The sequence below is a fragment of the Carassius auratus genome, chromosome 20 (assembly GCF_003368295.1).
Source record: "Carassius auratus strain Wakin chromosome 20, ASM336829v1, whole genome shotgun sequence".
Lineage (NCBI taxonomy): Eukaryota > Metazoa > Chordata > Actinopteri > Cypriniformes > Cyprinidae > Carassius > Carassius auratus.
The window spans coordinates 19594322-19666410 of NC_039262.1; the positions used below are offsets into that span (position 1 = coordinate 19594322).

General features: G+C 37.7%; 4 protein-coding genes across 4 annotated transcripts in view; 1 reads left to right on the top strand and 3 right to left on the bottom strand.

Annotated features, from left to right (window-relative positions):
- Positions 1 to 10721: 10721 nt before the first annotated feature.
- On the bottom strand, positions 10722 to 14604 carry LOC113121128 (zinc finger protein 770-like). Its single transcript, XM_026291371.1, has 2 exons — positions 13648 to 14604; positions 10722 to 12459 (listed from the first exon to the last, which is right to left on the bottom strand). Exons 1-2 carry the CDS (start codon positions 14500 to 14502, stop codon positions 10966 to 10968), a joined length of 2349 nt encoding a protein of 782 aa, XP_026147156.1. The 5' UTR covers positions 14503 to 14604; the 3' UTR covers positions 10722 to 10965.
- Positions 14605 to 15376: 772 nt separating this feature from the next.
- Positions 15377 to 19984, bottom strand: LOC113037962 (zinc finger protein 770-like). The gene is made up of 6 exons (XM_026195272.1): positions 19571 to 19984; positions 17959 to 18976; positions 16795 to 16928; positions 16194 to 16269; positions 15613 to 15758; positions 15377 to 15520 (listed from the first exon to the last, which is right to left on the bottom strand). Exons 1-6 carry the CDS (start codon positions 19955 to 19957, stop codon positions 15377 to 15379), a joined length of 1905 nt encoding a protein of 634 aa, XP_026051057.1. The 5' UTR covers positions 19958 to 19984.
- A 16021-nt stretch (positions 19985 to 36005) lies between these two features.
- LOC113121129 (homeobox protein Meis2-like) lies at positions 36006 to 51653 on the bottom strand. The gene is made up of 13 exons (XM_026291372.1): positions 51583 to 51653; positions 51199 to 51431; positions 50644 to 50785; positions 50417 to 50467; positions 49911 to 49961; positions 49596 to 49742; positions 47896 to 48010; positions 42486 to 42625; positions 40543 to 40619; positions 38658 to 38716; positions 38475 to 38564; positions 38271 to 38357; positions 36006 to 37066 (listed from the first exon to the last, which is right to left on the bottom strand). Exons 1-12 carry the CDS (start codon positions 51598 to 51600, stop codon positions 38299 to 38301), a joined length of 1182 nt encoding a protein of 393 aa, XP_026147157.1. The 5' UTR covers positions 51601 to 51653; the 3' UTR covers positions 36006 to 37066; positions 38271 to 38298.
- Positions 51654 to 69857: 18204 nt separating this feature from the next.
- LOC113037963 (potassium channel subfamily K member 10-like) overlaps positions 69858 to 72089 on the top strand; it is a 2610-nt gene continuing 378 nt past the window's right edge. Inside the window, exons 1-2 of the mRNA XM_026195273.1 lie at positions 69858 to 70036; positions 71938 to 72089. The exon at positions 71938 to 72089 is cut by the window's right edge and continues 378 nt beyond it. Of these exons, the coding sequence (XP_026051058.1) occupies positions 69982 to 70036; positions 71938 to 72089 (207 nt within the window). The 5' untranslated portion in view covers positions 69858 to 69981. The remainder of the gene's footprint in view (positions 70037 to 71937) is intronic.

The window sequence follows — 72089 nt, forward strand, 5'->3', positions numbered from 1 at the left end:
TAAAGGCTGGATGAGGGCCAAACATTTCATAGTGGAGTGTGGAATGCTGAACCCACACCCTCTCTGTGATCTTGGTCTATGTGTGGAGAGCCGGACTCATGCCAGCTTCACAGGAATAACCTGTCACCACCCTCTCTCTCTCTTCTTCTTCTCTCTTATGGTGTAGATACATTTATGTAAACACAGATGCCAAACATGTGTCACTGCAGTTAGCAAACAAAACATAACCAGTGCTGGGTAGCTTACTTACAAATTGTAATCCATTACTGATTTAAAAGTTGACAATCGTTGTAGCTAGTAATATAATATATTACACATCATAATCAGACTACTTTTTAACTACTTTTAGATTACTTTTGACCCAACTCATTTATCACAATGATTTAAATAGGATGTTCTTGTTCCATATTGATATTCAAACAAAAAGAGAAAGTAATATATCCCACTTGTTGTTACTGAATAGATGAAGTGCATTAAACATTACATTACTGGGGTTTGTAAAGGAGTTGTTAACTTAAAAAAAAAAAAAAAAAAAAAAATATATATATATATATATATATATATATATATATATATATATATATATATATATATAATAAAAATGTAAATTAAAATAAGTACTTTTAATATAACAAAATTTACTCAAAATAAAACACTTGCTAAACAAGATTAAAGTTTTAGTTGTTTACCTGTAATGTGATAATTAACCAACATCAGAGAACTATGCAAATGTATTTATTTAATTTATTTAATTAAACTTATCAACTTAAAGTCTCAGTGGGTTCTTCAAATAAATATAATAAAAAAGTCTGGGAATCCCTGCATTTAAAATAATAATAATAATAATAATAATAATAATAATAATAATAATATTAATAATAATAATAATAATAATAATAATAATAATAATAATAATAATAATAATAATAATAATAATAATAATAATGTGTGCAAAAGTCTTCCAAAGACATACTACATGGTTAAATAACATGGTTAAATAACCCTCTGAGGGATCATTTAAAATCAAAATGGATGTGTTCATCAGTAGTTGATGTAATATTAAAACATTCTTAAAATTGAAATTATTTTGGATAAATTCAGGGGTCAAATGCCATGTTATCTGTGTAAATATAGTCAGTGACTAGTGATTTTTTTGTGTGTGAGAATGTCCACAAAATGGAATCAAAAAAGTAACACCGGTTACAAGTATTTAAAAATGTAATTGAATCTAATTACAAGTACTTAAAGGATTATGGATTATAACAGATTTTTGAAAATGACCTTTCATGCAGTGTGTAACACAAGTGAATGAAAACATCCTGCAAAGTTTTTAATCTGAAAGTGCACTGTGTATTATGTTATTGTTTAAAAAAAAAAAAAAAAGAAGTTGACTCTGAATCAACAAGTTGTTTTTTTTAACAAATCCCAAGTCTTTTCATGTTGAAGTCCCACCCACTTGTTGGTCTTTTTGCTTTGGTCTGAATAAAAATGCTAATTTATTCTTGTCTTGGGAAGTTTTCTTTCATGTGTGGTCCAGTGCTCCTGAGATTGTTTTAAAATGTTGATTCATCTGCTGTGATTTTAAAAAGGACTTGAAAAAGAACGGAGCAACTGTTTAGACATTGTCTCCCTGTTGCTTCCTGTTACTTTTAGGTTGTATGTGTGTGTTTAGGGGAAGGGTCTATGGTGGAACAGCTGCTGGGTGTTTGACACAGCTCACACTCCCCTCCTTAACACACACACACACACGCACGCACGCACACACACACACACACACACACACACACACACACACACACACACACACACACACAAACACACACACACACCTTTCTTCCCAGAGCGGAGAGTACCTTAAGAGGTGCCAAGTTAGTTGTTTGTTTACAGGTCAGCAAAATGGTGACACATTTTCCCAAGGAAGTGTTTAGATCACACAGACAGTGGATGTGCCACCCAAGGAAACATTTTATAATTCAAAATTGTGCCATTATTTGCATATGAATGAAGATTTTTTAAATTTCTGAAGTAAATTTGAAAGTTTCTTGCCCTTTAGACAAGCGCACTATGGAATTCTGTGTAATTACAAGTTGCAATGACTTTGCTAATTATGTTTTGAGTTTTTTTAATCATGTCCCTCTGCAGTTCTTTGTTATGGTTGGTTGTAGTAACTTGCTTAATTTGAGAGGCTGTTAGCATGTTGCTATGTTATTCCTAGAGTGTTCGTGTGACTTTTCCCCTTTCACACTGCACGTTGGACCCGGAAAATTGCTGGAACATTGCCGGATTGCCTCCTATGTGAATGTAAACATGTCCCGAGTTTGATTCCAGGATTGATTAGGGGATCGATCCCGGGTTGGGGACCTAGTAACATTGCTGGGATCAGTCCTGGAACGAGCTCTGTGTGAACAAAAGCCAGAATTGTGCAGAAGAATCATCTGTTTCCTGTGGTCTTGTTCCGGTGGTCGTTTGAGACGAGGTCTTTACAGGGGATCTGTATCTGGGGCTCTAGTTGTCCTGGTCTCACTGTCTTTCAGGGCTGTAGAGGTCCTTTCTAGGTGCTGATCCACCATCTGGTCTGGATACATACTGAATCCGTGTGACTGCAGTGACCCTCTGACTTGGATACAGACTAAATCTGGTGGCTACGGTGACCCGGAATAAGTATTTTACTTACTTTAACGTATTTGGATATTAGAAGCATATTTGTGTGTTATGTGTAAACCGGGTTAAGGAGATGGGTCTTTAATCTATATTTAAACTGCAAGAGTGTGTCTGCCTCCTGAACAGTTTTAGGTATGTTATTCCAGAGTTTAGGCAGCAAATTAGTAAAGGATCTGCCGCCCGCAGTTGATTTTGATATTCTAGGTATTATCAAATTACCTGAGTTTTGAGAACGCAGCGGACATGGGGGATTATAATGTAACGAGCTCAATCAAGTACTGAGGTGCCAAACCATATAATAAGCAAGATTTTAAAACCTATACAATGTTTAATAGGGAGCCAGTGCAGTGTGGACAGAACAGAGCTAATATGGTCATACTTCCTGGTTCTAGTAAGAACTCTAACTGCTGCATTTTTGACTACCTGGAGTTTGTTTACCAACCGTGCAGAACAACCACCCAATAAAGCATTACAATAATCTAACCTTGAGGTCATAAATGCATGGATTAACATTTCTGCATTTGACTGAAAAATTCAGTTTTACAAATACTATAAACGTGGCTTTCTAAGGAAGGATTGCTGTCAAATAGCACACCTAGGTTCCTAACTGATGACGAAGAATTGACAGAGCAGCCATCAAGTCTTAGACAGCATACTAGGTTATAACATGCAGAGGTTCTAACATTTTTAGGTTCTATAATTAACACCTCTGTTTTTTCAGAATTTAGCAGTAAGAAATTACCCGTCATCCAGTTTTTTATATCGACTATGCATTGCGTTAGTGTTTTAAATTGGTATGTTTCACATGGCCATAAAGAAATATAGAGCTGAGTATCAGCAGCATAACAGTGAAAGTTAACACCATGTTTCCTGATGATTTCTCCCAAGGGTAACATGCAAAGCGTGAAGAGTAATGGCCCTAGTACTGAGCCTTGAGGTACTCCATACTGCACTTGTGATCGATATGATACCTATTCATTCACTTCTACGAATTGATGGCAGTCATATAAGTATGATTTAAACCATGCTAATGCACTTCCATTAATGCCAACAAAGTGTTCTAGTCTATGCAAAAGAATGTTGTGGTCAATAGTGTCAAAGATCCAATAGCACTAATAGAGAGATACAACCAAGATCAGATGATAAGAGCAGGTCATTTGTAACTCTAAGAAGAGCAGTCTCAGTACTATGATATGGTTTAAATCCTGACTGGAAATCCTCACAGATACCATTTTTCTCTAAGAAGGAATATAATTGTGAGGATACTACCTTTTCTAGTATCTTGGACAGAAAAGGGAGATTCAAGATTGGTCTACAATTAACTAGTTCAGCCAGTTTGAAGATTTTTGGTACATATCCTAATGACAATGAGGAATTAATAATAGTCAGAAGAGGATCTATGACCTGTGATAGTTTCTGTAACTTCATCAAGTTGTTCTGAGGTTTTAGATATGCTAAGGAATTTGGATACATCAAGAAGGTTACTTACAAAGCAGTCTTTATTGGTTGAAGTGATGGTTCTACAATACTTGTAACAAGAAGTAGAATTTACAGTTTTAGCTATATGAAGCTTGCACAAAAATGAAGCACCATTACTTAAAACGAGCTATACTTGAAGCCTGCCCTTTGAGAAATCCTGAAAACATTGTTTTAAATCAACACCTCAACATCAAGCAACACCTCCCCCTTTGCTTTTTGGATGTGGCTCATGATTATAACAGTAATCTTGGGGGGAAGACTCATTTAAAATAATGTAATCATCAGGTTTAACACAAACTATTTGGGCCTGCATATGCCAAAGAGTTATTTTAGGGGAATGAAGTAGCAATTATGTATTTCATATAACCAATAGTGATGTTAAGCACCATTACATAACAAATGCCTCAAGTACTATTAAAGATCCATTAATAAATCAACCAACAGCAACAGAGCTCAGAGATCTGAACAAGCATATGACCCGAGTCTTGAATACCTGACCCACTATGGTCGTCAGTGAAGTTGAGGAGCTGAGTCACATTAAGTCAATTCTTGTGGTGTAAGGTTTCTGTGCTTTGAGGAGGGGATGGCCTTGAAACCAGAACCACTGCTGCTGAAGTGAAAGACCCTGGCCTGGCCAAAATATCCTGGCTTCCTACCCACAGAGATGCCTCTCATTCTCACCCCAGTGACAAAGATTGTTTCCCGCATCATCAGACACTTAACCTTCTATTATTATCACTAACACAAGCACACAGGAGAGGGCCAGTAGACAGACCCTGGGGGCTATAGCTGAGAGAGACCCTTTTGGCTTCAGAGCACTGGAAGGCCTTTGTGTGTAACTTCATCCCAGGCTTGGCTAAGAGTGGAATTTTTAGGATAGGGACAAGGTCAAAGTGGATGTGGAGTAGGGTTATGTGTAGGGGTGCATGATATATAGCGACCGATTATTAATGCACATCTCATCAGTAAAGCCGGTTATCTAATCAGCGGTAATTACCATCAGGTCCGTGATTTCACATTGTGCAGCTGTTACTACATGGAGCCATTGTTAACTGACAAGCTGCGTAAATCCACGTTCATTATCACCATTGATTTGTGCAATGATGATTTGCACAGGTGTTCCTTAGGCTGTATTTTTGTAATATTTATGCAATATTAATTTGCACGGGGGGGAAAACCAGTCAGTATCTGCTGTGACCACCATTTGCCTTGCGCAGTGCAACACATCTTTTTCACACAGAGTTGATCAGGTTGTTGTGTCCTGTAGAATGTTGGTCCACTTATCTTCAATGGCTGTGCAAAGTTGCTGGATATTGGCAGGAACTGGAACACGCTGTCGTATACGCCGATCCAGAGCATCCCAAAGTTGTTATTGTATGGTGAGTATGCTGGCCATGCAAGAACTGGAATGTTTTCAGCTTCCAGGAATTGTGTACAGATCCTTGCAACATGGCTGCGACATGAGTTGATGGTCGTGGATGAATGGCCCAACAATGGCCCTGAGGATGTCATCACAGTACCTCTGTGCCTTCAAAATGCCATCAATAAAATGCACCTGTGTTCGTTGTTCATAACAAATGCCTGTCCATACCATAACACCACCACCACCATGGGCCACTCGATCCACAACGTTGACATCAGCAAACCCTTCACCCACACAACGCCATACATGCTGTCTGCCATCTGTCCTGTACAGTGAAGACCGGGAATCATCCGTGTAGAAAACACCTCTCCATCGAATGTGAGCTTTGCCCACTCAAGTCAGTTATGATGACGGACTGCAGTCAGGTTGAGACCCTGATGAGGATGACAAGCATGCAGATGAGCTTCCCTGAGATGGAGATGTTTGTGCAGAAATTCATGTTCCCCATGTAATTTATGCCCCTGGTGGTAAGGTTGTTTGGAAGTACTGCCAAATTCTCTGAAACATCTTTGGACCCGGCTTATGTAAATTAACATTCAATTCACAGGCAACAGCTCTCTTGGACATTCCTGCAGTCAGTATGCCAATTGCACGCTACCTCAAAACTTGCAACATCTGTGGCATTGTGCTGTGTGATAAAACTGGACATTTTAGATTGTCCTTTTATTGTGGCCAGCCTAAATTATTGTGGCCTCAACATCTTGATATGCCACACCTGTGAGGTGGATGGATGCCCACTAACACAGATTAAGACAGATTTATGAACAATATTTGAGAGAAATAGGCCTATTGTGTACACAGAAAAAGAACGTTGAGGTCAGCTCATGAAAAATGGGGACAAAAACAAAAGTGTTGCATTTACATATACATTTAATCACTTAGCAGATGCTTTTATCAGACCAACAAGAGAACAACAGTATACAAGTGTCATGACAAGTCTCAGTTAGTCTAGCGCAGTACACATAGCTGTTTTTTTTAGAATACAAATAGAATAGAATACATTTTGCTTTTATAATTTCGTTCAGTGTATAATGACATGTAAATAATGCCGCCCACTCTAAAGCGGTACTGAACTGCAGTGGAAACGCAAACTGTGCCAAGCCGAGCTGTAATAAGCTGAATTACACCATGCAGTGGAAAAGCAGCAATTGACTGTTCCGAGATGGTCAACCATTACTGTATCTATGACACTCAGAACTTTTGTAACCACATACTCCACGCAATTACCCAGAACATGTGAGTTAGTATAGCACAACAACTGATTAGGAAATGTAATAATTATGCAAAAGTTTTAGATTGCTACCAGGCAGTCATTTAACACTTACTTTAAATTACTTTCTTTTTTCATTATTTACATTTATTTTTTATATAATTTTTGTGATCTACAAGCATCCTTGCATGAATGGGCCTACTTAACAAAATTAAACCGCTGGAATCCTGTTGCCTGCAGGGAGTTTGAAACCTTCACCGCTTCTTAAACCGAGTGTGGCAGAGCCACGCTGAGAGATGTACTCTGCTGACATCTTTTACTGGCTCATAATAAAAACATGCAGCCCTCTGCCTCAATGTCTGAGGTTATTTTGGAAAGTCTTATTGACACTGAGCTGCCATTGTTGGAATGAAAAAGGGATAGAGGGATTTGAAAGGAGATCCTCACATCACAGAGAGAGCGCTTGAACCTGCATGCACAAATGGGCAAACACTACAGGAAAATGAGAACATCTGAGCTCTAGGGATTTTAGTTCAATAGAGCATTTAACAAAAACTCAGATTCAAGGGATTTTTTTTTTTTACTAAGAAGCTCTGAATTTATAAGCATTAAACCTGGTCTAAAAAGTTTCAACTTTTCATTTTGAGAAGATTCAAAATGTAAAGACATTCAGATCTGCATCAAAGTATCATACCTTCAGACGCTGCCTGATAAGGTTACAATTTTTTGGTTTTGGACAGCCAGTTCAATGTGCTCAGATATAGTATGGGATAAATGACATGTTCACACAATTCAGTCCTGTAGCACCTAATGATTTGCTGTGCTAAAGTTGAAGACATTAATTCCAAAGACAAAAATATAAATGATAATTTTCAGAACTAAACAATGGACATTTTATTGCTTTTTTTCATCCATGCTGCAGGCAGTGCTTAGTCTTTAGCCGAGTGTACCAACTGCTCTCAACAAGAGGTTCACCATATTCAGCTGCTGACTTCAATCACAGAAGAGGAAAAAAGACTGTGTTGGCTATCACTTCTTTTGTTTTAAATGGATCTTAACCTTTCACTCTGTTTGCACTGATGCACAAATGGTCTGACGAAACAAGACACCAGGTGTCAACATGAATTGGAAAAATAACTGGTGTGTTTGACAAGAATAACTGGTGTGCTGCCACGATTTTGACATGGGAAGCACTCGGAAATAAGCTTTGTTGTTGCTCTGTTGGCAGAATAAACAAATGGAACTGGTTCTTTCTAATTTCTTATTTTAAGAAGTTTCCAAAATTGATTCAGTGACTATTTTGCCATCATTTTATCCTTGAAATATACATATACATATTACTGTTTTGGATTTTATTTCGCTTGTTGCATCCATGATAAAAAAACAAAAACAAAAACAAAAAAACACAAAGCAATTTAAAAGCTACATAATTTACTAATACATTAAAATAAGTCCAGAACAGCTTGGGCTAGTTTAGGTCGATTTCTGAATTGTTTTGTGAACCTATTCAATGAATTCATTAAGATATTAATTTATGAATTGGACACTCAAACTAGAAAAATGGTGAACGGCTTTGGCTACTTTTGGATCGGTTCTGCATATTCAAGTGGGATACCAGTGGGTGTGTTAATACTGAAAATATTACAGTTAAGCTTTAAAATATACAGATTCTAGATGGGTCACCATATAGTTACAGAAAACAAAAACACACTAACATCAGAATCAGCATAGTATTAGAGAAGCTTTTGTTGTTGCTCTAATGACCTGTCAGTTGTGGGTTGCTTGTTAATGCTCATCTGCTTGGCAGGGCAATATCCTCTTATTGGTCTGGGTCATGCATTAAAGAGCAGAAAAGCAATACGTGACTATGAAATTATGGCGCTTGAACAAGCATTTGTGGATATATTTGACAAGATAAACAAAATCCTTGTCTCACCACAAACATCATTAGCCAACATTTAACAATGTATTTGACCTAAATGACTTGATGATCCTATCAGATAGAGATTAGACTTTGTGTTGACCTCCTCAAGAGAAATGTAAATGATGAGAACAAAGCTTAATCTGAGGGTGACCTGGAATGAATGTAACATGAATGCTGACTAACTCACTAATTTACTCACAGCAGATTTATGACCTGCCATTTGATATTTAAAGTATCTTTTGAAGGATTACGTTGGCTGATTGTTTATCTCTCTCTCTATCTGAATAAGCAGTAGCCTATTCCAAAACTTTTGAGTGGCAAAAAGACACCTTGATATACTCATGCTAAACCAAACACCTCCTCTAGGAATAAACGTTTAGTGGAGGTGACAATGATTTTCTGATATTATTAATTTTGTGACATGAGGACTGTACAAAATTCCCTATAATTTCCTCCACCTCCGGGACAAACCTGTTTGATCCAAATAAAGGCTCCTCACAGGTCAAAACAAAGCTTCATCTACTCAAAACTTGATACAGTCTCTCATAAGATATGTTATGGAAAACTGAAATGCTAGCTTGGGAACCCCATGAAAAAAAAAAAACAACAAAAAAAAACAACTATATTTTTAATGAAACCAATTAGTTTAATACAATTCAAACTTGGCATAACAGAGGCTAGTGTTTCAGGTAAGGTACTTGTTCCCTAGTACAGCTAACACTTAATTAATTTGAATAAAACTTACAGGTACATGGAGTGATTTCCTGTTAGCAATGAGACAATATGATTGGGCATTGGGTTGCTGAAGTAAAAATAATTTAATAAATAAATAAACTCTTCTTTTTTTCAGGAAATATTTGGATAGATCGACACTAAAATTAACCATAGGATTTTTTTTTATATATAGTTTCCTACTTAAACTCTACTTTAATTTCCATTACCTCCATACTACTGAAGGACTCCAGAAGTCTACAAAAAGAGGTTAGGTTGAAAAGTCTTGTATGAAATGTGCTATTAGACTTAAGACTATCAGGATACATTAATGTCAGCCATAGTGTGCTAACCTGATTGGTAGTTTTTTAAAAGCCATAATGTCATATCATTTCCGTGCAATAGACATTTGCAGTGGAGGACTTACACCATCTAGTGGCTATACATAGAAGTACTGAAAACGACAGATGGGCCCTACTGAGTAATATTTTTGAGACGGAAAAATTGAAAACAGATGCCATGCAACACTTTAGTGTTGTTATATTGACATGTGATGCACATTTCTTAAAGTGCAGCCAATTACTTTATTTATTGTTAACTCCTTAACTGTCACCCCCCCCCCCATTTTTTAAATAGGCATTAGATTAAAAAGAGAAGAATAAGAAAAAAAAAAGGAAATCTAACAGCCACTCGGGAAATGAATCCGCAAATTTCTGTGTTAAATTTACACATTCATGTTTTATTTGAAATAGCCTATATGTACACTGTAACAGGAAATACAAAATAAATATTAAAGTCCCCCTATTATGGGTAATGAAATGTTCATATTTTGGCATTGGGAGTCCCTGACAACAGGTTGACATGCATGCAAGCTCAAAAAACACTTTCAGTCTTATAATAATGTGTTCCTGTGGCTTAGTAGTAGAGCATTGCGTTAGCAGCGCAAAAGGTCATGGGCTCGATTCCCAGGGAACATACATACTGGTGAAATTTATAGCCTGAATGTACTGTAAGTCGCTTTGGATAAAAGCCTCTGCTAATTCATTTAAATGCTACAATTAGCATTTATTTATATCTTATTTGCTCAATGATTGATTTTTCCAAACCCCTCCTTTGCATGACGCTTATCTGCGGTGATTGGTCGATTTCCTCTTGCCTGTAATGCCTGACAAAGCAGTGTTTGTGAGCGCAGTGCTGCTTTGTGTACAGCGTTACCAGGGGAAAAGTGGGCGGGCAATATTCTAATGTTTCATGTTGACATCAACATGAAATGGCTTGGGATTCGTTTTTAAAAGGACAGTTTCAATGATTCAGAGTTGACATTTTCTTTTGAGAGACAATAACTTTATACACAATGCACTTTCAGATTTAAAACTGCAGTCTTTTTAATCACTTAAAGCTGTGTTACACACTGCATGAAAGGTAATTTTCAAAAATCCATACTGGGGCACTTTGAAAGCCAAACATACTGCATAAAACTTTATAACACACAACTGAAATACAATTGAAAACCCTTTTGGTTTGGTCATATCTTTGGACAACCCTTGAGTAACCATTCTACCTGTGGGACAGCATGTGTGTTTTTAGATGATGGGGCTGTGTGAAGGACTTCTGACACTGTGTGCATAGGAACGGCCTCTGACCCGTGTGAGTAACATAGTGACTCTTCAATTTGGATGGTGAGCTGAAGAATTTGAAGCAAATGTCACACTGGTGGGATTTCTTCACTTCACCTTCAGGATATCCGTTTGTACAATTATGTGCATACAAGTTCCTAACCGTGCGGAAACTCCGACTACAGTCACGACAAAAGGGGAGGTCATGTGATGTTTTGATAAAGCATTCACCTGGTTCCTCAAAGTCCTCAAGCTCCACAACAACTTCTGGGATTCTGGGAACATCAGGATTCTGTTGATACTGACAAGAACTGGGCTCGTGAGAACCAGGAACACACTGTGTGACAACAGTGTCAGAGTCCACAAAGAAATCTTCAACATCGTCCATGTAATGTTCCCATTTTTCCTCAGCTCTTGATTCGGGAGCACAATGACGGAGAGATGAGTCAGTTTTGGGTGGACAGTCACTCACCTTGCCAAAAGGCACAATGTCAAATGCCTTTTTCCCATCAAGCAAGATGTCAGTTTTATGCGTCAGACCCAAAACTGATTTGTTATTCTCAACATTCTCTAAAGGGCTAGTACTTTTTGACAAATGTACACCTAAATCATTGTAGTCACCACATATGTTTTGAGACAGCATATCCTCTGTAAGCACATTTTGATCTTGCTGCACGGTTGACTTTTGTTTATCTGTTGAAGTGGTATCATTGTGGGCTGTTAGAAATTTTGGAGAGGGTTTTAACTTTGACTTAGATGCTCGATTACAGGACACTATGTTGTCTCTGTAGCTCTGGAATGATGGTGTTCTCCGCTTCACAGGGACATCATGAGTTCTGATGTGTACTTTTAGATGAGAGCGTTCTCTGAAGGCACGGCAGCATATGGAACACTGAAATGGCCTCTGATTTGTGTGAATAAGACAATGTCTTTTTAGTTCGGATGGAGCACCAAACCGTTTACGGCACACAGGGCAATCATAAACTCTTTTGTTTCTATCAGATTTCTTACTTTGCAACACCTTCACATTTACATCGTCCTCACTTTGTGTTGAGACACTGGATTCTTGTTTCTCCTCAGATTCTTGTATTTCTTCCTTCCACTGGCCTTCTGAAGGTTTGGATAAATATACAGAACTCAGCCCAGTGTGACGATCCCAACCTTTTTTATTTAGAAAGGAGTCTTGCAAACATGCATCTGATTCACTACAGTCACAACTAATAATTTGAGATGCCATATTCTCTATAACCATTTTTTCATCTTGGTGCACCGTTGACTTTTCTTTATCTGTTGACTTGGTATCATCTTGGGCAGTTGTTTGTTTTGGAGAGGATTTTAACCTTGATTTGGACGCTTGATTACAGGGCACACTATTGACTCTATAGCTCTGGATTGATGGTGCTCTTCGCTTCTCACGGATATTGTGAGTTGAAAAGTGTACTTTTAGATGAGAGCGTTCTCTGAAGGCACGGCAGCATATGGAACACTGAAATGGCCTTTGATTTGTGTGAATAAGACAATGCCTTTTAAGTTCAGATGGAGCGCAAAACCGTTTACCGCACACAGGGCAATAATAAACTCTTTTGCTTCTATTACAATTCTGACTTTGCCACACTTTTGAATTTGCACCATTGTCCTCATTTTGTGTTGTGACACTGGCTTCTTGTTCCTCCTCAGATTCTTGGATTTCCTCCATCCACTGGCCTTCTGAAGGTTTAGGAGAATATGCAGAACTCAATCCAGTGTGAAGATCCAAACCTTCTTTATTTAGAAGGGAGTCCTCTAAATATCCATCTGATTCACTGCAGTCACCACTAATAATTTGACATGCCACAATCTCTGTAACCCTATTGTCGTCTTGGTGAGATGCAGACTGTAGTTTTTCTGCTGAACTAGCGTTGTTTTGGACAGTTAGATATTTTGGAGAGGGTTTTATCTTTGACTTAGATGCTAGAAAACAGGTCACGCTGTTGTTCTTATAGCTCTGGAGTGATGGTGTCCTCCTCTTCACTGGGTTGGTGTGAGTTCTGATGTGTACTTTTAGATGAGAGCGTTCTCTGAAGGCACGGCAGCATATGGAACACTGAAATGGCCTCTGATTTGTGTGAATAAGACAATGTCTTTTTAGTTCGGATGGAGCATCAAACTTTTTATGGCACACAGGGCAATCATAAACTCTTTTGTTTACGTTAGAATTCTTTCTTTGCAACACTTTTTCATTTACATCCTTGTCCTCATTTTGTGTTGTGAGGTTGGCTTCTCGTTCCTCCTCAGATTCTTGGATCTCCTCCATCCACTGGCTCTCTGAAGGTTTGGAAGAATATGCAGAACTCTGTCCAGTGTGACGATCCCAACCTCCTTCAATTAAAAGAGTATCTGGAAAATGTACACCTGAATCACCGCAGTCACCACATATTTTTTGAGACAGCATATCCTCTGTAAGCACATTTTGATCTTCCTGCACGGTTGACTTTTGTTTATTTTTTGAAGTGGTATCATTGTGGGCAGTTAGAAATTTTGGAGAGGGTTTTGACTTTGAAGCCTGATTACAGGACACTATGTTGTCTCTGTAGCTCTGGAGTGATGGTGTTCTCCTCTTCACAGGGACATCATGAATTCTGATGTGTACTTTTAGATGAGAGCGTTCTCTGAAGGCACGGCAGCATATGGGACACTGAAATGGCCTCTGATTTGTGTGAATAAGACAATGTCTTTTTAGTTCGGATGGAGCACCAAACCGTTTACGGCACACAGGGCAATCATAAACTCTTTTGTTTCCATCAGATTTCTTACTTTGCAACAGCTTCACATTTACATCATCCTCACTTTGTGTTGAGACACTGGATTCTTGTTCCTCCTCAGATTCTTGTATTTCTTCCATCCACTGGCCTTCTGAAGGTTTGGATAAATATACAGAACTCAGCCCAGTGTGACGATCCCAACCTTTTTTATTTAGAAAGGAGTCTTGCAAACATGCATCTGATTCACTACAGTCACAACTAATAATTTGAGATGCCATATTCTGTATAAACATTTTTTCATCTTGGTGCTCTGTTGACTTTTCTTTATCTGTTGACTTTGTATCATCTTGGGCAGTTGTTTGTTTTGGAGGGGATTTTAACCTTGATTTTGACGCTTGATAACAGGGCACACTATTGACTCTATAGCTCTGGATTGATGGTGCTCTTCGCTTCTCACGGATATTGTGAGTTGAAAAGTGTACTTTTAGATGAGAGCGTTCTCTGAACGCACGGCAGCATATGGGACACTGAAATGGCCTCTGATTTGTGTGAATAAGACAATGCCTTTTTAGTTCGGATGGAGTACCAAACGTTTTACGGCACACAGGGCAATCATAAACTCTTTTGCTTCCAACAGATTTCTTACTTTGCCACACTTTTGAATGTACATCATTGTCCTTATTTTGTGTTGTGAGGTTGGCTTCTTGTTGCTCCTCAGTTTTTTGGTTTTCCTCCATCCACTGGCCTTCTGAAGGTTTGGAAAAATATGCAGAACTCCATCCAGTGTGACAATCCCAACCTCCTTCATTTAGAAAAGAATCTGGCAAATGTAAACATGAATCATTGCTGTCACCACATATTTTTTGAGACACCATATTCTCTGTAACCATATATTGGTCTTGGTGCACTGTTGACCTTTCTTTATCTGTTGATTTGGTATCGTCTTGACCAGTTGGTTGTTTTGGAGAGGGTTTTAACTTTGACTTAGATGCTAGATTACAGGTCACGCTGTTTTCCTTATACCTGTGAAGTGATTGTGTCCTCTTCTCAGGATTGGTGTGAGTTCTGATGTGTACTTTTAGATGAGAGCGTTCTCTGAAGGCACGGCAGCATATGGAACACTGAAATGGCCTTTGATTTGTGTGAATAAGACAATGCCTTTTAAGTTCAGATGGAGCGCAAAACCGTTTACCGCACACAGGGCAATAATAAACTCTTTTGCTTCTATTACAATTCTGACTTTGCCACACTTTTGAATTTGCACCATTGTCCTCATTTTGTGTTGTGACACTGGCTTCTTGTTCCTCCTCAGATTCTTGGATTTCCTCCATCCACTGGCCTTCTGAAGGTTTAGGAGAATATGCAGAACTCAATCCAGTGTGAAGATCCAAACCTTCTTTATTTAGAAGGGAGTCCTCTAAATATCCATCTGATTCACTGCAGTCACCACTAATAATTTGACATGCCACAATCTCTGTAACCCTATTGTCGTCTTGGTGAGATGCAGACTGTAGTTTTTCTGCTGAACTAGTGTTGTTTTGGACAGTTAGATATTTTGGAGAGGGTTTTACCTTTGACTTAGATGCTAGAAAACTGGTCACGCTGTTGTTCTTATAGCTCTGGAGTGATGGTGTCCTCCTCTTCACTGGGTTGGTGTGAGTTCTGATGTGAACTTTTAGATGAGAGCGTTCTCTGAAGGCACGGCAGCATATGGAACACTGAAATGGCCTCTGATTTGTGTGAATAAGACAATGTCTTTTTAGTTCGGATGGAGCATCAAACTTTTTATGGCACACAGGGCAATCATAAACTCTTTTGTTTACGTTAGAATTCTTTCTTTGCAACACTTTTTCATTTAAATCCTTGTCCTCATTTTGTGTTGTGACACTAGCTTCTCGTTCCTCCTCAGACTCTTGGTTTTCCTCCATCCACTGGCTCTCTGAAGGTTTGGAAGAATATGCAGAACTCTGTCCAGTGTGACGATCCCAACCTCCTTCAATTAAAAGAGTATCTGGAAAATGTACACCTGAATCACTGCAGTCACCACATATTTTTTGAGACAGCATATCCTCTGTAAGCACATTTTGATCTTCCTGCACGGTTGACTTTTGTTTATTTTTTGAAGTGGTATCATTGTGGGCAGTTAGAAATTTTGGAGAGGGTTTTGACTTTGAAGCCTGATTACAGGACACTATGTTGTCTCTGTAGCTCTGGAGTGATGGTGTTCTCCTCTTCACAGGGACATCATGAGTTCTGATGTGTACTTTTAGATGAGAGCGTTCTCTGAAGGCACGGCAGCATATGGAACACTGAAATGGCCTCTGATTTGTGTGAATAATACAATGTCTTTTTAGTTCTGAATGAGCACCAAACCATTTATGGCACACAGGGCAATCATAAACTCTTTTGCTTTCATTATAATTCTTACTTTGCCACACTTTTGAATTTACACCATTGTCCTCATTTTGTGTTGTGACACTGGCTTCTTGGATTTCCTCCATCCACTGGCTCTCTGAAGGTTTAGGAGAATATGCAGAACTCAATCCAATTTGAAGATCCAAACCTCCTTTATTTAAAACAGAATCTTCCAAATATGCATCCGATTCACTGCAGTCACCACTAATAATCTGAGACCCAACAATCTTTGTAACAATATTTTCATATTGGTGAACTGCTAACTGTTGCTTTTCTGTTGAACTAGCATTGTTTTGGACAGTTAGATATTTTAGACAGGGTCTTAAACTGGACTTGGATGTTTGATAACACGGTACGCTGTTGTCCTTATAGCCCTGGATGAATCGTGTCCTCCTCTTCACAGGGTTGGTGTGAGTTCTGATGTGTACTTTTAGATGAGAGCGTTCTCTGAAGGCACGGCAGCATATGGAACACTGAAATGGCCTCTGATTTGTGTGAATAAGACAATGTCTTTTTAGTTCGGATGGAGCACCAAACCGTTTACGGCACACAGGGCAATCATAAACTCTTTTGTTTACATTTGAATTCTTTCTTTGCAACACTTTTTCATTTACATCCTTGTCCTCATTTTGTGTTGTGAGGTTGGCTTCTTGTTCCTCCTCAGATTCTTGGATCTCCTCCATCCACTGGCTCTCAGAAGGTTTGGAAGAATATGCAGAACTCTGTCCAGTGTGACGATCCCAACCTCCTTCAATTAAAAGAGTATCTGGAAAATGTACACCTGAATCATTGCAGTCACCACATATTTTTTGAGACAGCATATCCTCTGGAAGCACATGTTGATCTTGCTGCACGGTTGACATTTGTTTATTTGTTGAAGAGGTATCATTGTGGGCAGTTAGAAATTTTGGAGAGGGTTGTGACTTTGATGGTCGATTACAGGACCCTATGTTGTCTCTGTAGCTCTGGAATGATGGTGTCCTCCTCTTCACAGGGACATCATGAATTCTGATGTGTACTTTTAGATGAGAGCGTTCTCTGAAGGCACGGCAGCATATGGGGACACTGAAATGGCCTCTGATTTGTGTGAATAAGACAATGTCTTTTTAGTTCGGATGGAGCACCAAACCGTTTACGGCACACAGGGCAATCATAAACTCTTTTGTTTCCATCAGATTTTTTACTTTGCAACACCTTCACATTTACATCATCCTCACTTTGTGTTGAGACACTGGATTCTTGTTCCTCCTCAGATTCTTGTATTTCTTCCATCCACTGGCCTTCTGAAGGTTTGGATAAATATACAGAACTCAGCCCAGTGTGACGATCCCAACCTTTTTTATTTAGAAAGGAGTCTTGCAAACATGCATCTGATTCACTACAGTCACAACTAATAATTTGATATGCCATATTCTGTATAAACATTTTTTCATCTTGGTGCTCTGTTGACTTTTCTTTATCTGTTGACTTTGTATCATCTTGGGCAGTTGTTTGTTTTGGAGAGGATTTTAACCTTGATTTTGACACTTGATAACAGGGCACACTATTGACTCTATAGCTCTGGATTGATGGTGCTCTTCGCTTCTCACGGATATTGTGAGTTGAAAAGTGTACTTTTAGATGAGAGCGTTCTCTGAAGGCACGGCAGCATATGGAACACTGAAATGGCCTTTGATTTGTGTGAATAAGACAATGCCTTTTAAGTTCAGATGGAGCGCAAAACCGTTTACCGCACACAGGGCAATAATAAACTCTTTTGCTTCTATTACAATTCTGACTTTGCCACACTTTTGAATTTGCACCATTGTCCTCATTTTGTGTTGTGACACTGGCTTCTTGTTCCTCCTCAGATTCTTGGATTTCCTCCATCCACTGGCCTTCTGAAGGTTTAGGAGAATATGCAGAACTCAATCCAGTGTGAAGTTTCAAACCTTCTTTATTTAGAAGGGAGTCCTCTAAATATCCATCTGATTCACTGCAGTCACCACTAATAATTTGACATGCCACAATCTCTGTAACCCTATTGTCGTCTTGGTGAGATGCAGACTGTAGTTTTTCTGCTGAACTAGCGTTGTTTTGGACAGTTAGATATTTCGGAGAGGGTTTTATCTTTGACTTAGATGCTAGAAAACTGGTCACGCTGTTGTTCTTATAGCTCTGGAGTGATGGTGTCCTCCTCTTCACTGGGTTGGTGTGAGTTCTGATGTGAACTTTTAGATGAGAGCGTTCTCTGAAGGCACGGCAGCATATGGAACACTGAAATGGCCTCTGATTTGTGTGAATAAGACAATGTCTTTTTAGTTCGGATGGAGCATCAAACTTTTTATGGCACACAGGGCAATCATAAACTCTTTTGTTTACGTTAGAATTCTTTCTTTGCAACACTTTTTCATTTAAATCCTTGTCCTCATTTTGTGTTGTGACACTAGCTTCTCGTTCCTCCTCAGATTCTTGGATCTCCTCCATCCACTGGCTCTCTGAAGGTTTGGAAGAATATGCAGAACTCTGTCCAGTGTGACGATCCCAACCTCCTTCAATTAAAAGAGTATCTGGAAAATGTACACCTGAATCACTGCAGTCACCACATATTTTTTGAGACAGCATATCCTCTGTAAGCACATTTTGATCTTCCTGCACGGTTGACTTTTGTTTATTTTTTGAAGTGGTATCATTGTGGGCAGTTAGAAATTTTGGAGAGGGTTTTGACTTTGAAGCCTGATTACAGGACACTATGTTGTCTCTGTAGCTCTGGAGTGATGGTGTTCTCCTCTTCACAGGGACATCATGAGTTCTGATGTGTACTTTTAGATGAGAGCGTTCTCTGAAGGCACGGCAGCATATGGAACACTGAAATGGCCTCTGATTTGTGTGAATAAGACAATGTCTTTTTAGTTCGGATGGAGCACCAAACGTTATACGGCACACAGGGCAATCATAAACTCTTTTGCTTCCAACAGATTTCTTACTTTGCCACACTTTTGAATGTACATCATTGTCCTTATTTTGTGTTGTGAGGTTGGCTTCTTGTTGCTCCTCAGTTTTTTGGTTTTCCTCCATCCACTGGCCTTCTGAAGGTTTGGAAAAATATGCAGAACTCCATCCAGTGTGACAATCCCAACCTCCTTCATTTAGAAAAGAATCTGGCAAATGTAAACATGAATCATTGCAGTCACCACATATTTTTTGAGACACCATATTCTCTGTAACCATATATTGGTCTTGGTGCACTGTTGACAATTCTTTATCTGTTGATTTGGTATCGTCTTGAGCAGTTGGTTGTTTTGGAGAGGGTTTTAACTTAGACTTAGATGCTAGATTACAGGTCACGCTGTTTTCCTTATACCCGTGGAGTGATAGTGTCCTCTTCTCAGGATTGGTGTGAGTTCTGATGTGTACTTTTAGATGAGAGCGTTCTCTGAAGGCACGGCAGCATATGGAACACTGAAATGGCCTTTGATTTGTGTGAATAAGACAATGTCTTTTTAGTTCGGATGGAGCACCAAACCGTTTATGGCACACAGGGCAATCATAAACTCTTTTGCTTCTATTACAATTCTTACTTTGCCACACTTTTGAATGTCCATCATTGTCCTTATTTTGTGTTGTGAAGCTGGCTTCTTGTTCCTCCTCAGACTCTTGGATTTCCTCCATCCACTGGCTCTCTGAAGGTTTGGAAGAATATGCAGAACTCTGTTCATTTAGTAGGGAAACATGCAAATATACACCTGAATCACTGCATCCACCGCTCAGTTTTTGATTCAACATATTCTTAACCATATTTTGATCTTGGTGCACTGTAGCAGAATCTTCAGCTCCATCTTGTAAGGATACTTGCACATCATTTTCTTCAGATTTTGCAGCATTACTAAAAGAAACTGTTCGGCATTCAGGTTTTTCATGCTTTTTGGTCTCTAAAGAGTCTAATACTGGAGTTAAACACACATGACCACCATCTAGTCTGCATTTATTTGTACATTCAAAAGCTCCAGGTATTGGAGATTTGGCCCCATGCTTCTGTGGGATGCTACACAACTTCGAACCACCGTTTCTTTTACCTCTGTGTACCCTGAGATGTTTATGGAGATAATAGGCTTGCTTGAATGATTTTCTGCAGATTGTGCAAGTGTAAGCCCTGGCGTCAAAATGAACACATAGATGCCGAGTTAGTTTTGAGGGGAAACTGAATTTCTTCAAGCATATTTCACACTGATAGCCACTTTTCTTTTTGAGTTGAAGAGTACACATGCGATCAGAAGACTTGGATACTGGAAAAATCCTTTTTACGGCAGTTGTGACAGCATCTGCTGATGAAGGGTTAGTGTGAGTTCTGATGTGTGCTTTTAGATGAGAGCGTTCTCTGAAGGCACGGCAGCATATGGAACACTGAAATGGCTTCTGATCCGTGTGAATAAGACAATGTCTTTTTAGTTTAGATGGTGCACAAAATCGTTTAAGGCACATAGGGCATTGATGAACTCTTTTGCTTCCATTAGAATTCTTAGTTTTCACCAGCTTTGCATTTACATCATTGTCCTCATTTCGTGTTGTGACAATGGGTTCTTGTGCCTTATCATTTTCCTGTTTTTTCTCCATCCACTGACCATCTGAATACTTTGAAGAATGAGCAGAAGTCAGTCCAGTTTGAAGAGCCAAACCTCCTTCATCTACAAGGGAAAGTTGCACCTTAGCTGACATCTGGCTTGAAATGTTAAGCATTCTCTTCACGCACTGCAAAGACAGAACAATATCAGTGCATCCATTCTTAAGCACATCTAGGACAATACTTTAAATACTTTGGTTTTTAAAAGTACAGACCCATTTGTATTGTTATCAACCTTTTATTTATCAGATTTTATGTCAGGACTGGGACACCTAGTTCTCAAGGAAAGCCTATCCATCATAAGTGGGTTGTAAAAAGTATCTGTGCAGCCATTTGCTCTGTCCATTTTAAGTAATTTCAGACATCTGCCAATCTAAGCCACTCATTTAATTGTGATCATTTTTTTTCTTCTTTTTTTAAAAATATAACCAACCTGAACGAGCAGTATAAACGTATTCACCTGAGGAAAAAAAGGAAGGAAAGAAAGAATGGTAAGGAAAGATATAAATAATTAAAATTAACCATGCTTTTAAATGTGCAGTAACCATGTTTTTGGCGTATTGCTTACCATTTGTCTAACAAATGCACCATTTTTTTGTAGCAAAATGTGTAGCAAAACCATGGTTTACTTGTGGGTACCATGGTTTTACCATAGTAACCATGCTTTCTTTTACTATTCTTTTTTGTTTGTTTGTTTTATTTGTACTAAAACCATAACGTTAATTGATTTCGACAGACAGACAGATAAATAGATAGGATACACAACATATGTTTGTCAATAGTGAAGTATTAACATATTTAAAGTTTAATGAAATGTAATGAAAGTAAGAATGGGTATAGCAATAACTACACCTTATCCGCAGGAATTTCGTGATGTTAAGTCGAGAGACGATTTCCTCAATTTGTCATAATTTCCGACGTTTGTGTTCGAAACAGACAATGACAGGGTTCCGACGTAATTACATAAACACAGGAAACAATTCTTTAACTACAGTTCTGTCCTGGAAAATGTTCTTCGGCGAACACAACATTCGCTACTTCTTCTTCTTTCGTGTTTCGTGGCGGTTGGCAACAGGTTATTGTGAAATTCCGCCACCTACCGGGATGGGGTGTGAAGTCCTGATGGGGAGAAAGAAACAAAACAAAATTCTTTAATGAAACCTATGTCTCGCAAAATATTTTAACATAAATCTATAAAGTGCATTCTTGACTGTTTCTGTTTTGAAATAGATTCCACATCGAAATAGATTCTTTAATGGTATGTCCTTATTTCAAAAATTTCAACCGTAAATTTAGCAGTGACTAACCTTTCCCATAATATGAAGAAAAAAATAGTACTGAAAGGGCTTTGTGAATTGCAATTAAGGAAGTATTCGTGCTCAGTAGATCTATACATATAATTATTTTATTTTATTTTATTTGAAATTACAGAGGGCTAATTCTCATAAACAGAGCTTCACCACTAGATAGCAGTGTTAAGCTGTAGGGCAGGCACAGATCAAGGCAGACAATAAAAGCAATGTAGTTCAGCTTTGTGTGTAACCTTGCATAATGTGTTTAGTTAAATAAATACAGTTGTATCCTTTGATATTCATCCCGGACATAGAATACAATTTTAAAACATTAAAATCTTCTTTAAAAAAAAAAAATTAAAATACTTCTCCTGGGCACAGTAATATACGCCGTGTAATTTCTTTAGTTTGCCGAAAATAATGTAAATCTTTAACCGAAAAGTATGTTACTTGCCATATTTAAGGTAGGCTATTCTTTTTTAAAGTTCACAGTGTTATAATGCAATATTGCTTTAAAATGTGTCCTGTTTTTAAACCACCCTCAAGAAAAGGGGGTGCATATTTCAAAGAAGTCGCACTAAAGAAGAGCACAGTTTGTGCAACCACCCCATCACCGCGCGCTTGTCCATGCAATTAGCCCCTTATCTGTAAGCAGTTTAATTTTCTGCGACGTGGCGCGAGCGGCTCGGGCCTGATGGATGTGACATTAACGGGAGATGAAGCTGGGGAGATTGGACGCTGCAGTCACATAGTGGCATTTGTCACTGCCCCGGTCATGCAGATTGCGCCAGCACCGGCCACTGACTAAGATTAATGACGACGGCTCTCAGTCTTTGTTTCTCTCTGCGCTTGTGTCGAGCTCGAGCCTAAATACCATTCACACACACCCGGGCTTTATGATAAGACCTCATACATACAGACTGTAGGAGAGTCATCATTATTTCCTGGTAATTACATTAAAATGCAGTGGATCCCATTTATTAATGTAAATTCAAGTCATGTCATTAGTGGTACTCGGGAAGGAAACCAACAGTAGCCTATTACATGCTTGGGCATTTTTCAAAATAGGTGTGCTATTAGCCAATTAGCCTACTTTTAGACTTTTCACAAAAAATGCAATGAAACATTTCCGCAATAAATATCGTCCAATTTTTTTATTATAAATGTTATGTATATTTCTAACACTGAAATAAAAAAAATAAAAAAATCTTCAGAATTTTTCTCTGGTGCAAACTGTCTATTTTTCCTCTTTTGGAAATTGCCGAAAACGCACTAGTGGATGTTCTGTTTTGCTGTTGGAGTAAATGGGAAAATAAAATGTATGTTTACTATGGTTTCCATATAAATTTGCTTAATGTGAAAATGATCCATAATAAAATGAGTATATCCTGTTTTTACACGATAAACGTGAGATGGACTGGAATCATAGAGACTCAGATATGGGTTAGAAACCAACCTAGAAACCACCAAGAACATTCTAGCAACCACCCAGCCCGCCCTGGTAACCACACAGCAACATAGTGGCGACCATTCTCAAACCCACAGCACTGTGGGGGGTGAGTTTGGCAGGGTCAAGCGCCGCTTTCATTTTCTAACTAAAATGTGAAAAAGCTAGTTTTCGTGCAGTTGTTGTTATTATTATTTAGATTTATTTGCATTAATTTTGCTCTCTCTTTTTTACCCTATAGCCTGCACACACACACACACACAGCATAGTAGCACCTGCAGACCTATATCATTTTTGAAGTGGCAAAAGCAAGTTCATAAATAGGGACCAAGGGATGTCTACCGATTAAACAAAAATGCAATTCTTGGAATTTCTTACAAAAACGCTGCGTAGAATCATGAAAGGAATTCCTAAGAAGTGCACGAGACCTCCACGTATCCCCTCGGTTGTAATAAGAACAAGAGGGAGAGAGCGGTAACCCCAAACTGGCTGCTCGGCTGCACAGAAAATGGTTTTCCTTGACAAATGAGGTGATGCGGACCAGGCTCAGATGGATGGGGGTTTGGGCTGGTTGTATCAGGGCTCTTGGGATGCTGGGTATTTACTCAGTCATTCATCATCCTCTGGCACATCCACTTATACAGGATCTGCACCGCACACCCATACTGATGTAATTCTCCACATGGAGAGCTGAATTACCATAGCCTGTCCTCAGTGTGTGTGTGTGTGTACGGATATGCTATTGTGAAGCGTGGAACAATTTTCTGGATGTGCAATTGTGCACTTTTATGTATCTGTGAACCTCAAACTGTAACAACACATTCTAATGGCAAATCTAACTTCTTTATGTTTTGGTAAATTTGTTGCGAATGCCTGTGATCTCATTCATATGTTTTCCTATGATCATAATGTCAGGTTATTCCATGAGTGTATGTATTTATTCTAGGATGTACCCTTGATGGTGTGAATCGGACAGGACAGTTGTACCAACCTGACAACTTTGACCTAATGCCCTAACATGTTTACAATTCATTTGAATTAAGAAATGATAAAGATTTCATTACAGAAGAGATTAAAGCTGCAGCCTGTGACTTTTCTTTTTTTTTTTTTTTGGTAAAAAAATGATCCAAAATCAATATTTGAGCAAGTACAAAACCAGCCAGTGTTCAAAACTATTGCCTTACTTTAGCGTGATTCTCAAGAGTAAGCTTCTAATAATGTTTTCTAATTTGAGTGGTACAGGTTTTCGTGGGAAATTCGAGCATGCTGCTGCGTCATTGTGTCACATCTCTGTAAACATGAAGAAGTTGTCCCCGCTACTAGGCTATGGCATGTGAAGATCCTGCAGGTTGCGGTTATTGTATAGCCTTTTCTCACATCAGCTAGAATAATTAAATATATATTTTGATGGCAGATTCTTATCCAGAAAGAATTGTGTGTTCATGAAATTATTTTGCAGTTTTAAATATGCTTCTGATTACAGGTAGCCTAGGATTACACAATATTTGTATTTTAAAGAGAGCATAATTAGCATAATTAGCTAATTCGACTGTACAGAAATTGAAATCTACATGCTAATGCATACTCATAATCACGCAATGCTGATGTTGTTAGCATTAATAATTTGAGAATAAAGTAGAACAATAATAATAATTTGCACATTGATGTGATATGAGCTAACTGATCATAAATCATCATATAATGCGATTTATTGTAATGTTTTTTTCCTCGGTTGGTCAGAACAAACGTGGCAGACTTGTTATTTACTTGTTCAGATTCAAAAATTCTTATTTGGGTCATATATTTTAAGACATAGGCTAGAATCTGTGATTGCAAAGTGCAGTAAATATCCACACCGGTGACTGACCTCATGACATTAGATTCATCTTTGCTGGAGCTGCACCGGAGCACCACCCACACAGGAAAGATAATTCCGCACACAGCTGCAATTAGGTTGCACCACACGACTTTGTTGGTTGCACCACATGACAGTGATTTGGTGGACAACAGGTTTTCCAATGTTAATAGCGCTTTTAACAAAACTGGTTTGCTGTTAATGTTTTTCACATTTATACACTTTCGTACAACCCACTTACACCCCACTGACATATTTTGGGTTAGACCTTCATTTTAATTTAAATTTCCTCAAATTAAATCCAGTGGTTTTGTAGGATTCACATCGTACAAATTCATAAAAAAAAAATAAAAATTCCACCCAGTAAAATAATTAAGTTTTCTCATTAGATCCATGTCCATGATGGTGTAAACTTGACAGGACAGTTGGATCACCCTGTCAATTTAACTTTATGTCCTAAAAACTATTACAATTAATTTATATTTTATAAATGAAAACATTTTCATCACACAGGAGTTTAAGTCTTTTTTTTTCATGATAGTTGCAACACATTACTTTATTGTTCGCACCTCAGAACATAAATAATACTTTTGCTCATTCATATGTTTTTGTAAAACCCACTTACATTCCACTGATGGTTTTGGGGTGTATCTTTATGCTTGCTTTTTTTCTTTTTCTAAAAATTTAATCATTTCGTATTAATCACATTGCCACCTTGTAAAATAGTTACATTTTCTCATACTGTTGGAATATTCCATTAATTCTAAAGTGTAAATCGATTCAGCTGTCATAATTTAATTTTTTTTCAAGTAAGCAAGAAACCTGCAAACACTTAATGAGCACATCCCATGGTGCTTATTTTAATTTGAACAGCTTTGATCCTGGTCTCCAGTCATCTATGAACTAGCATTGTCATTCATTCCTCGAAGCTGTTCTGAAATGACAGAAACTCACGTCGTCCAAATGTTGAGCATCGATCTGCCCACGTTGTCTTGCTGTCCGTATTTAACTCCCTTCCCTATTTGCTTATGCACCTCTCGCAATGCTGAACATCTCTGCACTGACACCATATCCCATCATCCTCCTGATGCTAGCTCTTTCTCAGCATGGGCTCCGACCAGGGCGCTCATGCGTGAGTGACATTTGCTCCAGCAGAACATTGGAGTTTCAATCAAACCACATGGGTCCTGGGTGTAGTTTGTTCTTCAGTACAGTATGGAGTGAAAAGACAATATTTACCCCCACATGGAAATCCCATGTGGATTCACCCTCGGCCAGCTCGTGTGTGCCAACTGTCTGCCCTGGAATCCCATGGTGCACCGGGAACAGGCTGGTAATGTGGAAGAGGGTGATGATGCAAGCAGCTCAGAGCTCCCTGGGGGACATGAATGTTGATTAAACATGTGCTCAGCCTTGGCTATTGAGCAATGGGACGTGGAACAAATGTCAAACGTTTGTTAATTTCTCTGCAGCGGAGGACTTATCAGTGGAGGGGGTGGAACCCACACCAATGAGGCATGACCCCAATGAGAAACCGATTGGCCGGCCAGACAAGATCAATCTTCTAGAATCAATTTTGAGGAAAGAACAATGTTTCTTGTCGGCGTGAACGCATGTGCAGCGGCATTAAGTGTTTCTTTATAGTAGTTGTTGGGAAATGCAGTCATCAAAATTGCAGAACAATACTTAAGACCTGTCTGTACCTGATAATAAATTAAATAAACAGGTACTGCTTATTCTAATTGTGGCTCAGAAAAGGAAACATGAGACTTCAGGTGAGAATCACTTAAATCACTTTTAAAAAGTCATGTGCCAAGTTTTAACAAATTTTGTGTGTTTGTTTGATTTAGCATTTTTACTTTTTTTTATTGCTGTTGGTTTCTTATAATAACCCCCCCCATTTTCCTTACCATTTTCAAGAGAAGTTTACATTTAATGACTCTAAAAATGTTATGTGGTGTAACTATTGAGTAGAAAGTGAACATATTTTCCTCACACACTTATATACTGTATGTGTATGTGAGTGTACACATTTTAAAGATTTATATATATATAAGTTTTCAAATATATATTTCCAGGGTACATTTTCAATGTACAAATATCATGAATTATTTATTCATATATATTTTACAATTTTTGGTGGGGCTTATCACTCCTTTTTAAATAACCTGAACCCACCTTGCCTTATTATAAAATATATTTATTTTTTATTTATTTATTTTTTTAGACATAATAATAAAATATTATGCCAAACTGCTAAATAAGGTTTTCCTGAAATAATGTCACCCTTTTACTGAGGCTATTTTCATAATTCTAATATCAGGACAGTCATATCATCATGAATATGTTGACATTTTAAGTTATAAATTAATTTTAATAATTAAAAAAAAAAAAAATTATGATAAATAAATAAAAAATAAAATAAAAAATAAATAAATAAGAGATCAAGTCATGTTTTTGTATGATAGGTTTACCACATGACTTTTCTAGTCTCACCACATGACAGTGATTTGGTGGACAACCCCCCCCCCCATGTTATTAATAGTTTTATTACTGTTCTTTTTTTTCTCCCAAAAATAAGAAAGATCACGAAGTGACTAAACTAATTTTTTTCTTTAAAAAAAAAAATCATAAATAATGATTTTCTTTTTTTTTTTTTTTTTTTTAGTTCATCCAACCCACATAAGAGTAGTTGTATTAATCAGACTTATTGGATTTAGTGGCGGCACAAGCTATGGAAGCAGCATATTTGTGGGAAAGCTGAATTACATACAGTTTTGCATCAGTCCACCCGTCATTCAAACTCACCTCATTGCTGGGGGTGCGGCTTAAATTGTATCATCACTCTGTGTCGAGGCATCTGACGTTAGGTGTGAACTCACAGCGTTACAAACAACTGAAGGGCAGGCTGATGGTTAGACCTACATGAAGTTCCCTCGAAATACCTCCCCTGATAAAAACACAGAGTAGGAACTCTTTTGTTGAGAGCAGGATGTTAGGCTAGAGAGGATGCAGATGAATGAAACTGAAAGAGAGATGCCTACAGGGTAAAACAAAAGAGTAAATGCGAAGAGTGAGGGTCTTCCATTTATGCGTCTTCGCATCTGTGGATTGCCAGCCGTCAGTGTTCAGTCCGGCCCTCCATTTGTCTTACTGCACTGTGCTCTGACAATGAACCACCGGTTTCCTTTATTTCCTCCAGTCCAATCTAATGAGCATCTTCTGTGCGCAGGGATGGAGGTTCTCTCCTTTGTGAGGGCCGGACAGGTGTCTAACTGAATGATGAATGTCCTTGCATCCTTCCATAATTGGCTTCTCTCTGTTTGGCCTCAGTCTGGCTGCATGTCTGCCGGGCGGCCACCTCCATCTGTCAATCAAGTTTGCCCCATTGCCGACTGGCTGGCCCTCTGATAGCTATGCTAATGCAGCCGCTGGCTTCTGATTGGCTGCCACTTGGCTGGCCTAGGCTAATCCATTATGGCCCTGACAGTAGTAATCTCCCCCCCAACACCGGGTCCCGTGTGCTAAACGTTATTTGACCGTTCCTGTCACGTTCCTGCTGGCAAACGGACAGCGAAGGTGATGGATGACCCTGCGCAGAGCTCGCTCGTTCATCACCCCCTCTGACTTGTTTGTGTGGCACTGAAAAAATTAGGCACTGTGATTTTTTCAAGATTACTTTTTCATTAAGAAATGCTTCGCCCTATTGAGGTTGGACTGCGCTGGCATACTGGATGGTCTCGGCTGATTTTTACCATTAGCTAATGCCATATAACAATCATAACAATGATTCCAGGAGCCGACTGAATGACAATTCTGACTGGACGTGAACCTGTCACCGTGTTTATTCGGCGCAGTAATTGCGACCGATCGTCGTGATAGATGTAATTAGTGTCCAGCGTCTGAAGTTGACATAAGTAAATATACAGTCGTGGGACTGTGGCTCACGGCCATTAACGCCAATGGTTTGTTTTCTTACCTCACTCAGTGACTGCAGAGGGTCTTCGCACATGCTCCGGCCTGAAAAGAGATTCGCTGAGAGAACCGTAATTGGATGTGGCTAATGCTAACATGGCTGCCGACAGCTCGAGATGTGAGGTCCAATGAAATTCGCATCTTGTCTTCTTGACCAAGTAACTGCGGTTTTACAGCGATACCCGTGGGAAAGAAAATCGCGAGAATTAGCAAAGTCACACTGCTACTAAAATCCGTTTTGAACCTTTAACATAAACTGACGTCCATAACACAGGTGGTAAAGAGAAACCTAACGAATCAAGGCCTTTCCACAAGCTGAAGTAAATACTAATATATAGAAGGTGTAACATGTCATACACACTAATACAAAACAAAAGCAATCTATCTCATTAAATAATTCAGTTAGCAAGTTAACGGCTGTTTCGGTTTGTTGACGTTTGTGTCTTTTTATTGTATAATGCATATGCGTATAAGGATTTTATAGGAGAAACATCTGAGACAACAATTTTCGACTTCAAAGAAACAAATGAAGCCTCCTGAACGAAGAAAGAGCAAAATCGGAGCAATAAAATATTCCCCTCAGAGGGCTTTGGTTCTTTAATGTTATTTTAAAACCACTCATCACTGTGAAAACAAATCTGCAGTGTATATGAAGAGTTCACTCTTCTTATTGCTCACTTTCAGAAGATCTTGTTTACATCGTTAATACATGTAAAGGCTATCTCATATATCTGTCTTGGCCTGCTATGCAAACAGTCAGAAGTGTTTTGTTTAAAATGAACTTCACATAGCCACGGGCTGCTCTGAGCTTCTTCATCTGATGACCCTGTCACTAACAATTATTATTTATTTTTTTCACATTATAACATTTTCATCTTTTATTTCTCTAAAAAACGCCTTGACTAGTTTTCTGGGGAGACTCTTGAGATATAAACCAACAGCCTCACATTTGACCAAAACCAAAGATGTAAAGAGCAATGATAAATTAATAAAACATTGAATGAAGAGGATACATGCCGTCTGAAAAAATGCCTGTTTTGTCATGGCAGGTTGTAGAAAAGATCTCTCTCTGTAGTTTTCCCCCCTGTTTTTTAGGGGTCAGCACGTGAGATTTATGTGATGAGACTGGTCCGCGTGCACTTCCTCTCTTCTCTGGCCTTGTCAGATCTGGTTGCAGACAGAGGGCAAAAACATTTTTCATCCGTGTGAGATTCTCACCACAGGCTTTCATCTGAGCTAACATAATATAGATGCATGGCATTTGTATGCTGGTTGATGTACTGTATAAGTATCAGATTGCCAAGCACCATCTGACAAAAATGATTGGGATGTTTTATTATAAGCGTGTCAAAAGTGTGAGGTAGAAATACTGTGGGTTGTCTTAGTCTACAAAAAATGCAATGCACCATAATGTGACATACTAGTTCATCCAAAGAGTTTTTAAACATAATTTTGTATAAACACAAATGGTACTTGTGTAATTATTATTTTGAGGGTACTTTAAATGTTTGTACTCAAAAAAGGCATTTGACACAGTGTTGGGCTGCTTACAAAATAAATCTGTCAGAAATAATTCAATGGTAACCAGTTACAGAACTTGAGAATAACATGAATTATAAATTGATATGCATTTGTCAAAACGCTGACTATATGGGTGAACTATAAGAAAGAACAAAATAGCCAAACAATTAAATATACAACATTTAAATTCCAACCATAGCTACTGTTTTTAGGATTTCTGGGGTTATAGAGTAAAGGGTGCATGGGAACAGTAGAGTATTCCTGTGGGAAGACAATTCCTGGAGGACAGGTCTTTCTCACTGAGAAGTCTGACTCAGGTGTCAACTGGAGTCATGTCCCCTGGCCAAACCGTAGCTGTCCCCTCCTCGACCCCCACCCAGGGCCCACTTTACCTCCGCCTGGCCCTCTGTCTGTCAGTTAAAGCCGCTCCGCTGAGGCCCGAGTGCAGAACCAGATGTGCTGGCTGAGTCCTGAAACATTCTCTTCCCACTGACATCTTAACCTGAAAGGTGTATGTGTGTGTGTGTGTGTGTGTGTGTGTGTGTGTGTGGGAGAGAGAGAGAGGTCAGACTTTAGCTTGGCCTCTGAGATTGTGTAGATTACTTACGAAGGTGGTGTTTGTTGCTACAGCACTGATTGTGTACTTGGTTGTATGTTTTTATCCTGTACAAGAAGAGCCTAACAGTACAACCACAAAAAAACAACATTTAGCCTAGATTTTTGTTTAGCTTCACTCCATTTCATTTCAATAGAACACTAATCACGAATCAAAAGCCTCTAATAGTCATTATTTGGCTCATAATGGGACGTGCATGTTTTGATTGTGTTTGTGTTTGGGTGATCTGTAGCCGCATTGGTTTTATAATCAAAGTCACATTTGAGTCATGCATCTCGCTTCACCCCTTCACCCACAATTCATCATCTCATTCAGACTGATATACGATATCTAATTTATCAACATATGCCCAATCTAAGCAGCCCCACACATGTGCGAACAATTAGGCAATAGAACAGTTGCTAACACAAACACCTTCTGATAGATGACACTCTAAATGTAAGGCCAAACCATGGCAAACATGACTCAAGGAACTGCAGTATCAATCAGATGAGCAGTGGCCTTTACTGTCACCTCCATTGATTAAAAACATTGTTTGGAGTTTCTGAAATGTGTTGCCAAACTGAAGTCTGTAGACGATTGTGCTGTTTACTCTGAAGGTTCAGAGGGGTGACAATTCCTCTCACAAATGATACACTATGTCACAAAAAAGAGTATAAGAAACATATTGCAGACAGAATAAGGGGTAACAGTCAATGGATGTCTATATTTAAACCATATGTAAAAATATTTTGTCTATAGCATCCACAAGGGATCTGCAGAACAAGACCTTGTTGCTCAGAAGACTTGATGGAGTTCTCAGTTGTGTTTTATTTGTGAATCAACTTTGCTGACAACCTCTGGACAGAGAGGAAAAATGTTGACATGCTCTACAGTAAGAATTATAGAGCTATAAAATGAGAATAGCCAAGATAAATTGACTTCTGATGAAACAAACATTTGAGTTCTTATTGAAATTGAAGAGTTTGAATGCAGATGTGTAAATCTGAGTGCATTTTAAAGATGTATGTGGTGAAGTCTTTTTCTCGGAAGGAAAACTTGAGATGCAGGGGATTTAAAAGGGAAAGGCTCAATTTTATCTAACATTTATAAAACATTTTTTTTTTTTAATATATCTCAAGTAATTCAAAGGTTTGGTCTGTGAATTTTTTTGCGGTTTGAATGTTTTTTTTAAATATTTTGTTAATGAATGATACAAAACATTATAAAATAAAATAAAAACATAATAATAATAATACATAGAAAAATACAATAATATTATGAAATATTATTAAAAAAATGTTTTTTTCAATTTTTATATATTTTGAAATTTATTAAAACTCCATTACTCCAGTCTTCATTGTCACATGATCTTTCAGAAATCATTATAATTTGCTGATTTGTGACTCAGTAAACATTTATTATTACTATTAACTGTGCTTTATATCTTTTTGGAAACCATGATACGTTTTCTCTCTCTTTCTTCAGGATTATTTGATGAAAAGTGAGTTCAATAGAACCAAATTTATTTGCAAAACAAATATTTTGTAACAATTCAAATGCCTTTACTGTCATTGTCATATATATATATATATATATATATATATATATATATGGTGTGCATGCTAAAACAGAAATTGTTAATTGCAACTAGGACCTAACCTATTTTTTATTAAATAATCTACACTAGAACAAAACAAATCTCAAAATAAACACTGAAATGGCTGAATTAAAAGCACAACAGACCCTAAGCACAGTGTGTGAGGCTGTCAGATCCAAGAAAGAAAAGTGGAAATAAAGTTGTCAGGTGAAAAAACCTGGACCGACATGTGTCACTTTAATGCCAAGGCATTTGGCCGATGGTTGAGGTCCACTGTCCAGCACGACTGTCCGAATTGAGTTCCTTCTGATCTTAATAAAAGTGAAAATCCTTCAGCTTCCACAGCTGGGGCCCTCAGCAGCGTGCAATCCTCAATCTGACATTTTTTTTTCTTCTTGGGGACACTTCACTTTATGACACACTTGCCATTGTACAATGAATTTAATGGGGGTTCCGATTGGTGGACATCATAGATGACATCATTTTAATGATACTTTGATGTTATTGCGACATTTTTTACATCCTTCAATCAGCAGAAGCTTAGTCTGTTTTCCTTTGTGAACATTAGAAGACCTGCTTTTGCTCATCATATAGGGAGCTGTTCAACGTTGATCAGCTTTCCGGGACTTGAAAGAGAGAATGCACAGAACTCCAGGCATGTGGAACAATCAGTGTTAAGAGCAAGATAGCTCTCCCGTTGGCCCCATTCTCAACTTTGACCCCTGACCTCTTGGCACACGCACTGCTGTAAATAAAGCTGAAGAGAGGCCTCCCCACCTAATTTCCTTTGGTCTCAAATTTAAACAGCGATCCTTCTGACTGTTCTGTAACCAGGGGATAAACATCTCCTCACGTGGACCAGGTTCTCACCACGAGCACTCAGGAAATCCAGAGAGAGGAGATATACACAATAGAAATTGTGTTTGACAAGTTAAATTCAGCGGGTCTGGACAATTCCTTGGCTGTGTAGTCAAAGCGAGATGTAAACTATTGCTGAAATGAGGAGGGGTGTACGGAATTGCTACTGCCATGACAAGCTGATTCGTAAAATCATTATTGCCATAATTCAGTTACAGCCTGTGATTTCATGGTTTAAGATGTTATTGCACCTAGTTGCACCAGTTGTGATTACATTTATGGCATGATGACACATCATTAGAGACCATCGCCTTTGCTTCAGTCGTAACACTCACTTCAGTTCTGTTTTTACAGCAGGACATGGTTCCAAATCAATGCTGAGGGAAACCAGCCAGAGAGGAAAACCCCAGAAAATCACCACAAATCTGTTGTGCCAAAATAAAGAAGAGAAAAAAATTATGTCCTAGTAAGTAAAATGACGAATAAGCCCATGAACATATTTTAAATAAAACTATTTTTGGCATATAAATATATAAAAGGGAAATGTATTAATTTACTTAGGCTATATTAAGTCTACACAGGCTCACTATACAAGACTTCGACGTCGTCTTTTTTTTTTTTTTACGCCGTTGTGTAAATAAATATTATTAGCTGGGTGTGGATTGTTGGCTTCATTTTATGTTGTATATTTTTGTTGTAGCCTATATGTTGCTTGGTGTGGGAAGTATGACCCATATTTCATTAAGCTGTGCTCTTGTTTCCGGCAGCTTTCACAACGAATTTATCTCTGACCAAGATATACACACTCAGCATTTCAGTTATCTATATCAACACTGGCTGTGCTCGAGATAACAATGCAGCTTTAAACTTGTTTTTATATTCCAGATACCAAAGTTTTATTTTACAAAAACACATCCTACGCTTAACATCCTTACAAAACATTGCTTTATAAGTAGCTATTTGTAAATATATAACTCGCTATTTGTGATTTAAAAAATAAATTTTAGATGGTTTATTAGGTGAAACACATTTTATAATACCTTGTTTGCCAACAGAAATAGCCTTGATGTACATATAAGATATGTTATGCCGTCCTGAACGAATTGTGCACTAAAACTAGCATTTTATTTTCGAATGTAACTAGCCTAGGCTATATCTGGATACGTTCAGCGGTGGACATAAAATAAAAAAAGAAAATAAAAGAAGGAGAAACAAAACGGATTGGAAGGTCTTATTAAAATAATTCCATTATCGAAAGGAATGAGATGAAACGCAAGGGCATTGGGCGTCGCGTTATTGCAGGTATTGTTGTGCCTGTGGCTTCTCCTCCAGCAGCGTAATTCTCCTCATCAATACTGCAGTGAGATCGTTACGCCGCTGACATTGATAAATGACCACCAAACTACAGCATTTTCTCACCAGTACTGCAGGCTAGAGAAACACAAACTGGAGGTCGAAATAAGCAGGGAAACGTCTGCAGGAGCAGTCTTAGCTAAGATATCAAACAGCATGAGAAAACCCATTTGAAAATGTCACCGCCAAATTGCGTTTAAAAGATGCTGGAGATGAAGAAGCGCGCGGGGTTTGTGTTTCTGAGAAATTACACGCGGTACAGCCGCCTGATTTGGAAATATTGAATTAATGTGATTTATTTCTGCACACGTTGCCTCAAACATTTTACAAAAGAGCTCTACACAAATTTTAATATCTTCTAAGATGGTCTCAGGGAGTAGCTGCGGTTATGAAATGATTATTTTACACTTTCTTTTGCCTCTTTGAGGAGACGGTGTTTATGCAGTCGTAAAATTCTCAGTTTTTGTAGCCTATGGTGATTTGTTTTATAATTGCTTGATGCACACGTCTGATATTTACTCATGCAAAGTCATTTTTGAGATAAATGGGTTCGCGTTTCATTTTTTTGAACGGACAAATTATGTAGCCTAATGATTATATAAATACGTTGTATCACAGTTGCATTTTATCTGCAAAATAAAAATAGTTATCTATAGCCAAAATTGATTTGAACTGCATATGACGTCAGGGTTTCGATTAAGTGCATGAAATAACACTCAAAGCAAGCGATTTAACATTTTGAAAATGAAGCATTTATTACAAGAATTCGACTTTTGACTGTGTAGAAATACTATACTGCTTTAAAATACTCCTAAAAGGAAAATGGACAGAGCGGGAGGATCGATCAAGCTTATCAGTACATCAACAAACATATACTCGACTTTTTCCAGAGAGAAAAGCAAGAGTGAGAACGGACCAAAACGTACAACAATACCCCATCTCCAGTTTTAAAGGATCTCGACTGAATGCCTATTTGACATTGATGTGTTTTACAAATAACATTTACATAATTATGTACAATGGAACATCTCTAGTGGTTTCAAAACTCCTCCAGGCATATTTAGCCTTACAAAACCACTGTTGCTCTCCAAATCAACAAATAAACGCACAACTCATTTCCTTAGCGAAGCTTTTCAAATGCGGGGAAGACTTTGTGGTTTGACATACTGGAATTTGTGTCAGATGTGTGCCATAATGATCCCATCAAGGGGTTTCATTTCCTTCAATCTTTGTAGAATCATATATGCAAAGGTCTAAAAACTAGTCAATAACACAAACCCAAACATAGAATATTTCCCAAAATAAAAAATACATCATACGCTCACATATCAGTTCTTGAGGGCTTTTAGCATCTTTTACTTCATTCCACATTTAAATGCATTTAATATGAGCGTGTGCACTTGTGCACGAGGAGGTATGGGATATCTGCGTCTGGGGCGGCCACTCTGTGGTTGAGCAAAAGTGCACATATGGTGTGGTCCCCGTGCTTCTTGACGGTATAACAAGAATAAATAAATAATTTAAAAAGAAAAGATCTCCAATTGTCTTTTCAGAAGTCTCTCTTTTGGCACAAATGCTTCAAGTCTGTTTTTGTAATGTTGGTGCTCCTGCAGACAGTCCTTTGGCTGGAGATATGATGGCCAGATGATGAGGGGTCCGTGAGAGATTTGGGAGGTCGTGTGAAGACAGGAGGTGATCGGACAGGGGCGTGATCAGGTGAAGATGGATGTGACGTGACTCCTCATGCCTCTGGCCAGCACTGGGACTATTCCTGAGGCCACCATCAAAACCTAAAACCCAGAGTGAAAAATACAATATTAAGAGATTTAACATCTGCACTGTGAAAGCATAAAAAGGATTATTCTGGGTATGTGCTGATTATATATATATATATATATATATATATATATATATATATATATATATATATATATATACACACACACACACACACACACACACACACACACACACACATATATATATATATATATACATCCATACAAACATACATACATATATATATATATATATATATATATATATATATATATATATCCACTTTCATGCAGTGGAAAGCTTCAGTGATGTTAAAAGATCTTTATGGAACCATTATATCAAATAAAGAACCTTAATTTTTAAGAGTGTAAATGCCTTACTGTATCCTCAATTTTTCCTTTATTTGTATTTATTTTCAAATAAATTATTTGTGTGTGTGTGTGTGTGTGTATGATTATCAACCACAAATGCTGTCAATTAAACTTAACTTTCTCCCAATTCAAAATATACCTTTGAAAAAGCATACACCTGCCTCTAAAATCATAAATGTGTCTCTATCCGCTTTACGCAGGAAAACAGATCTTCATAATGATCCCAACGATCCACCAGCGTATGGTGTTTAACCAGAGCGAATTACGGACGGGGAAACATTCCTCTAAATGATGCAATTACAGTAACGACTCAATGATAATTCAATCAAAAAAAGGTAGGATTAAATAGTCTGGAAATTATTTAGTCTGCATGTAAGCCAGAGCTCCTGGTATCTCTATGTGTCTGAGGCTTCGGTGGGGGGTGTTAACCTCCGCTCACCTCCCCGCTCCTCTCCCTTCATTAGCAGAGGCTGAGGTTGTTATTTGAGAGGAAAAGGGCTGTGTTGGCACGATTGGAGAACTGGATGCGGTGCCTATTTACATATAAAGAGCTCTATTAATCAAGGTAAGTGTCATTATGGAGGGGCTCATTGGGCAGCACAGTGTGGGTATTAAATAAAATTCTCCATGCCAGGCCGCCCGCGGCGAGCGATACGTCTTGATTTGTGGACTGTCAGAGACAGGCAGCGAAGATGGAGCCGGGGAAGAAGGTGCGTGCGCGTGTGTGCATGAGGGGGGGGGGGGTTGTGTCGTCAGAGAGCGAATTTCCACCATAATCAGATTTCACACGCCGAGTGAAAGGAGAAAGAGAGGGGATGTTCTAAGTAGCAAAGCGTTTTCTTACGTTTATTGTTTGGGAAGCGGGGAGGCGTTTACATGTAGTGCCACTGTCCATCCATACCCATGTTCATACCCATTCCTCCCATGGGACCTGCGAGATGGAGATAGGAAATTAAGGAACAATAAAACACATGGAAATGCTTTCAGCATTTTTATAACAGCACTAAAAATGACTAACGTGCGATTATAATCAAAAAGTGCAACATACCGCCAGGCCGGAGACCCATGTGTTGTTGGCCGTCAAGCACAAAGCCGCCCATAGGCTGACCATCAGGGCTGTAAGCGCTTCCTTGACTTACTAAACACACAAATACACAAGTTCTATGTGATATATGCTCAAATTGTGTATAAAGTGATTGTAAAGACGGTATAAAATAAGCCATCACTTTACCTGCTCTATTAGACTGGTCAATCATGGGCTGCACAATTCTTCTTCGAGCATTGATAAACCTGTCAAAGAGAAGACAGGGAACACATTTACTAAATCTATTTATATTACTGACCGCCCACAGTATATTTTACTCTTATTTAAACACTCTGGACTTTTACTACTGCAAGCTTTTTGCTATGATTTACTGCAAAATATCCCTTAATGCAGTGCGATTTCTCCTGGGCCGTTGGGTTAATGGACCTGTCAGGAGTCCACAAAAAAGCTAATGTACTCTTTTAGCACCGGACCAAATAAATAGTCTAATTTATAATGTAAACAAGCGGAGGTTTTGTTAATAAAGAGATTTTACCACCTTTTACAAATTGCGTGTGAGAAAGCTATCTCTAGATTTCTAGTAGCAGATAGTAGCAAACAAATAGATTTATTTGATTTGTTGTGTGTTTTTCCTTTCCTCGGCGAGTCTAAAGATAACCTCTGGTTTTAAGACTTGCTTTAATTGTGCTTCTTGCTGCAATATATAAGCGAATCAAGTAAAGGGGTCATTGCTCAATAAATATTCAATTGATATAGCATTGGCCTTGTAGCCTCAGGGTATGATTAGCCTAACTGCTTTTCAGACACTAATATGCTTCAGCAGCTCGTAACAGAGAGGTAGGAAATGCCCCTGACACGCACTGGGGGAAGGACTTACTCATAGACAATGATTCTTAGCCAAATGTTTGTGTGCGCCTTATTTTTATTTTTTGCAGTAAACACATAATGTTAAAATACATTGAAAACAAAGCTAAAAAGTAAAATAATACAAACATTTTGTAAAGTATTTTTTTTTCTGATGTCTACTGGCAATGGTTATAGATATCAAAGTTGTCTGCTAACTGATATTGTTGATTGTAGTAGTGTATGCTATCCAAAATGAATGTTAATATGGCAGTATATTTGATAAAATAAGAAAACAGAACTATCTAAATTTTATGGTGTAAATGCATACAGAATTATGCATTTAAAAAAGGAAAAGAAACTAAATGTAAAACTTAATTCTGATAATAAACTAAAGAAAAAAAATATATGTATACACATATGTATATATGTATGTATATATATATATATATATATATATATATATATATATATATATATATATATATATATATATATATATATATATATATCATTAAAGCCAAATTCAGAGATATCAAAGTTATCGGAGTATGCTATCAGAAGTTAAAACATTCTAAGTATATAAGTTATATGGTTTAAAATGCATAAATAATAATAAAAAAAAGATACAAATGTCATGAAAGAGGGAAAAACTAGATTTGCAACTTAAAATCTAAATTTAAACTTAAATTTAAAACTTAAAATTCTTATGATTTATATTGGCAATGATAGTATACACCAATTGTCTTCTTAAGAATATTGTTGGTTTGTAGCCATATGGAATTATGCCTTCAAAATAAATCCCAACCAAATATATAGAAAGAGTCCTCTCAATCTTCAATCCTCCATATCATACATTCACATTCTAAGAAAAATACATAAACTGAGTGCCACATTTGTGTAATTCACTAACATCTTTTACAAACAATATGGTTACAAAATGAATAAACGTTCAGGAGAACTCTGGTGACCGAACAGCATTCCGGAATGCTCCGACATAACATTTGACAACTTTTCTAAAAGTCCCTCTGAGACCCTGGGCAAACCTCATCATTGCTCCTATTCTCACTTTTATTTGTCTCATTGGGGCTTTGAACAGCGTCTTATAATAGTGTGAGAAATCAGGATCACCAGACTTGAAATGGAAGTGTTAGAGATCCCTAACCCCGACTTCTTAACTGAGAGGTCAGCCTGGCGAGTCAAAAGTCAAAAGTCAAAGGTTACTCACCAGTTATTCACTTGTAAGATGGTGAGGCCTGTATCTTGGGCTAGCTGCTTCTTCTGCTCTTCTGATGGGTAGGGGTGCTGCAAGACAGAGTCAACAAGAAAAATTATATTAATGTGTAAACACCTTCTGCAGTTAATAACACTGCTCTCCGATGATCCATAAAGCGATAACGAATGGAACATGCAAATGTCTTCATTTTTTACAGTTGTGTTTTTCTCCTCGCAGTCTCCATCAATAAAGCAAATCAAGATGACCTGACTTTTTCTTAACAACTAATCTGTTTAAATGACTAATGACCTCAAGTGTCAAGTCTACCCGCCCCGTGCGAGACTGCGGGCAAAAACATGGATCCCATATGACTCTTTCAGGAAATTACATCGTTATGTATGATAGACTTCCCAGATGCAGCCCTGAGTTTGAGAATTTCCCTGCGTCTTATTGGCTGAGCGCTCGTGGTTTTGTTTGACATTATTTGACATTACTTGACAAATGATCGAGTGGGTGTGAAAGAGAGACAATGGAGAGTTTTGTTTAGGGTTGAATAGGGCTTGGCCCTTGGTGGCCCCGTGGTGGCCCCTGGCCCCTGATCCTCTTGCTCTCACTGTGAGTGCAGAGGGAGGGCAGCAGATGGCAGGCAGGGGTGAATGTATAGACAGCGCAGGGTCGTGGGTGTACACCAATTTTGGCACTGTCACGGCTTCACCTCCCGTGGTCAGTGGTGAGGGATGAGTCCTGTTACATGTCTCGTTCCCTCTCTCTCACACACTGACAGAGATTTCCCTGCTCGCCTCCTGGCTTGCTAGCTGTCATTGTGTTGATGAATGACTGTAAGCTCCGCCCCCTTTTCTACACAACCCAGTGACAGTCGACTGCGAGCTGTGCTCTGGGATCCATCTTTAAACTCTTATCACAAAGCTCTCAGCAGGTTGCACTGCGATTGTTCTCTAAAATTTAGCAAGGAACCCACATGCTCAAAAGACTGAAGCAAGCTCGCTTTTAAACAATCACTCATATTTGCATGAGTTCCATTTATGTCTATTAAGATGCCCCCTCTTCGTCCCCATTTGCATGCCAAAGGAGGTCTCTCTATCTCGTCCCAGTGCAACTAACAGTTATAACTGTAATGTTCCACTGAATCTTAATGTTCCACCTTTCTTTAAGATTGGCAGCATAGGGGGTCTTTATCGCGGACCTCTGAATAGGTCACAAAAGATGGAGGCTTAGACCATATGTAAGAGCCCCCCCATCTCAAACTTCGCACACTGGCTCAAAGTAGAACCCGACAAAACGTAATCCTGCAGCTTTTATTCAGCCCTGACCCCAAATGAATGCATGATCGCCTGGGTGTTGCAATGGGGGCCATTCAGAGGCCAAAGTCCCCTTTAAAACCTTTTCGTCAGAAGACACATCCTGCAATGGGAAACACTTTTGCTTCACAAATCACTCTGAAAAGGAGCTGGGAACAGAGAGAGGATAATTCAATTAGGCTCTCTTTTTTATCTCTAAACTCTAAAGGTGGGTAAAAGGGAAAGGATTACTATGTGTACAGGACCTGTGTAGCCCTTAGAAAGTGCTGGAATTCTGAAAGAGAATGGAAAACAGGAAGACGCAAGAGAATGGTGGGAATTTGAGGATGTGGACCGGTGAAAATGTGTCGAAATTCGAGTAGGTTGAGAATGCCACAAATCAACCCAAAATCTGAAAGTTTTGGGGAAACGTACTCAACCCCTGGGCAAATAGGGCGCTTGGTTTTGACAAGCGAAATCGATGGGAGGGCCGAGAGACAGATAATAACACACCCTGCTAGTTTTAATGCAGTTTGGATGCAGGTCGCTGAGCTGAAAACAGTGGAATTGAGCTAATTCGCCAAGAGACGCGGTTGGACTCTGCCTTGTGTTCCAAAGGCTTCCAACTTCCGACCGGAATATCTGAGAGCGTCTTACCGTGAGATGCTGGAAGAGCCACGCCCGCATGATGTTGGTCGCCACTTTGGGGAAGATTCCTCTCTTCTTCTGCCGTTTCTTGTCTTGGTCGTCTTCGTCCCCTGTTCCCGGAGATGCCAAGCTGTTATCCAAACCATCTCCTGATAAACAACAGTGTGGAAGCAGGGCGAGAGAGAAAAAGCAAAAGAAGAAAGTCACTTTAATGAGATAAAACATCACCTTTAGTTGTTTATTTAGAGCAATCACCAGTGCCTTTCACAAACACGATGTGAAAGAGCCACGCAGGGGGGCCTGTTTTGATTAGCAACAGTAACACAAGGACCGCAGCGAGCAGGAGTATCCATGCAGTGAGAGAGAACGCTAATCAACAGAGCAAGATCTCTCCCGCTCTCTCTCGCTGTCTCAATGTCAGAGATTTCGAGGAAAGCTCTGCACCAACCCCAGTGCTATTAATTCAATGTGAGCTCTGTCTTTGACATGGGGTAATGAATGTCCAAGCTCTATGCTTGAATGGGGAATGGAGACCTGGCACTGCAAAGAGAATATCTGATCTGAATTAGCGCTCAAAATAAAGTCGAAAAAACTTGGGAAAAACATAAATAAAGCAAAGCCTGTTAGTGGTTGTTGAGAAAACCGTTAGAAACTGGTATACAGCGCAGGGACAGAATGATGTTAAAGTGCTAATTTACCACTTACAGTAGCCTCACTGCAAGACGGATCTAAGTTTAGTTAGTGGCCACGTACAAACACTGCAGATAGATACCGTCGTCATTTCCTCAAAACACCTGTTCTAAACATACACAGAATATGATTGAAAGCATATTTAAGTTATTCAATGAAGCTCATGCGATCTCTGGGAATCCAACCACAATGTTGTTAGTACTATATATAATTTTGCACTATAGGAATGAATGCTCAATTGTGTGTGTGTGTGTGTGTGTCTATATATACATAATTCTCAAATTAACAATATTATATTTATATTATATATTTAGCTTCATGTAGGTGTAAAATGTTAACAATATTTAATTGAAAAATAATTAGGTATATATATATATATATATATATATATATATATATATATATATATATATATACTGTATATATATCACCTATTAAAAATAAATAAATAAATAGATGCATACATACTGGCTTAACTAAAATGTTATATATATAAATAAATAAATAAATATATATATATATATATATATATATATATATATATATATATATATATATATATATATATATATATATATATATATATATATATATATAAAGATTTTAGAAAAAATGAAATGCACAAAATTGCTTTTAACTACTTTTAACTATTTTTATTTATTTTACATTGTCAAATGTGAGAAGTCGAAGCGTTCATAAAAAATACTAGTCTCTAACTTGTAAATGAGAGTTTGATAGTACGTGATTTATGTTTTATTTTATGTTCTTACTATTCGAAAATGCGTAATTACGGTAATTCCGACATGACGTGAATAAGGCATTTACTGTAAGATCAATTGATGCTTAACAAACAATGCATTTTGAACTGTGAGCTCTCTGATAACATCAAGCCTGCTTTCATTCCATTACCATCCAATCTAGTTTAAGATCAGAGCCAGGCAGGAGGCCGCTTTTAAACTAAGGTTTCCGTCTTGTCCTCCTCCCCACCCTCCTATCTCTTTCTTTCTGTCTTTCTATCTCTCTCTCCCGCTTCCATTAACTGTGCATCAGGCAAGATGATTTACTTTTAACAGTCATGCTTATTTTTCTTGCCCTGAGGGTAGAGATGCCTTGAAAGCCTGCCCGGAGGGTGTGTGAATAATGTATCTGAGGGACTCCTCCCCGGAGGCGGGACAGGAACCCTACTTTTCTTAAGATTGGCCCTGCTGTGTCTCCTTGTTTTTGGGGATGCATCAATCAAAGGCGACTGTATGCGCCATATTCATGCATTAATATTTCAGTTAATGAATAATGACATTTGAATATAAGAAGGGGGGTGGTAGATGGACTTCAGGCTGGCTGACTGATGCCATAATCAAAATGCAAGTCAAGGGCAGGGCAGTGGTCTCTCACTGTCTGTCTCTACACAACACAGACTGCTGTTTCTTCTCATTGTGCTTTCAGGAGTTTGCATGTTGATCACAGACTTCACTGCCTGAGACAAAAAGGGTTTATTTAAAAAATCTGAACAATGAAATGGAATTTACAGAAAATAAGTTTTCAGTTTGTTTATAAAAATCAAATAACAAGAAATGTTAGCAACTCTTGACAATATTTAGTAATATACTTGATAATATCTTATATTTTGGAAGAATTGAAAAGGGAAGAAAATTAAATATGAAAATTAATATTCTAATAAATGAGAAAAATAGATGTTTTAAGTGTGTAAATAAAATTCAAATATCAAAAGAAAAAAATATGACTATAAAATGGAACAATAATGAGTGAATATGTAAGGTGATTTTATTTCCTTCAAATTAAAAAAATAAAAACTTAAAAAGTAACACATTAAAGAAAAGTAAAAACTGAAAATGAAACTGTATAAAAAAGGAAATAAGAAAAAAAAGTTTTCAGTGTGTTTAAAAATATCAAATATGTGCTAAATAATGACAAAAAAGAACAAAAACTGTATAGTATAAACTGTAAAGTATAAAAACTGATGACTTCTAGGTAAGAAAAAGTGAAAGGTGAAATTATAGTGATAAAAGAAAAGAAAAGAAAGGAAAAGAAAAGAGGAAAATGATATATAAAGAGAGCTGGGTGAGATCCTTACATCTAAGGAAGACTCAAACACCCCCCCCCCTCTCCTCGAGCCTCTCTCCTCCTGTTCCAGAAAACGAAGGCCGCAGGGCTGATCCAACCCGACGCTAATCGCTTCTGACTGTTCCCTGGCAACTTGGCCAATGCAGCCTGTGTGACTGCACTCTCTTTAAAGGCTGCTGCTCTCTGCAGCTCCCTGAGCCCTACCTCACTCCCCAAACCCAGAGTCTGCACACGCAGCGCAGAGGGGGGCCAGAGCAGCCTGGAGGAAGGCTGGAGTTAGCCCTCAGGCTGTTTAGGGAAAGACAGCACCCTAAGACATGGAGAAGAAGAGGCTTCTAGCTCCATTTTTTTTCACTTTCCCTCATACGTATAAAGCGAAACTTCTGATTGGTTTCTGCGGAGACATGCATATAAAACAAATCACATTACAGTTTCCCACATCCTTCAAGCCGACCCTGACGGCATCCGTGTCACATCACGGTACCTTCAGCGTCCGAGAGATGACAAGGTCCAAAGCTAAAACGCTGGTAATTAGATGAACGGGAGATAGATGAATGTCCCGGAGACAAAGGGGCCCGGCGCAAACTAGCCGGGTCTGATGACTGCCACCCAGCACGCATCACAGAATAAATCCTGTTTGCTTGCTTAATGAGCTCGCCATGACCTCAATCTATCACGAACTATACTTCTCCAAAGGGGCCATAATTTTGACTACTGGACGCAACAGACTGGATAATTACTGGACGAACGCAGATGATTTTGTTCTCGCTAATCGTTTCGCTTAAAGCATATTGATTAGATGCTCTTATCCTCTTGTCCCCCGTGGCCATGATATGATCTGGAGGACCATGGGATTGGACCACAGTTGGGTGGTATCGACGCCTAAAACGCAGAGGCATCGGCTCTTGACACTTGTTGTTGGTCCACTATACATCATGCTGGGATTTAACCTCCACTGAAGGTTCAGATATAGATGTAAACATCCTGTCTCAGCCTGTGTCTTTCAGCAGCCTTCGAGGTGAACACTGGCCTGGAATGTCCTGCAGCTTCCCTTTGTTCCCTTTCGGCCTTTGTGATGGACATTCCTAGGCTCTGCACTCCCACCAACACGCACATGTTTAGGATAGCTGTGGAAAACCCCCCCAACGACCATCCCGAACCCACCCTGAGGTGAGTCAGCAGATCTTAAAAACATTCGGGAGCACCTCTCTTTCCTTCTTAACCTAGCATGAAGGTTTCTCAACAAGAGAAACTTCTACTGATGTGCAGACAACAAAGGGACCCCCCTACAAGAGACAGGTGCTTTGAAGAGCCCCGGTAATCCCTTGGACTCGGGTTTGGGTGACTGACGTAACACCCCCCGTTCACTTGTAATGGAAAAGGTGTTTGTTTTACCGATCTCTTGAATGATAAAGGGAGGAACAGCGATCCAAAGTGGCTCCTGGAGGAGCAGCAGGTAGATGTCCCTGATCCTAACCCAAGCTCTGCCTCTGATCACCCCAGATATCAACCCTCTATTGTGACCGGTATTTGAAGTGCTCTGTCCTTCAAGCCGGCAGGGGTCATTCCTCTTCCCCTTCTTCAATGCACGCTCTTTGAGGTCAAAAGGCCGTGGGCCTTGGATGTCCTCCCACTGTTGTTTAAAAAAAGCCTGGTGTGGGGAAAATGCCGCCACCCTGATGCTTTTCTCTCTTTCATAGCGAGTGGCACTGCAGAAACACTACTGGCATTGCTGCTATGCCAAACATTTTAAAGATGTCTTTCACGCTAAGGCTGAATTGTTAAATAATTACAATCTGGCTGCTGGTCTTCGGTTCTGGTTCTCTTGTCTTGCAGAAAATCCTGCTTTGTGCTGCATAATGGTCAGGCTATTGATGTCTCATGGTTAAAAGGAGGCGAGAAACCCTGAAGGCTATTTTAACTGAAGCAATTATACAAAAACTGGTCGTTAAAAAAATTTAAGTAATTAAATAAAAATCCCCCAAAAAGGTAAACAGTGTTAAAGGACAATAAATATGGAGTGGCAGGTTGCAATATAAATTAAGAAGAAGAAAAAAAATGTGACATGCAAATGGAAGATCTGGTAAATTAAATTAGACCATTAACCTTTCAAGAACATTAAACACCTATTGTGTCCACAGGAAAATCGTAAAACCGGCTCAGTGAACCATCGCAATGATGACACGAACAATGACACATGACTTTGATTAGTAAACACTGTTTACACCCATAGGCATTCAAAAATATGAATTTAAAACACTGAACTCTGCAAAATACTACATAGAATAAGTGCAATTTAAGCTGCAAGTGTATAAGAGCTGTTTAACACATTTTTTATATAAATTCAGTTATATTTAATAAGATTTACACTTGAAAAAATCAACATAGATGTCAACATTTTTAGGTTAGCATTTTTGCAGTATGCTATGTATGAACATTAAGATGTCATTAAGTTAAGATGACAGTGTTAGTCTTTTCAACAAATCATATCATGCTTCAGGTTGATTCAGATAGGATATTCTTATGTAGGAACACAATTTAAGACAAAATACTACTTGATGCCTGGATTACAAATTAAGATGACAGCATAAAGCGTTTTCAACAATGCATATTATGATGTAATAGCAAAATTGAAAGGCTTTCCTACCTAGTTCACTGCAGTTGTCTCCGCTCTGAGAGGCATGTCCCCCGCTGGAGGGTCCTGGGGTGCCGACTGAGGGAGTAGAGTGAGCGTCGTCCATGTCTCTCCAGGATGCTGGATTCTGAGGTTCAGATACACGAACATCCAGAGATTAGAAATGTTAGCACATACACATGCTATTTTTAAAACAGCAAGTTTTTTAACAGCTAGTTACCATGTCTGTGCTAAAATATTAGTCTGATCAAATAACAGACAGCATAAACGCCCGAACTAGACAAACTAGGAACACTTTTCCTAACACAAGACCTATGAACCCTCAACCACGGTAACTGCTTCTCCTGATGTCCGACCGTAAATGCTCACAAGAAACCAATGGTGTCCCCTTTTTAACCAGAACAGGGTACAAAGCACTTAGACAGGCTCAACATGATGGCAAACAGCAGCCGTTCCTCTTCAGGCCCTCAGCGTCAGCTGTTTGCCTGATGGTGATCAGCTAAAGAGCTCTAAGAAAGGCCAGAATAAGCTCCTACAACAATAAAGCTGTGTGAATAAGACCCTTCACTGTTTTCTCATTAGGGCACACAAAAGCAGTCTGTGTGTTTAGGTGTGTGCGTGTGCTGTTAATAATGTTTCAGAAGGCCACTGTCTCCCTTCATCACCTAATCCAAATTGTTTTGTGTCACACTGCACACTTGTAAATCGATAAGGCATTACAGGAGCATCAATAAAAGATTACAGTTATCGTCAAGTGTACAAAGGTACATATTCATCAAATAAACTTCTGCTGACCAAGTGAAGGTATGACGGTTAGACCTCAGCATCCGCGGTTCAGATCTATTTACAGGAATGGTGCGGATGGGGAAAGTCGTCTAATGTTTTACAAGATGGAAAATAGAAGGACTGTAATGTAAGAACTATTACGGGCGTTTAACGTCAGTTTAAATCATCTCAACGGCTGTTTTAATCGCTGTTTTAAGTGTGGAGAAAACCTCTCTCTTCCCATTTTGACCTGGAACAGAACTAGGCAGAATATAAAGTTCTGTTCTTTTTAATTCTGTGGTTTTGTTCCTGTGACAGGGGATGGTGCGTTGATAATAGGAAGCCCAACTGTAAAGAACACACTGTTGGTCTCTGAGTGAAAAAAAAAAAAAAAAAGACTCCCCTCCTGCTTGACAATAACAATCCAATCAGTTCAAAGACAATAGCGCATTCACGTGCAAATGTAACGTTGATCATTAGGGCTAACAGAGGGCTGGACAGTGGGGGGAAAACCCTGACCCTTAGCAACACCTGCACCCAACACGACGGGCTTCATCAACATGATCATCATCATCATCATATCTCTTCTAAAATAAGATATGTCCTGGGGCACTGTCTTAATGATTCATATCAGTGCAAAGAGAAATGGATTTAGATAATGCTGTTTAAATAAATTAGCATATGCAACTAAGTAATTACTCCTCTTTCTTTCCAACTCTCTCTTTATTTCTAAAATATATTGTGGAGATGAATAACTAAGGAAGCTAAAAAGACAAAAATGCAAATGCATGGCTACAAATCTTAAGGTTAAAATATAAGTAGGTACAATACAAAATGAATGGCATTTGCACTTGCAGTCCCATAAAATGGCTGTATTGCAAATGCAAACAGCTCCACTGTTTAATTGGCCTGTTTTATGATCTCAAAGAAAGCCAATTAAAACTCACGTGATCTGCGAGATTTGTCGAGGATCCCGAGAGGTCGTCGAAGTCGGACTTGCATCCATCCCGATCATCAATTACCAGGTCAATGGGCATTTTGCCCTTCAAACAGCTAATATACCGATGGCAGAAGTTGTCGCAAAGCTCGTGCACCTGATTCAAAACCGAGAAAAAATAAAAACAATAAAACAAATTAGATTTGAAATGTGTTATTCGAACAATATAGGCTAAAATTATAATAATGCAAAACTATAATAATAGTAATAATAATAATAATAATAATAATAATAATAATAATAATAATAATAATAATGTACATACCTTTTCGAGTTCTAAAAGATGGAATCGTAATACTTGTATTGACTGTATCATCTAAGGAAAGAGTAAAATAATGCATGACATATTTGAATAAAAATAGAAACAACAACAACCAAAAATAATTAGCCAATAATAGTAACAATAATGATTATAATGATAATGGGTTAATAATAATAATATTATGCTAATAAAAAAAAACCTTCAAACATCAAATCTTAAGACATCGTTGGTTATTCTACACGCGCGAGAAATCAGACTCGAATCAAAAGCTTGGCACGTCTGATATTGTGCTGGCTTTGTAATGTTATGACAATAGCAGAAGTGTAAATAGGTTCCTCTAGAGACGACGCTTTGAGGGAGCCCTGGGCGAAGACCCCCGCGCCCTCTGATAACACGCGGCCTCATAAATCACTAAAGCTTCCTTTCTTTCACTCAAAGAATCCGCACATGGAGCTTTGAAGCGACTTTACCTGGAACAAAATCTGCGCCAAACAGCATCTCACACTTACCAAATTGTCCAACTCTGGATTAGAAGAAAATAACGGCTTCTCTGCCCGAATCTGTAAAAATGTCACACGTTTGTCGTTTATTATTATTATTATTATTTTATTTTTTTTACAAATACACCAAACGCAAATAACAGTTTTAGATTTCCCACCAATATTGAACTTCATCGGGATGACCAAACATTTAATTAAACCGTTAAACGATATTTCTTTTTCAGTCAACAAGTTACCTGTTTGGCAAACACAGCGATGTCCTCGTTAAAGGAATCGGATGAGCACACATCTCCTCCAGCGACTCCAGGCTCTCTCGGTGTGCATGTGGCCAGCTCGCACTTCTCAAACACCAGCGCCAGAAGCGGGAATAACGGGTGCCTTCGAGATTCAACAGAAACATCTGCATAAACTTACACATCAAAACACTTTATCAATAACCGAGCAATCATTCTGACGACAGTAATGGAGTTTTATAGCTACTTCCATAGCTTTGACGGCCACATAGTTGCACTCGGTTAGAGACCGATATAAAGGCGCGCTTGAATTTTTATAATAAAAAGTAAACAGTATTTTAAACCTTTAAAAAAAAAGCCGTGCATTATTTACATGTCACAGGTGAATTTACTATATCAGACACTATTCTTTAAGATCGTAGCTATATGCAATACTGTAATAAAATAATAAACTACAAATAATTGCATTGTTAAATGCGGTGCAATAATGCAGCAGCCATTTGAACAATTAAAGATTGTTAACTATTGTGTTACGCATGGCTGCAATAAAGTAGCTACCCATAAATTTGGTCCTTGTCTCGTTTAAGAGCATCGTTGACAGCCGAGCCCATGCTGCTGGGCATGATGCTGTGCGGTGCGTGGGCCCCGTAGTGCTGGTTGGCATGAGGCGGTGGCCCGTGGTTCAAATGATGAACTTGCGGCAAAGGCCGAGGCGCGTGCGGATCCCCGTACATGGACGCCGGGACCCCAACTCCATCCATACCGCCACCATAGTGGGCAAGGTCTTCGTACTGCATCAGACACAAACGGCATCATTGGCAATTCAATAAACAAACATACGTTTAGGCTACTTAATTCAGCTTTATACAAATATTAAAAACAGACCACGAGCAAACTTTACGACTCAAGTTGTTTACGCTGTGGATTTGTAAGAGAACGTACCCGTTGAGCCATCAGCATATGAAGCTTCTGATGATGTTAAGTGCAAATTGTGTTCTTATCCAACGAGGAAGCAATTTGAGTGATTTAATTCCTTTTGTGCATCCGGTTTAAGAGGACTAAACTGTCGGTAATCCGTTGAGATGATAGAGCCTGTCCTGTGAGGAGTTTCTGATCGCTTCCTTTTCAGCCACTTTCAGTTTTTGACCAATTCGACCGAATTGCCAAACTCAATTTGACGGATAGACTGTATTTGAATATAGGTTACAAATATTTGCTTTCACTTGAAGCTTCTGACTAACTAATGCAATTTACCCGTCACAGACTTCCTGTAGTCACAAGAACCTTTCCAAATTCTGGGATGTTCGTGTCTGGCAGGGCAAACACTGCGAGGAAAAACTATCCGGATCTCATGGTCCCTCTTCGCGACCCACGCTTTGCCTCGACTGGGATTGTGTTGGTGATTTGGAGCAGGTTCCTCTTGAAGAGACTGAACCCCTGATGACTGAGCCTGGGAAGCGTGGTGGGTGTTACCAGCTCGACACCTCTACATAAAGCAAGAGAAAGAAGAGCGCAATGACCACGAGCTGCCAGCTAGTGCTCACATTGGATACGCGCACAGATGACGCACCACCATCCTCTGCGTTTTGTTACTAGGGGTGGAGTGTCTTTATTTTTAAAAGTGCTAAAATCAGATCAGTGCTCTGGGAATGGACCTTATTTCAACAAATTGCTGAGCATCACAGCATTTGAGCCTTTGAAAATATATTTACCACAGACTATAAATTTTAACTGTCTCGTTTTTTAACTGTCCTTCAGTACTTGCGCGTCATAAACAAGTTATTACCTTTATATAGTTAAATAAATAAATACGTTTTTTCATTTTAATTTTTGTTTTAACTTTTGTAAGTATATCTGTAAATATGACTTTAAAATATAATTAACAGATTAGATGTCTTTTTCTTATTTAGTAATGAAATAAACTGTCTGAACATGAGTTCAGTTTCATGTAAGGGTATAGCTTCACGTTGTTTTTTATACAATTTTTTTAAAAGGAAACAATTGTTAATGTGTGGAACAAAAATGAATTTTAAACGGGAAACTATATAAAACCCGTGCAGTTATACATCTTCCAACTATTCCAAGCGCTTTTGCGCATAAATGACACTGAGGGAATTCTGCACGACTGTCTCATCATCATATTTAAACGCCTATAAAAGAAACGAGATCGACCGGGATGAAAACACAAGCTGAAGCATTTAATTTGCTTCGCATTTGACAATTGAAATTGACTTTGAATAGTAATTTTTATCATGTTGTTTTTAAGTTATTATTTATGGTTTAAAACAAATCGCCTCATAGGCTATTAACAAAATAAAGAAAAAATAGAGAATTAGCACATATTTTAGAAATTCTATTTATTTTATTTTAAATTTATATTAAATATTTAATTTATATTTAAAATATAAACTACAAATGTTACTTTTGGTCAAATATTAAATAACATTTCCCGGCTGTAGGCTACACCCTTAGTTTTTTACTTGTGTGATATTTGTTAAATGTAATATTTTATTTTACTTTCATTTGTTATATTAGTCCCAGTTTTTTCGTTTAATAATAGGCTAATAATACAACAATAATAATAATAATAATAATAATAATAATAATAATAAAATAATAATAAAAGGAATGCTGGCATTTGGGCATTTAATAAATAAATCTCTCGAAAGCTATTATGGCAAGGATGCGCGGAAAAATACTGTTGACAGGTTTGTATTGTTTATGTAAGATGCATTTCTTCAAAACAGACGCCGAGAATAGCCTAACAAATAAATTCCCACATACACTTTTGCAGTGCGGCATCATAATAAATTAATTTAATTTAGATAAACGAAATGGTGGTAATTGCGTCATTTTTAAAATCAATATCAGTCATGAAAAAAGACATATTAAAAATTTAAGAAATAAACAGCTTTTGCAACTAAACAAATTAGTTATTTGAATAATGTTTTTTTTAATTGTAATGAAGATATTTTAATTGTAACTTTTTAAAAAAAGAAAATCCTCAATTTGTTATGAACATTTTCAACACGTTTTTTAAACTACCTTTAAATGTCAGTGTTCGTCGCCTATGTTGGTGTGATGATAATCCGCTTTAATTTCAAAAGTATTGACCTTTGCTTGACCCGTCAGGATGTGTGCTCGAGCCGCACGATACTTTTCTTCTAGTTCTTCAGATCCAGCGAGAGTCCTGCAAACCTGCCGCTGGGCTCCAGTTTCACGTGTGCTGTGCTTTCCAGCGCAACAATCATTTTCAAAGTCACTTTACCTTCTATCCCCACCTAGCGGTGCATCTGTCTTTGAAAACCACCGAGCAAAGAAGCACGAGGAGAACGAGTTCGCGTTTGAATTCTCACACTGGAGCCTCATTGTCGATGGAAAACCGAACATATTTAACAAAAAAGCATTAGGCGATATTAAAGTTGATCATCACACACGCATTTTGCATCGACAAGAAAGTGCAAAACGCGATCACAAAATAAATATCAACCACATAAAAAAAGCAAAATAAACAACTTAAATGTTCCAAGGCAAAGGATGAGAGAGCCTTGCAAGGTGAGGTCGTTTATTTACTTTTCAGGAGAGATGGGAAAGTTCCTTGCTTTCATCAGTCTGTACATAATCTCGCGCGCCCCTCTTTGAAAAGCAGCGCGCGTGAATTATTAAAGGCATACATTTGAATTATAAATACGCTAATGATACCGACACGGGCTGAGCGCGCCATGCCTGAGGCTAAATTCTTCCGATGCACATTATTTCTTGGCACTCCGACTTCATTTCCTCTCCCCTTTCTCTTTCACTTCTCCTCCTCCTTTGTATTTCGCTCCCCGCTTACAGTATGCATGGAAGATGCTGACTGATTCATGCTGTCACCCTCCCTGCTTTAAACTGTAATGAGTTGCCATAGTCTGAGCCTGTGTGCATCCTCAAAAACCTAGTTGCACTATTCTCCTGCCAGCCCCCCCCCCAAAAAAAATAAGCAGGAACACACACACCCACCCACTCACCCACACAGGCCTGGCAGAGAATCAGATATCATCCTCTGCTGTCCTGAACATCATTAGCGTTGTCAGGACAGGGTGAAGCGCATGCATGGCCCAATCACTCCCCCCTTCTCTCCTTTGGTGGCTGCTGATAAATATGTACATATTCGATATATGCATGTATATATGCAGGGCATGCACGCTTCAGAATAGGTATCCGGAAGGGATGACAATGTAGTGACCTGTATCTCACACGCTGCACATGTGGAACAAGATTTATTGAGCACTGTCATTTTGCTGGCAGGATGCAGTGTGTGTACATCCAGTGTGTCTTCTGCGAGAGAGTACAGGAGCAGCCCTGTAAAAACAACACAATGTGTGTAGGTCTGGGGGAGTAAAGCCAGCGCATTCCAGCTCAATGACTTACAGCGCATGTGCTGACAGCCTGACCTCACCAAAAAGAGATTCTCTCCAGCCTCTCATAAAGAAGCCTTATCCATCCTCAAAAAAAAAGGGGAAAAATGCCATATTCCCTAATGCTTTAATATACGTTTTTCTCTGTACGTTTGGACCCCAGTTGTTTTCATTATGACTGTAGGTGACCGAGAACACTGAAATAATCTTGAGGGTATATTAATTCACTAAGAATGCCAAACTTTGATTCAGTTTAGGTCACGGGCATGTATAATAAAGCATCCAGGAATAAGAACATCGGTGATTAAATGAACACCTTTTCACACTCCATCAACGTGTTCATTAAAGGTAATTTTTGGGACGTTAGAATGGTTTTTTCTGTCCCAGCTAAATATGGAGAGACCAGGCGTAAGGAAGCCATATGTAGGTTGAGTGCTGAAAACTGTACACAGCCAATGAAAAGACTAGTACTATTCACTAGTAACTGCAAAGAAAAGGCAAGCAACACATTGAATTACGCATGCAATGTTTATGAAAGACTGAAACAGTATTTTCTTGGGAAACAAAAATCTTATAATGTTTTAAAGAAAAAAAGGCATTTTTACAATGCTGTTGTTCTGTTGTGCTATTAAGTTAATGTTTGTGTAAGCATCCTGAACAGTAAAAGATCAATGATGGGACTGTCGTTTAACTGACCAATGAGAGAATATTTGATCGGAAACCTGTGTGAAAACAGTCATTGTTTTTTAGCTATAGTGATGAAATAAATTAACTCTATAATGGATTTTCAAGGTTTAATAAAACATTTGTAAACCTAACAGAAAAGGAACTGGTAAGTTTCTGCCAGAACATTAATTAATTAATTAATTAATTCATATATTTATGTTATTTATTTATTTTAGTGCTGGCAAATCGATTAATTGCGATTAATCACATCCAAAATTAAAGACTGTTTTTACATAATATACAGTATATGTGTGTACTGTGTATATTTATATGTATAAAAACACACACACACACACACACAAACACACACACACACACACACACACACACACAAATAAATATTTAAGAAAGTGTGTGTGTATATTTTTTTTCTTAAAAATAAACCTGTATGTGTGTGTATTTATTTATACATATATATATAAACAGAGTACACACATTTATTATGTAAACACATTTTTGATGCAATTAATTGTGATTAATAGATTCAACAGCACGACTTATAATTTTTTTTCAGAGTAAAAAATACACTAACAGCCTTTTATCACTTTTTAAGGTAAAATAACACACTTCACTTTACAATTAAGAACATTAGAGAAAGAAAGAAAGAAAGAAAGAAAGAAAGAAAGAAAGAAAGAAAGAAAGAAAGAAAGAAAGAAAGAAAGAAAGAAAGAAAGAAAGAACAATACTTTATGGAAAATGCTCTAGTAATTTTCTGGACATTATTGTTTTTTTTTTAATAGATTTTTTTCTTATAGTATAGAGAAAAAAAACACACAAATAAAAGCACCACAATAAATAACTTATAAAATAAACAAATAATAATTAGAAAGAGAGAGAGAGAGAGACAGAGAGAGAGAGAGAGAGAGAGAAGGAAAAGAGAGAAATGTGGTTCAAGCACTGGAAATTTAAGGCAAAAAAGAACCACTGCCATTAAATGAATCCTTCCATCTGTAGAAATAAGGAAACAGGGAAACAAAGTAGTGAAAAAGGACTGGATTTTCATCTGCTGAGAGAGGTATGAGGGAGTGGAGACCATTACCATTATTCAGCTTCATGATCTGTGATAAATCAAATTGTTAATGAAAACCATATACCCTATTAATCATCACTGTAATCAATCCAGTGCATGTGATTAGTCCTTTCCCTCCGTCTGCCCCGCACAAAGGAGCAGAGTTCATCTCTCTCCCTCTCTCTCTTTCTCTCAGGATTGGAGGAACGCATGTGTGTAGATGAGAGGGAGAGATGTTAGAAAAGATAAAAAGACAGAGTAGATCATGGTACGTTTTGAGTCATAACAATCTCAGGGCCATTCTAAAGTAACTGTATTTTGTACAGTAAATGGTTCACACAGGGAGGTGAAATATAATAAAGAACACTATAATTCTGTGTGGTAATTACACTGTCATTGAGTGAGATCACTGAAACACCCAGACACGTGTGTGTGTGTGTGTGTGTGTGTGTGTGTGTCTGGGTGGTAGCATTAATGCATGGAGATTTCATTTCTGAAGAGTGATTATTTGATCGTTCATTTCGCTGAGATTTATATCGTGTTGACTATCTGCAGCCTGCATCCCCTCTCTGGTCTTTAATAATTGGAAATTAAGACATTAATCACCCTCATCCACTGGAGGACATGTAACTACGGTGTATCAAACCTCAACCAACCAAATGCACAGTCCATTAAATATATATGGCTGCATTTATATGATCTAAAAAAAGTGTAATATCATTACAATTTAAAACAACTGTTCTCTTTTTCAATATATGTAAACATTTAATTTATTACTTTCATGCAAATATGAATATTCAGCATTATTACCCCAGTCTTCAGTGTCACTTGATTCATCAGATATCACTCTAATATGTTCATGTTTTATCAGTATTAAAAGCCATTGTGCTTAATATATATATATATATAACAGAAATAATAATAACATTTAATTATATATACACATTGAATATAACTTATATGCTGTATGTGTGTGTGTGTGTGTGTGTGTGTGTGTGTTATAATGAAATAAAACTAACGTCATATTTTATCACTTTTATTCATACAAAATGTATTCTTGTCTACATTTGTAAATTGTTCATTTTTTATATTTAAGCATAAACCTTAAAATTAGAAGGTTTTCTAATAAAAGCATAACATATATTTAAATATATTTACTTACCTTGTAGTATATGCACACAATAGATATCTCAGTTAGTTAGATATCTCATGAGGATCTAAATAAATGCAAATAAATCTGAATGAAAAGATAATTAAAATAGGGGTACAGTTGCATTGCTCTTTCAAAACTTCTAATACTACTACTTCCTTTGAATACTTTCTATTTTCCATCATCCTTCTTCATCCCAGAAGATCACATAACCAGATACTATTAAAAATGGAGTTTGTTTAAGTCTCACAGTGCCGTAGTATCTTGTGAAAAATGTTTTACAAAATTATTTGGCAGTTATGTTTTATAAAAAGCAGAGTGTACAGATGGTTGGCTGTGATTATTTTTACATCAGCCTAGAAGTAATAATTTAATAATGTGCTCTACTGACAGCCCCGAATGAAGCGCACAAAGATTAATTTTTAAAAAGTAAAAAGTATGGGGAAAAAAAAACAAAATGTATGATTTAGAAAGGTCAGAAACGCTCACAAGAGTCACAGAAACTTATGGATGTTAATAAAGCTCAATGCTCTCAAGCATACGTGAGTTATGCATTTGACTGTGTTTACTGTCACGTCTCATGAGCTCCTGATTTGTCAATTCAAAGGTAACATTGTTCAGTCATTTATGAAGATGAGGAGCCTGACTGGGTCATGGAGGCTCTTGAGGACCATCATAATCATCAACATGACACAAGTCCTGCTCAGCAAAGCTGGTCACACGCTTTTGTCACTGGGAAACTGCGTTTTAATAATTCCTTGTTAGCGTTCTTAAACCAATTTCTCTGAAGAAAGTAGGTCATGATTCAACTATTTGTTCACTTGCAAGTGTGTTTTTGCATGCAGTAAAATAACCGTGTGAGGAGCAATGCAAGTTATATATGTGAAAATGTCAAGTTCTTTCAATATGTCCTTTGTAAACTTTCACTTAGGTGAGGAATCACATAAGCACAACACTAAAAAATATGACACCGTTTGCCTCAAGTGGGAAAATCCTTGGCCGATGGGTTAAACCATAAATGTCTTAAACAGTGAGGCAACATTCATATCTTTTGAAAATGGCACTCTTAAAAAGGTTAATTGGGACATTTTGTCTCATTAAATGCTATGCCTTTGGGCAACGATTAATTTCATCCACTGACATGTGCATGGGCATAACCACATGATCAAGAAATGCCATGTTCTGCCGAGTGTGTGTGTGTGTGCTCTGGTTGGGGTCTTGTAACGATGAAAGTCCTGTAGTCTAAATTGTACCTGTACCACCATCTAGTGGCAGCTGGCCAGCAGTGATACAATAACTCTCAAATCAATAATAAGTGAGCTCTTCAAAAACACATAAATACTGTGTGTAACACATAGCATTCAAATATCAATCAAACAAACAAATATCAAATAACACAGAGACAAAAATCATTGTGTGGGCCAGGAATATTGATTATTTTTAAGATACATTTGTAATTTCCTCATTCAAATTGTAAGAAGTGGAAAGCAGGGGAACTGATATGTGACCCTGGACCCTGTCATAAGGGCAATTTTTTTTTTTTTTAAATCAGGATTTATACAATCACATGAAAGCTGAATAAATTAGCTTTACATTGATGCATGGTTTGTAGGATAATACAATGTTTGGATGAGATACAACTATTTGAGGGTGCAAAAAAAAAAAAAAAATGATGAGAAAATCACATTTAAAGTTATCTTAGCAATGCATATTACTAATCAAAAATCAAGTTTTGATATATTTATGGTACAAAATATCTTCATGGAACATGATCTTTACTTAATATTCTAATGATTTTGAATCTATAATTCTGACCGACATAATGTATTGTTGGCTATGCTACAAATATATCCATGCTACTTATTACTGGTTTTGTGGTCCAGGCTCACATACAGTATGCGCCATAAAAATTAAATTTCTGAATGGACATCTCAGGACATTTATTGAATAGTTATGCTTATATTAAGTATATTAAAGTTTTATTACTGAACTATTATTGCTGAACATCAATATTTGAGATATGTATTTCATCTCCACAGTTTTGAAAAAGTCAAACGATAATGTTTTGTTAAACAGTGAGCTCATTTTATGTTGAATATTTGATTTCCACAAAATCGTTCTGTCTGTGGATTTGTGTAGTCCAAACTCTTTAGAGATGGCTGTGTAAACTTTTTTAGCCTGATGAGTAACTGAAATAATTTTTCTGAGGTCCTTAGAGATTTCTTTTGCTCAAGCCATGATTCACTTCCACAATCATGATCAGAGTTTAATAGATCCATGTCCTGTAAATAAAAGAGCGAAGGAGAGAGTTGAGGGGGAAAGTCAGCCTCCAGATCTGTTTCCCAGTCTAGCAGGTCCCCTTCTATGTTCAACAGTCCCAGACGTATAATTAGCTCAGCCTCAGCGCTCTCACCGTCCATGGCTTGTTTCCCTGCGGTGGGTACTGTTGTGATCCTTTATTCACCAGAGTCCACTCCAAGAAAGCAGGATGAAGAAGCATCTTTGGGTGACGGCACCCTGCTCGCGGGGATCAAGCTTGCATCATAGAATGAGCAGAGCGCCTCGTCCGGGTAGCTGGTGGTGTTAGCTAACAACAGGAACAATCTTGTATGATCCTCGAGAGATCTTTCACCCTGCTCCAGCAGGAGGAGGAGGTATTCGGGATGGGTAAATGCATACATGAGTGGAACAACAGAAACAAAAAACACAGAAACGTCAGAAAGATGAGAGAAACGATGTGTACAATCAGTAATCTGTTAATCAGCAAAACACAGAGGTAATCCAATACAGGAACGAAATGCAGACACAGGTCAAGATGAAGTAGATCCCACAGGGGAGAAACGCACAGACAGGAACTAAAATACAAGGGGTAATTGGGAACTCAAGTGCATAGAATGACTAATCAAACTAAACGAGGAAATGAACACAACCAAATAAGGGAGCACTACAACAGAAACTGGGGCAAAACAGGTCCATGATCCTGACAAAAGGTACTTAAAAAAATACATAAATAAAGATAGCACAATGCTAGCTTTTGACTAGTTTTGCCGATGGACCTCAGATTCCATGGGTTATGCTGAGAACAGTGATAGCAGTTAGACCAAACCTGCTGTCTGGCATTTTGGAAACCTGCCTTTTTAAAGGGGTCATATGATGCAATTTCAATTTTTCCTTTCTCTTTGGAGTGTTACAAGCTCTTGCATAAAAAAAGATATGTAAAGTTGCAAAGACTAAAATGTCTCAAATCCAAAGAGACATTCTTTATCAACATTAAGACTCTGCCACACAGCCCAAAACGTCTCGTTCAAACACACCCCCATTTCTGATGAGTGCTTGCAGTGTTCAGCCAATCACAATGCACTGGGTCAGTTGGCCAATCACAGCAGACTGCACTTGATGGAGGGAGGGACTTTTAACGTGTTTGAGAGAGGTATAGAGGACCTACAATAATGTACAGTATTTGAAAAATAATGTGGTTTGTGAATATTAAGGCATGTTAACATATTCTGTTACACCAAATACACAAAATAATGATCTTTAAAAAAACATCATATGACCCCTTTAAACTTCTCTTAGACCCTGGGTTCGATTTAAAAAAAAATTAGACTCAGATAATCTTAATGCCATGTGGGCAAAAAGCTTTCACACTGATTTTTTGCGTACTACGTCAACAAAGTTGAAGGCACGTTGCCAAACTGGATCTGAGGTTTTATCTCTGCAACACTGGCATTTTGACAACAGATTTTGTGTATGTCGTTGACTCAGTTCCAGTTTGCTTGCAAACTTCCCTAAACCTTTCCCTTCAGGGGAAACCCAGCTGCCATTTTTAAGTGTTTTCCACTTTGTAAAGTTGATAAGAGACATTTATATAGACAGACACTCAACCTCTCGATTTTGATGGATGGAGAGAGTTTACTTTATATGTACACCTCAGGCCGCTTCATATACCACAATGTAACATGACTTTGAGGTCACCACAGATTGCATTTAATTTACCATCACCTCAAACAGCTTTGTGATATGTTTATTGTTTTATATATATATATATATATATATATATATATATATATATATATATATATATATATATATATATATATATATATAATTAAAGCAGCCTAAGCATGCCTATACATATAGAATGCTCAATCAAACAAACATTCAAATTCAGCTTTTTTCAAGGATTCTGCCAGTAGTGGGCGCTCATGCAACATAATCAATGACTTACATCAGAGTAAACGAGACAGAGGGAACTTAGTGAGGGAAGGACATAAAAAATGAAGTGGAGCTTAACAATTGTCACCCCACACTGACCACACCACATCAGTTGGTTGCTAGTGCCACCTATTGGTCAAAAATGATAAGCAACTGTGTCACATTACAAGTGATTTTATTTATGGGCTTTCAAACATTTCAACACACATTTTCAACCATTTCAACACATCTGTAATTACTATCTTTTTTTCAGTTGGTCTGCCATATTTAAGATTTGAAATTCATTTTTTAGGTTTGTAGGTAAAAAAAAATTCCTGTTTTATTTGTATTGTGTTGTACTGTATTATTCTTGTATTTATAAACACTAAATAGAAAGCACTTTTTCAGTGACAGTCACAAAGTTACTGCTATTCAAAAGACGTACCTACTCAGCACCTGGGATTTTCGACACAGACTAAGTTCTCATTTTAGTTTTGTTTCATCATTTCTCAATGACATTGATATGTTTATTTTCTTTGTCATTCACTGTCACATGATATAATATCTGAACATTTCTCCCACACAGATTCGACACAATTCTGTCATAAAATCAATAACAATAGTATTACGTAAAACTACCATACCTCAGTGTTCTATTGTTATGATTCATTCCCAAATGCACCACCAGCTCTGTGTGAGTCTCTGAGTGATGATGTCACCAGACTAAGGGTAGTGGGAGTCGGACAGATGCTTGACCTTCATGTCTGACCCCTGCAGTGGTGGGGTCGGGAGGGGTATGCTTGGCTGGACACGACAGTGCCATGAACACTAATTGGGTCAGTTGGCAGCACATGGTGACCATCCACATTCAGACAAGCGTGAATGATGCTGAAGTACATTCATAAAAATTAATCTCTTAATTCAGATAATTGGAATATTGTAGAATGACAGACTGTGACACACATACACATATACAGACCATATATGATGTTTAGGGTTAACAAACAAACACAATAAAACTACACTGCGGACATTCAGAAGATAGTCTGAAAATATATGAAGGTCAGTTTTGACTGACAGTTTTAAGCTTCGCTCTCATTTCAAGTCGGAAGATATTACATATATGATTTAGCTGTTGCAATTTGTTGGTAAATGATAAATATGCTTTGAATTGGTTTCGTTTTATATTAGAGAAAAAAGGAGTGTGACAACTTGCCCCAAGGTGTAATAATATACATTACCGTTCAAAATTTGGGTTTATAAAAACTCATTCTAATATACTGATTTGCTGATTAGGAAACATTTTATCATATACCTTCAATGACTAATGTTGAAAACAGCTTAATAATACTGCTTAATAATTTTTGCATTTATTTCTATCAGAAATAACAAAATGGTAGTGTGGTTATATGAATGATGTTGCTAAATTATGATTATCAAACTTCCTCTTCAAAAAAGAGAGAAAATAAAATGCTCTACAAAGTATAGGCTCTAAATACCTGGTTGTAAACGTAATTTATTCAATTATTAGAGGTCACGCCCATTCAAAACTCAGATTTTTGAGTTAAGTGGAGTTTAAATGGAGCTTGAATATTATATATATTTTTAATATATATATTTGTTACGATCACGGTGTGATTAGTGCGGCTAATAATCAGCTGCTACAATTAACAATTCTCTATAATGAAACAATTATAATTAGTAACATAATTTATTATTATTATCATTAAATTCACATTAAATACAAAATCAGTCGTATTGAAAATTTTATGACGTCATCCACATCAGGTACTTTAGTAAAAAGACGGATTTTATGCGTAGATTGCATTAACATTAGGCTACTTTGTCCATCGCCCGTTATAGATCAATAACATGATCTATAGAGGTGGAAAATGCATTTACTAACACATATTTGAGAATCGAGATATTTCATGATATAGTTAACATGTTTGGGAACATTTTGAATAATAATAATAATATTCATAATAATAATAATAATAATAATAATGAATAAAAATAAATACAAATAATAATAAAAAAGAAATCTAACTAAAATGCCCACATCAGATACTGTATACAGCGATATGGTGGCTGCTGTGTCACGAAAAGCATGACGAGGACCCCTCAAAAATAATAAGTGCATGACGTCCCTGTCAATCATTCACGTATCATCAATAACAACGATTAATTACTAACCAAGAAGAGACAGTAGCCTATATGGAGATTTTACTATTGCTGTGATCTTTGCAATTTGATTTAAATGAAGAATGCGCTTCCAAGAAACATATCTTAGCCACAAGATGGCGCAAAATCGGTTTCTTTCAAATCTTTACGCTTTAAAAAATAAATAAAAATAAATGTCCAGCAGATGGCAAAAGAGATAACATAATGATTACACTGTTACTTACTCTCATACTATATTTACGTTTGGGTTGTCATGGTGGGTTGAATCAATTACAACGCCAGTTTACGTCCCCTTGTTCTCTCTTTTTTATTAGAATAAAGTATGTCATTGTGAATTTTGGATTCTACAATTTTCTGTGAGCGTTTCACTACACTTTACACTTGCTTATAGGCATTAAAGTGCTAATATAGAAGATTAAAGTTCAGTGTTTGTTGTCAATCAGCTGCAGTCAGAACTGTATTAGTGTTACTGTCCAAGGTGCTGAAACAAACGAGTCACTGGAACTGCCACTATATTTTTTCTGAATGTGTCATCAGACATACGGTAGACTCTAAAAGCTTTGTTAATTATAAGCGGTATTGTGCATAATAATAATAAAATAAACAAAGCTAGTATATAGTTGTATTTTTTGTGGACATGGTAACTGATTGCAAATTTCTATAGATACCCAAGTTGTGTATGTGTGTGTGTGTGTCTTCTGTCAATCAGACTATTTCACAGTATAAATGAGGGAATCCAATGTGCAGCATCTGGATGATGCAACATCAAGCCTGGTGCACCACAACATCCAATAACAGTCAGCAAGTGCGCAACTGCACATTTGCTGAGGGGTATGCAAGATCACTGTTGGCTTCCCCTGTATAGTAACCACTAACACGAACATCCATAGAAAACTCTCGGGACAAAGGCATGAACCCCCTCCCCCATTTTCAATGCCATAGGAAAAGAAAAAGAAAAAGCTAAAAAGGAAAGTGGGCTGTATAACATCCCCTTTAACTCCTAAGAATATAATGATTCCATAATAATGGTTCTGTGTCTGGCCTGTTTGGCTGCCTGTGTGACAATAAAATGTTAGATGAAAATACTGTTTACAGCTAAACAACAACAAAACCGAAATTGTAATATTTGCCCAAACAGATTTGATCTCTGACATAGTTTATCAGCTTGGTTCTCTTTCGTCAAATGTTCATGACTGTGTCAACAATCTTGGTGTCATTTTTTATTCCAATTTGAGTTTCAATAAGCAGATTAGTGCCATTGTTTCTTTCAGCTAAGATCTATTGCTAAAATCAAGACGATGCTTTCTAAGAAAGACCTTGAAACTGTTATTCATGCATGTATCATCTCAAAGTTGGATTATTGTAACTCTTTATACCTGGGTTTGCCTAATTCACTTGTAAATCATTTGCAGATGGTTCAAAACGCAGCAGCCAGGCTATTGACTGCTAAAAAGTGTCAGCACATCACTCCTGTGCTTGCCTCCCTCCACTGGTTACCGGTTAAGTCCCGGAATGATTTTAAAATTATGCTTTTTGTTTATAAAGCTTTACATGGACTTGCCCCTCAGTACACCAGTGATCTTCTTGTCCAGTACAATGCCTCAAGATCCTTACTTTCTTCTGTTCCTTGCTCACGTTAGAAAACTAAACCTGACCAGGCTTTCTCATTGGCTGATCCCAGACCTTAGAACAGTCTCCCTCCCAGTATTAGATCTTCTTCTTCTGTTTCTATTTTTAAATCTTCCCTTAAAACTTATCTGTACACTTTTTGTACATTTTGGGACTTTTTATTTAGAAAACTAAAAGGCTCTACCTACAAAGTTGAACTCTAAGCAGAAAGAAACTGTTTTATGCACATGTCTTTAAATGCAAATGAGCTGCTGCTCTCACCTCCTTTTCCAGAATAGGGCTGTGCCTTTTTAGTTGGTACCTCAGATCTCTTCCAAAGAAACATCTGTTTGGTTCTGATTATCATGTCTATATAACGTAAACCATACATTTTAAACCATATTAGTTTAATATTCTGGTATACGGGTTCCTGGGTGCACACACCTAAAGCACTCACACAGATGTGAGTACTAAACTAAGTTATCTTTCATGTCTTATTGTGTTTAGACAAAAATACACAATGTCAAATGTCAAATACACAAAAGTATTTATTTATTTATTTATTTTTGCAAGTTTACATTTGCAGTTCCCCTTTTCTGTGTTTCAGGCCACTGTATGCCCTTCAGTTTGAGGCCCCTGGCAGTAAGAAGACCCCAGGGCACTGGCCTTATTGGCCCAAGCCACAATGTATTCCTCAATGATAGACAGGAATGACGTCACTTCACTCAAACTTTCTATATTCTTAGAATCCAATGCATTTTTATGATAGCCATTTTGAGGAATTACCAGAAGCCCTGTTTTTCCATGAGACGTCTGGGAACAGCTCATAGGGAGATACAGAGGACCTGAGATTTAAGTTCGAAAATGCTTTTACTGTGGACTATAAAACCATATAAGCTGGCAAACCACTGATCAGTAACATTCATCAAATATCTCTAGCCTAGTTTGTTGTCATGACAGTCCCAATTTGACTATGTCTCAGTATTTCCCATCAGTCCTAATCCCTTTAACTAAATAACAACCCCCCTCCACCCCCCGTTGTGGGGAACATCTAAACCTATTTTCACTATAAAGGACCTTTTTTGTAACAAAAAGGTTCCATTGATGTCAAAGGTTATTTATGGAACCATGGACGCCAGTAAAGAACCTTTATTTTTAATATGTACAGCACAGGAATGGTGCCAAGAGGTACCAAGGATGATAGATGACCCTGCCCCGTCGCACCTATACACCTTTTTGCACAATGTTGTTTTGGTCCCAATGTAATTTAAGCAAAATATTTATGGCCAATGCTGTTAGAATGACAGGCCTTTTTTGTAATTGAAAGATTTCCTACAAAAAACTTGGAATCCAAAAAGGGCGATAAATTCCCACCAAGTTAGTTCACTTTGCTTACTGCCACCATAAATGTCAGTCAGTGTAGCACCTACTTTGGCCCAATTATGACGAGTTCTACTGGAATTTTTCTGTTCTCATTTCATTTGCATATTGTGTTTGCCGGAAAGTTGTTATGGTCATCTGTTAAAAGTATATGTTTAGGATTTATAAGATACCACAACCATTTTTAACTGTGATAATAATATAATAATAAAATAATAATAAATGTTTGTTGAGCAGCAAATCTGCATAGTATAATTATTTCTGAAGGATCATGTGACGCATAAGACTGGAGTAATGATGCTGGAAATTCACTTTGAAATGACAGAAATAAATTACATTTTAAAATGTATTAAAATACAAAACAACATTTAACCATATTGTAATATTTCATATCCTACATATTTAAAAGTTCCACTGTTTGAAAGAGATACCATATTGATCATATATTGAGCAAATTGGATTCATTATGTAAGGTGATGACTTCATATTTGCGTTGAGTGCTGTAATGCTGTAATGAACAGGTGGAGTCAGTGCTTTACTGCAGAAGCTTTCTCCTTTTGGCGTCTAATATTTTGCTGTTACATTTCCATTTTACCTGGACAGGAAAGAAGGTTGACCATTTACTGACTAGCAGGCTGTATAAATGACACTGGCTGAACTACATATGGCAGACAGAATGAGTATTCTCTGACTACACACCAGCACTTGGCGCAACAGTGCAGTAGAATCGGGTGAGGCAAGAGGGGCGCCTTGCTTATAGCTGGAGCCTTATGTGTGGTGTCTCCATACTGCTGTGGCAAGCCATTTTAACATTTATTCCTTTCAACTAACTAACATCTATTTTGGTGTTACTAGAGCTTCGTTTTTAAATTACTAGTAGGTCAGCAATCTTATTGGCAGTAATACTTGTTATTTTTAGATTAAAAAGGGTACCATCTAAAAATAACTAGTATAACTGCCAATTTTGACTGATAAAAATCCAGTAATGACTGATATTAGTTAATACTTATGGAATTCTGTTCAGCTAAAATATATATTTCAGGCTAAACATGTATGTTTTCCAGTTGTTGCTGGTACGTATTAAATATTCACTAATGTAAGCACCAACTAGAATAGGCACTAGCAACAACTGGCCTTCGTGCTATTTGGAAGTGAATAAGAAGTAGGATAAGAATGTGTAAATTCCTTTTTTTAGGACATGGAAAAAGCTGTGTCAGCTGTGAAATCAAGAAGGAATAAAGATAATCTGGATTACCAGAAACACAACTGGACCCACCTCCACTTGTACACCTTATATGGCAATGTGGAAGTAAGCTATTTTTGTAAAAATGTCAGACTGATTCATTATAGGTACTAATGTGTGGTAAATGGCAAAAATGGTAAGCACCGCCACAGCAGAAGAAGATCAATGCCAACTTCTACATCACTGCCTCTTTTAGTCCTGCCCACCAATTTGTGTAGGAAGTGACTAAATAATGAGAAAGGCGAACACAGGTCTACGCAGAAACCAAAGGATAAAGATGGATCAGAAGACAACAAGAAGCTGTGCAGTGCCGAGGTGTGGAATATAATATTTGAATTGCCTTCCTTCTTATCCCAGCATTAGGAAAGGATTAACTTTAATTTTAATGAAAATTCAGACCAATTCAGTTAAAAACTTGGTACTTTGTTCACTTCATTTTACCACAGATTCATTTATAAACAAGGCCCAATTCAATGCAGAAATTTTATAAAGACTGAAATTAAAATATGATGCTGTGTTGACTATATTGGACCCAACAGTAATGTTGTGTCACACAAATATAAGTAACTGTTTTTATTTTATTTATTTATTTATTTTTATGTGCCAAAACTTTCTGCCTTTTCAAATATCATATCACATCCAAAAGACATACATTTTCAATAAAAGTGAAGGAAATAACCAAGAAGTTGAAATTTAAGTATCAGGTAGGGTTAGGCTAGGTCTAGGTATATGGTTTTATTGTCCCAATAAGGTGACATCCATTTAATAATTTGAATTAAAATTATAATTTACAACCAGTACTTTATTATTGCATACTGTTTTAAAATGTACTACAATCCTCAGGTGTAAATAACTACAACTATTTGCATTAAGCAGTATAAATAGAAGGCAATCCTTCACTTAATGTAAATAGCATTGCTATGTGCACTTAGTATGCACTAAATAGTCTGTATAGCTATTTACGTTTAGTGCAAATAGCTGCTGCCTTAAAATAAGCGCTAAGAAAAAAAAGTTAGTTAGGAGGATAAATGTTAAAACCGCTTGCCATATACTGCGGCTGTTTAGAAAAGCGTTCTGGATAGTCCATTCGCGAAGCGCTCAGACGATGCCCCCAACAGCGCGTGGACTTCTGCTGCACCTTCACTGTTTACTACACACACAAAAGGTCTCTGACGCTTGGAAAATGGTGCAATTGGCAAAAGGCGGAGTGATTTGGAACTCTTAAGTACCACGAAGAGACAGAAGCAAATTCCATGCCAGTCTAGCAGCACAACAATCGCTCCACTCGCCTGAAGATGAAGATGATCTCATGCTTGTGCACGTTTACCTGCCTGTCTCGTTTAAAAACAATCTCTTCAAAGAAATTCGCTGCATGATTCAACAGTCACACCATATCTCTTGATAACTTTATCGCTTTTCGACCATTTCATGAATTAAACTGCAATCCAAAATGAAATTTCCAACGGAAAACCCAAGGAAACCAGGGAACTGGAACCCTTCACCAGGTAGGTACTTTTCGTTTTCAAAATGCATTTCCAGTGGCATACATGCGTTATTTTTCGTACTGTATCTTTGACATAAGTTATTATGAGCATAATGAAGCATACATGCGCTCTGGCAGTCAGCTGTCATATAGAGTGATTTAAGAAACCAACTAATTCAATCAAAAGCACTTTGACCCTAGATGCGCAAAATGATGATGGGATACCAGTGGGTGAGGTAGTTGACTGTGATCAGTAAGTGGTACAAAGGTTTAACGTCTCTAATTTTAATAAAGGATCGCATTCTGTCTGTCTCAGTTTTTCAGTGTTCACCTTCATTAAGATTCACAACCACGCGTTTCAATCACAACATCGGTTGATGCTAAAGAGGTGTTCCTCACAAATCACAATCACGACGTGACCGAGAGACCTGCATGGTCGATGTTTGCTGCAATAGTTTAGCAGGGTAGGAGAGGAATAAGTCATGAAGACGTCTATATGAGCAATTAAAGCCTACATTTTCTAGAAATCTTCAACAAAGGTGCATCATAACGCGCCTCCAATTCTGCGAGTACTATACAGAAACACGAGAGATGCATAATGAAGCGTGGGTGACGCGCATTACCTAATCTATGTACAGGAAAATCACACAAATTCACGATACTGGTTTATATAGTTAAATGCGTTGCAGATAATGTCTTACGAAATAATAAACATACTTTTTTTGACCTTCCAGAAAACTTCGACTTAGTTTTGTGATTTATTTATTCATTAAAGTTTGGTAATAGGGTATTATTATTATTATTACTTTTTATTTTAGAATATCTTTGACCGCAACAGCTCCTTTATATAATGCAACTACATTTTAAGTCACTGTTGTCGAACTATACTTTAATATAAATTCTAATGAATAAGACTTAATGCTCATCTAATTATTTGCTCTTAATTTAAATGAAAAAATGGATATATATAATCTGAAGGTAGGGTCAAGATGGCTTGTAAACAATAGGTTGAATTGTCACAGTAATTATTGCGGTCATGCTGCGGCCATGGTGTCCACATAAACAGTTGTGCTATACTACATCATACTGAAGGCAAAGGGATTGCCTGAAGAAAGTTGAGGGGAAATTATTTGAGGCACAGTCTTTATATGTGCTTTTATGTGATTAATTAGTTCCTTGGTTTATTGATTAAGCCAAGAGAAGTGTGTGTGCAGACATGTGTGTGTGTGTGTGTATGTGTGAATATGCAGCAATGATCAGAAGCTTTGGGACTATTACATGTGAAACACCACCCTTTGCCACCTGGAGCGTTTACATTAATGTAAAATCATCATGTTTTGAAATAATCAAAATGAACACAGGAGCAAACACTAAACTCGAAAAGCAAATTACTTCGATTTTTGCTTCAAATAAGCTAAATGACAACATATATCAGTGGTTTGCAGTACAGAAATGTATCGCTGGTCTGTGTTGATAGGATAGTGGACAGCAGGGAAAAATAAAATGCAAAAATAATAAAATGCAAATCATTATATAGTTTAGCAAGTCTCATAGGTTTATCAGCTCTTAAAATAGGAGAAAATGCACGTCTTTTTGACGTCAGGGCTGTGAGTTCAAACTTTACGGTATTGTCGCAAATTCATCTGTCAGTTGCTAGAAGCCAAACAAGTAAGATTCCATCATGAAGAGGTTGCGTGTCATGCTCTCGTCCTCGAAAACTATGAATGAATGTACGCAAGGTAAAAAAATACGACATAGACTACATTAACATTAATATTTTTTTCACGCAATTTAAGATTTTACAAACATTTCTGTTTTGATTTGTATAAGTTTGACCGAATGTTTGATATAAAATCCTGAACCAAATCCAGTGTTATAAATGATCACATACATGGCATAAACATATTGTCTCTTTTTTAACAGTGCCAGTGCAGACCAACCTGGTGCCGCCGAAGAAGGTCCAACCAGGGATGTTGCAATCCAGTTTGGTGCAGGCCAGTGTGGCCACCATGCAGAACCCCATGGGTTGTTCTTTACCTCGCCTTTCTGTCTCCCGGCCCGCTAGTATGGTGGCC

What these genes read in the sequence shown, in the direction of transcription:
- LOC113037962 (XM_026195272.1), bottom strand. Translation starts at nt 19,957, where the DNA reads ATGGTTAAGAATATGTTGAATCAAAAACTGAGCGGTGGATGCAGTGAT. An exon ending in CACAAAATGAGGACAAGGAT is followed by an intron (nt 16,270 to 16,794) that starts GTAAATGAAAAA and finishes TCAGAGAGCCAG; the next exon opens with TGGATGGAGGAAATCCAAGA. An exon ending in ACAAGGATTTAAATGAAAAA is followed by an intron (nt 15,521 to 15,612) that starts GTGTTGCAAAGA and finishes CGAACTAAAAAG; the next exon opens with ACATTGTCTTATTCACACAA.
- LOC113121128 (XM_026291371.1), bottom strand. Translation starts at nt 14,502, where the DNA reads ATGGAGGAAAACCAAAAAACTGAGGAGCAACAAGAAGCCAACCTCACA. An exon ending in GCTCTCATCTAAAAGTACAC is followed by an intron (nt 12,460 to 13,647) that starts ATCAGAATTCAT and finishes CTAAAAGTACAC; the next exon opens with TTTTCAACTCACAATATCCG.
- LOC113121129 (XM_026291372.1), bottom strand. An exon ending in GACAAGGACCAAATTTATGG is followed by an intron (nt 50,786 to 51,198) that starts GTAGCTACTTTA and finishes TGAATCTCGAAG; the next exon opens with GCACCCGTTATTCCCGCTTC. An exon ending in TGACCAGTCTAATAGAGCAG is followed by an intron (nt 38,565 to 38,657) that starts GTAAAGTGATGG and finishes TTGTGTGTTTAG; the next exon opens with TAAGTCAAGGAAGCGCTTAC.